This window comes from Lygodium microphyllum, chromosome 14 (genome assembly GCF_053477565.2).
Source record: "Lygodium microphyllum isolate KBCC chromosome 14, Lygodium_microphyllum_v1.1.10, whole genome shotgun sequence".
In the NCBI taxonomy this organism is placed as follows: domain Eukaryota; kingdom Viridiplantae; phylum Streptophyta; class Polypodiopsida; order Schizaeales; family Lygodiaceae; genus Lygodium; species Lygodium microphyllum.
In genome coordinates, this window is record NC_141148.1 from 119,573,794 (window position 1) to 119,645,882 (window position 72,089).

The 72,089-nt window shown below is 39.9% G+C and overlaps 1 protein-coding gene and 1 pseudogene across 2 annotated transcripts; one reads left to right on the forward strand and one right to left on the reverse strand.

The window, feature by feature from the left end:
- Positions 1–15,702: 15,702 nt before the first annotated feature.
- LOC148026043 (zinc finger CCCH domain-containing protein 35-like) lies at positions 15,703–18,920 on the forward strand. The gene has a single exon (XM_087693287.1). It carries the CDS (start codon positions 16,286–16,288, stop codon positions 17,894–17,896), a length of 1,611 nt encoding a protein of 536 aa, XP_087549413.1. The 5' UTR covers positions 15,703–16,285; the 3' UTR covers positions 17,897–18,920.
- Positions 18,921–28,708: 9,788 nt separating this feature from the next.
- LOC148026044 (uncharacterized) lies at positions 28,709–36,514 on the reverse strand (annotated as a pseudogene). Its single transcript, XR_015693006.1, has 5 exons — positions 36,217–36,514; positions 29,744–29,988; positions 29,437–29,667; positions 29,154–29,312; positions 28,709–28,801 (listed from the first exon to the last, which is right to left on the reverse strand). The product of XR_015693006.1 is annotated as an uncharacterized LOC148026044 (transcript).
- Between the last annotated feature and the right edge of the window lie 35,575 nt (positions 36,515–72,089).

The window sequence follows — 72,089 nt, forward strand, 5'->3', positions numbered from 1 at the left end:
TGGATCTTGAGTTGGATATTTTGATTTTTATTTTCGATTCTGGGGTTGGGTATTTGCATTTGTGCCTTTCACAACTTTTCTTTTGCAAAAAAGCTTCTGTAGGACAAGAGCTTATAAGAACAAGGGAGGAGAAGAAGAAGATATTATAGTTGGAGAGTCCCATCATTGAGGAGAGTGGAGCAAATGGATCGACACAAATTGACTCTCCCTCCCTCTTGACACCTAGGTAGGACTCTCAAACTGTGAGCAATTAATTCGTGTTTTTTATTTCATTGATTGAATTTGAGCTTTCCAAATGAATATTTTGAGTCATTCTTGCTTGGAGCCTCTCTCTCTCTCTCTCTCTCTCTCTCTCTCTCTCTCTCTCTCTCTCTCTCTCTCTCTCTCTCTCTCTCTCTCTCTCTCCTTGATAATCTAATATCATTGGGTCATGTAGGCCAATAAGCCTCTCTCACAAAGAATCGAGCCCACTTGGTGCTATAGTGGAGGCCATATAGACTCTACAATGATTGATGCTTGGGTTTTTTATTGAGCCCACAAGACCTTGGAACCCAATCAGATATTCATTAGCAGTAGAGGCCAATGAAGACAATTATGGGATTTAATTGATGATAAGACAAGTCTTGAAGTGCTTTTTACTTTTATTATCACTCTTTTTATGGGCCAAATTGAGCCTCTAAGGCCATACAATCAGAAAAAATTTGGCAGAATTAGATGTTTATTAATTGTATTGTGGCCTTATGGTTCAAAGGCAACAATGTCTAGCTGACTTGACCCTGTGAGCCATAAAACATATTAAGGCTTTATAAACACCATTTGAATGTTCATCATCAAGCCAAATAGGTCACACACTCAAATAAGGCAAATCATAATCGGAAAAATTTTGGCAGAATTAGATATTTATTCAATTGAATTGTGGCCTTATGGTTCAAAGGCAACAATTTCTAGCTGACTTGACCCCATGAGCCATAAATCCTATTAAGGCTTTATAAACACTATTTGAATGTTCATCATCAAGCCAAATACGGCAAATCATTTTCGGCCATTCTCAATTATTTTGCCATTTGGACAACATTGTTGACAAGGGATGGGCTAATCATTGTAGAAGGCTATGGCTTATATTTAGTCGTTTGACTTTCGATATCGAGGCTAAATAAGGCCTCGTCATTTTTCACACCCATAATTAGCCACTTCTTGTGGACTAGTTGAAGAGAAGTGAGGCCTAAACATTAGTATTTTTAATCTTTAGTTTTATATTTTTATATATAAAAAAGGATGATCAAGTATAGGTTGTAGTGACCTTTATAATTGATCCAACGGTTGCAAGGATTTGTTTTTCAAGGCCTTTGACAAACAGTTGAATGGCCATGATAGTTGACTAGCGTTCCGTACACACCACACACACAAAACACTAGGCCGCTTCACGAAAAGGAGTAAGCCAAGTTGTCATGGTACCACATCTCAACTTTGCTCAAAAAACATATGCTCTCTTTGCGTGATATTTAGAAACTATTCTCTCTCTCTCTCTCTCTCTCTCTCTCTCTCTCTCTCTCTCTCTCTCTCTACTCAAACTCAAAACTAAAAGTAATATATAAAATGTATAATACAGAATGCCAAATATACATACAATTCTTTTATGCATCAAACTTATAAACTTTCATCCATACACGATTGTAAGAAAATACATACTTGCTTCATATGATATTTTGAAACACTAGTGCTATAACAAAACAGATTATAATTGAAAAATATATACATATATATATCAGAGTTCAAGCATTACAAAATGACTTTCTTTATGAGACCTAGTCAAAATGAAGCTATATCCTTTTTTAATGAATCATTTTATCTTTAAGTAGGACACTCATATGGCTATTAGAAAACACATTCTTACTTCACATGATAGTTTGAAACAACAATGTTACATACAATTCTTTTATGCATCAAACTTATAAACTTTCATCCATACATGATTGTAAGAAAACACATCCTTGCTTTGCATGATATTTTGAAACAACAGTGCTATAATGAAATGGATCATAATTGAAACATATATACATATATATATCAAAGTCCAAGCATTACAAAAAGACTTTCTCCAAGAGACTTAGTCAAAATGAAGTTGTCTTCTTTTTTGAGGAATAATTTTTTTCTTTAAGTAGGACACTCACATAATTGTAAGAAAACACATCCTTGCTTCACACGATAGCTTGAAACAACAATGTTATACCTAAAGAAATCATAATTGAAAAACACACACACACACACACACACACACACACACACACACACACACACACACACACACACACACACAAGTCCAAGCATTACAAAAAAACTTTCTCCAGAGACCTAGTCAAAATGAAGCTTTCTCCTTTTTGAGAAATCATTTTTATCTCCAATTAGGACATTCACAAGTGAAGTAGAGCTTGATGCCAGTAACTTTGGTCTCTTTCTAGTGCTAATGCCATGAAGGAAAGATATAAGACATATTACTCCTACTTTCCATTAGCAAGCCATGAAGGCCATATTTAAGACATCCGACTTTCTGTCTATACATGCTCAACTATTTCGAAGTGTTACAAAAATGGCCCGATGCCAACAAAAAAAGACAATGTATTTAAGGAACCTAACAAAAACAAAGCTTTTGTTTCCTCAAGGAACCATTACCAAAATCTTCATCCTTGAGCAAAACATGCCAAGGTGAAGCAGAGACTGATGCCATAGTTTCTATTGGTAATAGCAATGGGGGATGCAATAGTCTTACCTCTCTTTTTGGCACCTGGAATTGAAGAAAATCATAATATAAGTACATGAAACAAGTAACAAATACCATTTTATTCTAAAAATAGTAATACTTGGTTGAATATTTGTGAACCATTCAGTGGGTACATATAGACATTCATGGAGTGTCACAAAAAAACCCAAATGCTTGAGTCCATACTTAAATAATGCATTGATCTCTTATTAGTATAAGAGCATGGAAACTTCTTATTGTGGTCAACCTCATACATATGCATCTGAAAGCATTGAATATGCCCACAATGTACAACTTAAATAAAAATATGGAGCTTAATATCTATATTGATATCATCATGTAAATGCTCAACAACTCTTGCAAGCACTCTTCTTATGATATCATCTGTTGTACTACACGCAACATGCATTGTAGCTCCTTTTGATAGTTCCATGTTATTATCTTAGCATTTATTACTTTTCTAGTGAAAGCCTTACATATCAACTGTGTACTATTACATAGACCTTTTTCTAGGTTCAAGTTTCTTAGGAGAATAATACATACATTTATCTTTAGCAATAATAAATGGGGACTAAATGCACCTCCAAGTTTTAATGTTATTTAAGGACTCCACAGAGTACAAAAATGGGCTATCATATGTCTCTACAATTGAATATACACTATAATATTGCCTAACCTCCCCTGGCATCAATTGCAATGCACAATCATTTAGAGCTACCACCTCTATATTCCACGATGCAAGTATAGCCCACTCACTGAAATATATTGTATAGTCACCCGCACTAGATACATCACTGTAGACACTATTAATCAAGGTTTTGATAGAGTCACCTTTTAACACCATGCTTTGTGTGATACGTAACTTATCATAGTTTTTGATAATACCTACTCCATCCCCTATTCCTTGAATCCAGCCAATGAACCCATTGTCCATCACATTATCAGCTGTTGACACATGCATGTTCCCAAATAGCCTTAGCAACTCACATACTACCACAAATAAGAGTAACACAATTCAACATTGACAATATCCTCATGTGTACCCTTTATCACAACTAGCAACACCTACTTGAAATCCCTAAATAAAACAACCTTCCGACCAAATGGCCTATCACAACTCATAACGTCTCTTAAAGTTCTATCAACTACTTCAAAGGCATGCTAATGGGTTATATGAGCCTCATCCCATAAAACAATGCTCTATTTCCTCAATAATTGAGCAAGTTCACTTTGAATAGGAATATTACAAGTGGATTGATCATTTAATTCTATTGGGATTTTAAACCATGAGTGAGTGGTATGACCACCTAGTAGAAGCAAGGCATCACTGTCACATGATATTGTCACCAATGCTATATAACCACCACTATGCAACTCTACAAGCAAATGCTTATACACTAAAGTCTTCCCAAACCCAACAAGACTATCCACAAAGAATACATTCCTAGAATTTACATCCCATAATTTCACTAAAGGCAATTTTTTGTCCCTCATTCAACATTTCCTCCATAGCTTCAAAAACCCTACATTGTTCGGATGTGTTGTATGCATATTCATCTTGCAAAAGGGGGCTAGCACGCAATTTAGAGTTTGGCTAATTAGGTTCTAGCACCCATCAAAATCATAGAGTCTTCTCCCTATATGGCACAAAAGGTCCTGAAGATGTAACAAAGCCATGTTAGATGCCTCTTACTTTGTAGAACACTAGGATAGACATGCATGTGCTATAGTTGCAACCTATACAAGATATCATATGCCATTGGTACTGAAAACGTTTCCCACAACTAGCTAGGCCGAGCGGGCTCACAAAAGACAAGAATTGCAACAAAAATGTACAAAGCTAAGCACCAACTTGCATGGATGCAACTTCTTCCAAGTGCATAACATACTCATCATCACTCTCCAACATGTTGACCTTGCATTGTATTTTTTATTCACCTCCTCAATGAGCGCAAACTACTCTCAACATTAGTAGTCGTAAGAGCACATGCATGTGCGGAGTTACTAAGGGTAGTCCCAAAAGTGTTCCAACTCCCAAGCAAGGTGACTAACAATAACATGGCCTTCACTGAATCATGAAAGACAATCTTCTAAGATGTTGGCTAAAAATAGAGTTGAACTAATTGAGATGATTAGATATCAAAGCCCCCCTCCTTCATGAGGAGATCAATATGGACTACACTTTCTTTCTCATATAGGTCACCAAGCTTTTTTCATACACCATATGTACCTTCTATGTTTTTCACATTAAAATACACAAACTTTGAGAATGTCAACATAATATTGGAGCATATCAACTCATCTAGTTCCTTCCATATGTTTGGATCCATGTCCTCACGCTTAATCCCACTACATTTGATTAACTTTACCTACTTCTTCTGAACCAATACATTGTATATTTTCTCTCTCATGTATTAAAAATTTGTTCCATCAAGCTTCTCGATATTGAAGAATGCATTCTCTGAATTGGATGAAGAAGTCATAATGACAATAATATGTCCTACACATCGAAGATAATAAGGTATACACAATTGCAAGCTCAAAAGAGACCAATTGATTGTAAATTGAGTGTCCTATAAAGCTAAGGAATGGCTATCCAAATATGAAACCAACATAGAAATGATGCAAAATTGATATTTCAATATGGACTTTTTGCAATCTTTCCTAAGCATTCTAGTTATTTTCTAAGCATAAAATAGCCATTAAAGATCAAATGTATATAAGAGACTTTGCAAATCCAATCGTTTAGCATAATCATTGTAAAATGAGCATAACCCAACATAAAAAATCCTCCAAGGAAATGGATTTGTCAAAATGTGTGTGCAATGTGAAGCTAGAAGTGATACAAAAGGCATTGAGTATGAACATGTTTGTAACTTGTTAAAATTTAAACTTTGCAAAAAGTTTAGATAGGTAAGGGGAGTGCTTTTGAAGCTTCTGGGAACCCACCAAGCAGCATTTTTTCATGTGATGGGCGAGTCTACTCAAAATGGAGTGTTTTGGCTCCAAGTTTACATCAAAGAATAGAAGTGAGACTGTAGTTTGGACCCTAGAGACTTTGCTGATTAAGCCATACATCTCAGAAAAATTCAACTCTTCTCTATTTCCGATTGAAACAAGTAGATCCTCTACTTAAGTTCCCAGCTTGAGCCTGCTTCTTAAATCCCCTATTTGCAACAACAAGTAGGCCCTCTAAGTGATAACTTGCCCCCTACTTAAGCAATTCATATGCTTGCATACATCAAACCATGTACCAAAATCTCTTATTGAGCATCTATACCTCAGTTATTTTGCTTCAATCCAAACCACTAATGGGTACCCAAATCAATATTAAAATGAGTTATTGCTTTTCCAAATCAAGCCTCAACGGCTTAAGCACTTGACGTAGATATAGATCTTAATGATAAGAATAATACCTTGATCAAGATGCAAACAATAAGCAAAAGTTTTGTAGAAGAAGCTCAAATCATTGACTCTCATGACATAACTTCACTACTTGTGCTCCTTGTTCTAAGCATGAGCTCCCATGAACACTAAATGCCACTTTGATGCCATTTGAGAGGGAAGCAATGGTCGGATGCAAGGTAGAAGCTATGTAGTGCAAGAAGATTGAGAGAGAGAATAGCACATGAGAGTTATGTGGGTACAAAAAAATACCCTTATTCTTTGTTATTTTCACTTATATAGGATTGTATAGTATGTTCATATACAAGGGGTGTATCGTGGCTATTGGCCATTAGCCTTTACCCCAACAAAGACCACCAACAAGTCTCTCGCGTTTTTTGGACTACAATGTTGAGAAGGTAAGGAGGCGAGTTTACTATACCTTAGGATCTTTTTGTTACTAGCTTTCATGAGGAGTGAAATAGGGAGCTTAGGTGGTTCCAGATCAAGAGTATGGGCTAACTAGGTGAGACGTAATTGAGCCATAGATAAATTGAGATCTTGAAACCATAAGTTCTACATATAATATCCCTATCAACCATTGACTCTCGAGATTGTCTCAGTAGCAAGACAACATACTTTAAGAAGCCTCTCTACTTTAGAAAATCTATGTGAGATGCTCAAGTAGAAAAAAGGTTCAAGCTATTAGAGAACAATGGGAGCTCCAAATACTACTAGAGGAAGAAAGAGCAAAGCACCAAAGGTGCATAAAACAATCTTCAAGCTACTAGAGGTGCAATCACAATTGGAAGAAAGAGAAGAATAGTTAGAAGAATTGAGGGCTAGGATGCTTGACAAAAGGAAATTGCAGAAGAAATAAGAAAATTCTAGGACAATAGCATTTGAGTTGATAGTCCAAGCAAAATAGGAGAAATCAAAATCTTCCACTTTAACAAGATAGCTGCAGGAAACATGCCAGTGACAATGATAATTAAAAACACCTTTTGCAAGTCTCTAAACTACTATAGAGACAACCCTTATAAGAGCTACAAAAAGAATGGAAGGAGAAACAAGGAAGCTTCATGAGGAGATCATGAAGAAAATGGCCTTGGACTTAGCAAGATTGTTGTAGAGGGAAAGCCATTTCAAGGAGCAATTTGTCTTGTGTAAGCACATGATCTTCTTGCAATAAGGGCTTTTCCAAGCTGTGATTCAACTCTTCTCTATTTCTAATTGAAACAAGTAGATCCTCTGCTTAAGTCCCCAGCTTGAGCCTGCTTCTTAAATCCCCTATTTGCAACAACAAGTAGGCCCTCTAAGTGATAACTTGCCCCCTACTTAAGCAATTCATATGCTTGCATACATCAAACCATGTACCAAAATCTCTTATTGAGCATCTATACCTCAGTTATTTTGCTTCAATCCAAACCACTAGTGGGTACCCAAATCAATATTAAAATGAGTTATTGCTTTTCCAAATCAAGCCTCAACGGCTTAAGCACTTGACGTAGATATAGATCTTAATGATAAGAATAATACCTTGATCAAGATGCAAACAATAAGCAAAAGTTTTGTAGAAGAAGCTCAAATCATTGACTCTCATGACATAACTTCACTACTTGTTCTCCTTGTTCTAAGCATGAGCTCCCATGAACATTAAATGCCACTCTGATGCCATTTGAGAGGGGAGCAATGGTAGGATGCAAGGTAGAAGCTATGTAGTGCAAGAAGATTGAGAGAGAGAATAGCACATGAGAGTTATGTGGGTACAAAAAAATACCCTTATTCTTTGTTATTTTCACTTATATAGGATTGTATAGTATGTTCATATACAAGGGGTGTATCGTGGCTATTGGCCATTAGCCTTTACCCCAACAAAGACCACCAACAAGTCTCTCGCATTTTTTGGACTACAATGTTGAGAAGGTAAGGAGGTGAGTTTACTATACCTTAGGATCTTTTTGTTACTAACTTTCATGAGGAGTGAAATAGGGAGCTTAGGTGGTTCCAGATCAAGAGTATGGGTTAACTAGGTGAGACGTAATTGAGCCATAGATAAATTGAGATCTTGAAACCATAAGTTCTACATATGATATCCCTATCAACCATTGACTCTTGAGATTGTCTCAGTAGCAAGACAACATACTTTAAGAAGCCTCTCTACTTTAGAAAATCTATGTGAGATGCTCAAGTAGAAAAAAGGTTCAAGCTATTAGAGAACAATGGGAGCTCCAAATACTACTAGAGGAAGAAAGAGCAAAGCACCAAAGGTGCATAAAACAATCTTCAAGCTACTAGAGGTGCAATCACAATTGGAAGAAAGAGAAGAATAGTTAGAAGAATTGAGGGCTAGGATGCTTGACAAAAGGAAATTGCAGAAGAAATAAGAAAATTCTAGGACAATAGCATTTGAGTTGATAGTCCAAGCAAAATAGGAGAAATCAAAATCTTCCACTTTAACAAGATAGCTGCAGGAAACATGCCAGTCACGATGATAATTAAAAACACCTTTTGCAAGTCTCTAAACTACTATAGAGACAACCCTTATAAGAGCTACAAAAAGAATGGAAGGAGAAACAAGGAAGCTTCATGAGGAGATCATGAAGAAAATGGCCTTGGACTTAGCAAGATTGTTGTAGAGGGAAAGCCATTTCAAGGAGCAATTTGTCTTGTGTAAGCACATGATCTTCTTGCAATAAGGGCTTTTCCAGGCTGTGATTCTAACTACTTCCAAGGTGGCCATTGATGATGTTGAGGAATTAAAAGCATAACTTGGGATGGCCTTTGACCTTCTAGAGCACGACTTTGGTTATGAATTCAAGACACCCACCTATGATCCTACTATAGAAAGATTAGTATAACATCTCCATATTGCAAATTACAATGACCTAGAATTAAAGGGAAGCATGATTCTAGTCAGGTCCACCTATTGAATGAAGTGATCATCTTCAAGAATAAGTAGAATGAGCAACTATAACCATGGAGCCATCTGAAGCCACTACTGTAACCATTCTTGTGTTCTTGCTTTTCTTAAGATAGAGAGAGCAATGCTTGGTTGCTTTGAGCAAGAGTGCGAGCCAACCAAGTAAGAGATAGTTGAGCCAAGGCAAGTTGAAGCTCTTAAAGGAACAAGAGTTATGTGCAATGCCTCATTGTTGAGCACTCATTGAGACCAACATTAATAATGTGTTTATCCTTAGAGGTTCCTCAAGCATATGTTACACACATTTGTTTCTACCTACTTAACATACTATTTGCTTAATTATCTTAGCTAGAAAGAAGTAATCAACCACTATCAAATTAGATTCATGAACTTGTCCTTTGCCACAAGAATTTCTACAATACTAACTATTGCATTTGCAAAAACACGTTATTACTTTGTGACCATAAACCAATGTTGTATTGACATTGTTTCGATCATGATAAACATAATGCCTTCCTATTGAATTAGAGATGATCTCTAGTTATACATTTTGAATAAAATTCCACTTTCTATGATCTTAAACTTGAAAATGCAGGTAGCCTAGGCTCTCACAAACTCATATGCTTGTTTGACTTGCCATATAAGCACATTAATAATTAGGAAATGCTACTACATACTATGCGTCCTTTACCAAATTTCCATGATTGATTATACAACATCAATGTGAGTTGAGCTTGGATTATAAAAAAAAAAAGAAACTAGGCATGAGGACTTACAGTATGGAATAACATGTTAAGGTTTCCCAACCTTTCTTACCTTGACACAAACATCCAATCCACATTAGATTGCCTTAGATGAACTTCTCAGCATGTTATTTCTTTGATATAAACATCTAATCCACATTAGATTATCTCGAATTGAAATTTTTGCCTATATAAAGCATCTAACATTTTCTTTTGCCATTGAGTTGCTTCTAGTACTTTGTTTGCCATGATCTAAGACTTTGATAAATCAAGAAGGGCATAGGTGTTTATCTTGATTCACATTAAAGAATTAAATTGAATATGTGCACATCAAGAAATTTTAGGACCATAACCCCTCCCCACTTCTGATACTACTTCTCTTCTTGCTTTTCTTTTTTATCATTATTTTCTTTGCAATCTCCAAAGAAATAAGGTAATAACTAATTATCACAATCGCCTACCTTTTTGTAATTTAACAAGTACAATGACTTGATTTTTAAAGCTTGAATCATGTTGACATAATGATCATATTTTAACTTGTTATGCAACTCGCAAATAGGTTATTCTTCTAAGACTTGTAGACTAAAAGCAAATATATTGCTATGACTAGCCCTTAGCAAATGTGAAAGTAGGGTTTTAAGATAATCCAAAAGAAAAGTAGATAATATCAACACTTTATAATCAAAATAATACTTTGTGAAATTAGAGTACTAATCTAATACAACAGTAGCACCTCCTAAACCATTTATGAGCTAATTTGCTAAGTTGAAAATGTTTGGTTAAACAGAAAGTGACACAAGAAAGGGAAGCATATGGTATGCTTGATTCAACATATAGATGTAATGCACAAGAATATGATATATTGAGTGGATCATAAAGGTAAGCTATGCCCATGAAAAGTGCCACCTTTAAGAAAGGAATGTAGCATAGTGTTTTGTGATGATCTTTGGATGATGAAAGTGTTGCTACGTCTCATTAGGTTAGACTTGAGCTCTTTGTTTGAAGTAAACTTAGTGTTGAAGCTTAAACTAATGTGCTCTACAGCTTAAACTGATGTGCTCTACCATCATTCAATATAAGGGATGTCTCGTGTTTGTTCATGTTTGGGTTATGCATGCACAATGTGTATGCACATGTTTGTGGTGGTTGCAAGTGTGTGTGTGAGTGCACCATTGCACTTTTATGCAGGTGTACCAAGGCCAACTAGAAATGAGAGGAGAGTAAGACCATTTCTCCAAATACTCGCAATGTAGCATCTCTAATGACTAGAGCATACATTCTAGTTAGTGCATATAGTTCGCATTTGATGAAAAACACATGATTTTACATATAATATGATTTTTAATACTTTTGTGGTAGTGCACATGAGAACTTACTTATTTCTTATATCAAGATGAGTCGTTCTACACATCACATTTGTTTCTAACCATGTAGAGCTTACATTACACACTAGTGGCGTTTCCATAGAACATGTTCAATATAGAGCTAGGGACATCTTTCAATGAGATTCTTAGTTTGTTTTTCATTTAGTTTAATATTGTGTGGCTCATTATGTGAATCACTAATGGATTATAGAAATGGAAAAGCCAATAAATATACAAAAACACATGTATCACAAATTATTCTTAACTTAAAGAGCAAGCCTTGATTGCAATTTGGGATGAAAGTAGGTATGAGAATGATGGCATGCTAGTAGGTAGTACTAAAATGGTCAATGGTGTGTTGGTTTTGATAGAAAGGGCTTTTTGCTTTTGATGGTTGGATGTTGCTTGGCAAATACTCGTCCAAAGGGGCCAAAAGGGGGCATGAAAGTGCATGCTAGATTCAATGGATATCATCATCATCATAATGATGAGATTGTAATTCTTTGTGTGCCCTCGGGCCCAGCCAGGCAGATAATATCAATGCCCTTGTCAATGGAAACTAAAAAGATGTAACTTTTCTAGATAATAGAAAAAGACATATGGAAAGAAAACCTCCAAGATTTCAACACAAGAAGTGACAAAAAATAATCATATGGAGACTTCCATTTAAAGGGGCTCCATGACCACAAGTGGGAGGCATGTCCCCATTAGCTTGACCATAGTACATGAATAGATAAATTCCAAATAAATATCCATAGAACAAACACTTGACAAAACATTTCAATGCTTGAAAACGTGATAATAAAACAAAACAAGCCTTAAGAAATAAACAATTTCAAAAAGACTAATGAGAGAAAAAATAGCAAAAGAGCTAACAAGAGAAGCAATATCAAAATATGATTAGGAAAAGAAGAATGCCTACCAAAGCATAATGATACCATATAAAACATATAGTGTTCTTGAAAATAAAACATTTTTGTTGCACTTGGAATAAGACATGTTGTTTAAAGAAGATCTACAAGGAAATTCCTTGATACTATAACATTTCTAGTTCCTCTAAAGATATTTCTTCTCTAAAGTAAGAAGTTAACCATGTGACTTGAAGGGGGTCACATGCCCTCTCAAGCTTCAACTAAGAGATGATCATCTAATCAAAAATAAAATCATGGTTCTAGAGGGGACAATCAAAGCAAAACCTAGGAACCTTTTGAGATTAATGGTGATAGTCATAGTTAGAGAATTCATGGAAAAGATAGTGACAAACCTTGTGTAGAATTGAGGCATTCTTTGCAACTACTAAAATCCACATGCTTGCACTTTGTTTAAAACTTGAACATACAAGGAACGGGTCCCATTGGTTTGTTGTTAGATAAGGTCACAAGGTTCAAATAAACAATAAATAAAAATAGATTAGCATCTAAGCAATTTGCCACCAATCTTCTTGCATGCATAATGATTTGATGATTGTTTTTCTTTAGATCCCCTTAGCCATCAACATATACAAGATTGCCACTAATTGTGCTTGTTGTGTTGCACCAATTTGGGATAATTAGGACAAGCACTAATGCGACTCTATATGTTTCTTTAACATACTAAAATTTCATGCTATATGTTTACTTGTGAACATGCCATGAGAAAACTTCTTTGTTAAAAGCTTGGCACTTTTCATGGCTTCCTTTCTATACATCAATACATCAATCTCTTTTAAATGGGGAAAGGAAAATGACCTCCAATAGCATGCTCACTAGCAAGTCCTAGAAAAATGTATTAAAGGTGATTGTCTTGAAAATCTCAAATGCTAAATAAACATTAAGAGGATCTCTACATTGCCTATCTCAAATTTCTTTCATGCCTCCTTGTCTATTGATTGCATTGTGGGCCAGATTGAAAATTGCACATGCATCAAATTGTAGGGTTTAAGTTTAACAAGAATAACACATGTCTTAATGGAGTGATGAGGGCAATGAATGTTTTAATAGGGGATGGGGTATCGAATATTTCAAATTTTCAAGCCACTAGGTGAAACATCTTCAAACGTGTTCCTAATGAATCAGTTATTGATCTGCTCTTATTAAGCTCCCATTTTAGACCATGGCTTTTGAAATTCTAACAGAACATATCATGATTGGGTAGTAGGTATGAGACTATGTTTTGAATTTGGACCTTTTAATTAGATAAAGCTCATTAGTTTCCAAAACTTGAAAATAAAAATGGTATATAACTATTAAAATGCTTTGCCAAGGTTATCACATTAGTCTACGCAAGCCAATATCATAGTTGAGAGTGCCATGTGGTTTGAGATGAGTTGGAAGCTAGTATGCTAAAAAACTTCATTGTTAATCTTTATAGACATGAGTAAATCTCTCTCTCTCTCTCTCTCTCTCTCTCTCTCTCTCTCTCTCTCTCTTAATTGACTCAATCTCTCAATATCTCTCTGCATAAATTGATTTTTGATTAGCGTATTTGGCATTGGATTGCATGAATGTAGGGCAAACTATTTAGCATTTTGATAAAATGTGACCACTCTTGATGGTTTGTCAATTTCTACAAATTGATTGCCATTTTGTAGATGAGATGAACCTTGATTTTTAGAAAAACCCCTTCTTTTAGGATTGCCAAAGAAGTCCCAATCCACTTGAATTCGATTGGCTTGCTTCTAATACCCGCTCTCCAAGCATGCTTTTTAGAACAAGCAAGTGTGTTTCTTCTGTGGCTATTTTTTGAAACATTCAAGTGATTTTTTCTCATGGATCCCCCCTATATCTACAGTGGGAGGTGTTAGTATTATCTTGTGAGCAAAATGCTCATTTGAACAAAACTTGTCATGAAATTCTCTCTCAAAAATTTCTCTCATAGGAGGTAAAATTGGGGGTGCAAGTTGAGTGCCATAACTTTAACCCCTCACCCTAGATGTCACAAATTTGAGACCCTTACCCTACACAGACACTCTTAGAAGTGAGTAAGAGAGAGAATGCATGTAAGTCATTTTGACTTGTGCTAGTCCATGGAGTCCAAGTATTTGTTGTGTGGCCAGGTAGCATTCACTAAAACTTTGTTTTTGGGGGGGAACTCTTGCTAGTTAGTTGAGTAGATCTATTTTTAGAGGTAGGTCATGCACGAGTCAATTTGACTTGCATGAGTGCATAGAGTCAAGTTTATGGATGTGTGTCCAAGCTTCTTAATTTGAATTTTGGATAAAGGGGAACTCTGACTGGTCAATTGAGTAGTCACTAGAAATGAAGGTACTAAGGGTTGCTCTGTTTACATATAGGGACCCATGTTGACGTGGCCAGTTAACATTAGTGCCTCCTGAATAAGCCTCACCCAACGAATATTTTCTCTCTCCTCCTACTACGTTTCTCTCTCCTCCCATGCATGGCATGACAATGGGAGCCACTTTATACTTTGCACTTATGTGTGTCTTTGGTTCTTGATCTTCTTTATTGCCAACACTCAAGTTAATTGACCTATGCATGGTGGGGCTCTTATGCTACTATGTCCACTCTCCAAGTTAAGATGATGTGTCTTTTATGTATTTGCTTCTCACTTCACACACACACACACACACACACACACACACACATTCTCTCTCTCCCCCTTCATTGGAAGCCAATTTTCCATGTTTCTCTCTCCGCTACATAGTCAAAAGGCATTGATTTGACTAGTGGTTCACCATGTGCTTGAAGCCGTAAACCGGCATGCACAAGTTAATGTAGTTGCGCATGTCTGGGCTCTAATGGTGTGAAGTATGTAGCAACCCACATGAACACCTTTGCTGATGTGTGAAAAGCTTCAATTTTATAGATTATTTGGAAATCACAAGAGATACTGCGGGTATTAAGGTAGCATTGGGAAAGTGGAGTTGACGTGGCAATGGATGAGGCAAACATTGGAAATACAGGAGAACGGAGGAAACAAACGGCAGAAATGGTGGGCATAAACTATAATACTAGGCATGGAATTTAACCTAGAAAATGTTCACTAAATACAGAAAACCTGGGAATATAAACCAGTCATTTCCAAAATTATAAACAGCCACTTTTCTTCAAAAAAAAAAAGCCGCGAAAAGACAAAAAAAACATAGTAAGGAAAATCAATCTCAGAAAGCATCTCAAAGAAAAATATCCAACGTTGTGCTGATATTTCCAATAGCTCAAAAAATATAAAATTGTGCCAATATTTCCAACAGCTGAAAAAAATAATAAACTAATTATAAAAGCAGGAAAAAGGGGGCCCTTGTAGATACGAAGACGTGATGGGAGGTTGCGGGCCCGGCGCGCTATAAGGGAGGAATGCAGAGAGGCCACGTGGGACCGGTATGGGGAGTAACACTAACACCCCCCCGGGCACGAGGCATATAACCACACTTGACACGTCGGACGGAGCCCCCGGTGTAAACCCACCCCTCGCCCCCAGCGGAGGTCGCCTTTACAACTACAGATACACAAGTCACAGGCCCTAAGGGCCGGTTTACACTGGCCCGGTTTTATATAAGCACGAGCCCACTGTCCTCGCCCTAAATGACCAGCAAAAGTAAGAAAGACTATCTCCTCCTCTGTCTTCTCGCCTTCTTCGTCCTCTTTTGCTCACTCTTCTATGTTGCCGTCAGGTTCTAACGGCGTGCGGCCGTCAAGTCTGACGTCCAGCGGCAGCACAAAAATGGCTATATTTGTGTGCTGATCCGATCTTTCCTTCTGTGACCAGTCTCATTCTCTCTCTCTCTCTCTCTCTCTCTCTCTGTGTCGGTCTATGGTTTCTGGTGTGCGCAGTTTTTTTCCCAATCCCCTGTCTTTTCTTTGTCTTCCTCCTGCAAAGAAAAAAGAGCGCATTTTTATCAATTTCGGGTGAATTTGGGCAGCCATGCCTGGTGTGTTGGTAGAGACAGCCTTCTTACTCTTCCGCCATAGCATTCGGCACACTCTGCTCGCCTTCCTTCTCTGTACAATCACCCCCTCCATCGTCGCCGTTATCATCATCTCCTTCCTCTCCTCCTCCTCCTACTCCTCCTCCTGCCCCTTTCCTGGACGTTTCCCCTGCTGCCCTTCAGCCTCCATGTGAGCCCTTCCTTCCCCCTTCCCTGCGCCATTTCCAACAGCAGCTCCAGCAGGCCTCCATGGAGCTCCCTTCCTTCTCCCCCCCTGCCTCCCCCTCCCATCTTGTCAGAGAATTGAGCCAGAAGCTCATTTCTCGCACCGGCCTTTCGCGCCTCAGCTCCTCCCATGGCTTTGCTGCCGACCCTGTGGATGACAATGGCTCCTCCTTTGAGCTCGCTGATTACCCTGATCTGAATGGCCAACCCATCCCTTTCAACAACAGCTATGTCACCTCCAACAGCAGCAATTCCACCATTGCTGGCTCTCCATCTGCCATGGTCGGGTCTCCAGTCTTCTCTGAAGCCATTACTGCCTTGCAGAAGTTCCTTCCTTCAAACAATGATGACGAGGAGAAATGGCCGGTGGATTCATGGCCCGCCATGGACACTTTCTCCTGCGATGATTTTCGCATGTACGAGTTCAAGGTGAGGAGGTGCATGAGGGGGAGAAGCCATGATTGGACAGAGTGCCCGTTTGCCCATCCTGGCGAGAAGGCGAGGAGGAGGGATCCTCGCCGGTTCCATTACTCAGGCACGGCATGCCCAGACTTCCGTAAGGGAAGTTGCAAGAGAGGTGATGCCTGCGAGTATGCGCATGGAGTGTTTGAATGTTGGCTGCATCCTGCAAGATACAGAACCCAGGCATGTAAAGATGGCAAGGATTGCAAGAGAAGGGTTTGCTTCTTCGCCCACACAGTAGAACAGCTGCGAAGGCTTCCTTCCTCGGCCACAGTTGGCTCTTCCAACGGTTTGAATCCTTCACCCAAGGTGCCATGTTACGATGGTTCTCCGCTTAGACAAGCTCTCGCTGGAGGTTTTGCTCTCGAAGGATATGGTGGGAGTCTCTCTGATAATGGCAGCCTGGATGGATATGGATTCAGCAAGCTTCTGGATGAAGGAGTTCACATGACCTCTTCACCACGGATGCAGTCTCTTTCAGGAAAGAAGGTTAAGATTGGGTATGGAGGGGTAACTGGGTATGGGGTTGCGTCATCTCCCACATCAACTCTGGTTGGTCAATCTAACTCCCCACCTCCTCTGTCACCGCCATTATCTCCTTCCATCTCCCCACCCATGTCTCCTGTTTCCCCCAATGGCTGGCATCGCGGCCATTCACTGCACTCCCACACCCATTCTCCTTTGTCAAATGCATCTGTGCCAGCGCATCGGCAACATCTCGACAGGCTTCGGTCTGTGCCCACTATCTCCATTCCATCCCTCGAGGAGGAGGATCAACTTCTTCACAACTCCCCTGTGTCACCCTCTCCTCAGGCGATAGGTGAACTGCTGGCTTCTTTGCAGAATCTGCAGTTCAGAGCACGTGTTGGTGAGGACAGTAACAGAGTTCTAGGGGGCTTGCAGTCACCACAGTTATGGAATCATCATCAATCAGCACCTCTTACATCTGCCTGCTATTCCAGAAGTTTTCCAGGATCTCCTGCAGCCCGAGTTAAGCCGAATTGGGAGGGAAGTGAGGCTTGGCCCGGAATGGAGGCCGGGCTGGATGTACCTGCACATAGGGTAGAGTCCGGTAGGGATTTGAGAGCTAAGATTTACGGAAAGATAGGGAAGGATAATGGGGTAAGCAACGACTCACCTGATCTGGGGTGGGTCAATGAGCTGGTCAAATGATTGCTAGCCTGGTAGACCTACATGAAATTAATTGAAATTTAGCACTAGTAGCTTATGTACATAGCTAGAGTCAGAGAGGCCCTATTTACTTTCCACTTGTTTTGACTACTTCCTATTGATTTGAGCTTTGTTTGACTAATTCTGAGTAGCTAGTAAGCCATAGTCATATCCCTTTGCTATGTTTTGTGCACACAATTAGTATTAGCTGCTTCCTTTGGTCCTTACATTTTTGGCCTTAAGGGATGTCACCCTTAGGTGGATGGATTTTCTTGGTTTCATCCCAGGGGATAGACCACTAACTCGGAACTTCATTCTGGGCTCTCAAGTCATTTTGCCCCCTCTCAAGTCTGGTTAAGCAAAGATATCAACCCAAGATTTGATATTTTAAAATCTGCCTCTGAAGTTGAGGATTACAGGACTTCCTTAGTTTGCCTGCTGGGAGTTTGTGCAGGCAATATCGAAATATCGCAGTAATCGCAGCAGATTGTGGCTGCAGCTGCCGAATTCCTTTTCATTTTATTAGCTACAATGGAATGCTTGGTATTGCCAGGAAAAGCTGCAGCATCTTATCTGTGCCGTGGATGATGGACGCTACTGCCATCAATGACAATGATGAAGATAATGGCGGCAACAGCTAACTGTGGCTCGACAACAGCTAGCCTGACTGCTGTCCTCGGACACTCGCGGGTCTCTGCAAATTTTCATATACATACCCATCCTTTCAAGTCGTGATAAGGATGCCCTCTTTGCTAGTATGCCACGGATTTTGGACCTCATGCAAGGAACAGAGTGCGACCTGCATTGTGGCCCAAAATCGTCTGCATGTTCATATTCTATAATTCTTCAACAAACAAAGATGCCCCATTTTGTGATTTCCTCTATTTGAAGTTATGTAAATTTTAGCCATCAAGAAGCTGGGCCATTTGGGTCCTGAATGCTGTGTAAATGTTAGAATCTTACTACTGTGGCTGCTCTGCTGCTTGTAAATAATTGTCATCGTAATTGAAGACCACAAATTTCAGCACAGCTTATATTCATTTTGCTTGGATTTGTAACGTGTGTACGAAATTTTCAATGATGTGGTTTGCCATATACAGCAGGTTCTCCTGCCGGTGACCCAAGGCAAATCAAAAGACTTCCAAAATAGCAAGAAAGGGAAGGAAATGATTGAAGGAAAGACATTGCAGTTTGCAACTCAAAGGTGGACATTGATATTGCTATGACCTTGTTCGTTGTGTGATGTATTATACACAGGCCTCCTTCAGCTTCCTGCTCCGTGGATGCTTGAATCTTTTGGTTTTTGTAGTCCTTGATGTTAGTTCCTAGTTTTCTTACCAGTAGACATATGCTACTGTTGTCTCCAGAATACTTCCATGGCAACTCTCACACAATAAGCTAAAAGAGGGATGCTCTGCAAACCAAGTTTTTGGAATGCGCACCACTGAGTGTATTAAATGCAAACTAATTTAGTAGAGGAGAGAGATTCCGAGCTTAGTCTCTGAGTCAGCCTTGCAGGGCTGTAGTTTGAAGTCTTGCCTTAAAGAAAGGCTAGGTTAAAGTATGGTCCTCCCGTTTGAATCTTTACATGATGCCAAGTCTTCTAGATGCCCCCTCCCCCCACAAAAAATAAAAAAAAAGCAGTGTTCCTCACATTAAGACACGACCCCCCCCCCCCCCCCCCCCCCCCCCCCCACCCCCAACAAACCAACCCAACCAGGTTGGTAGACATGGCAAGCCAAGCAAAGCAAAATCACAAGACAACACAACAGCATTACAATGGGTGTGGAATTGATAAGAGAGGGAAAGACTACGAGATTACATTGATTGGGAATTGCTTGTCACATTGGGTCTAGGTGGGGTTTTGGAGCTCCAAGTTCCACTTCCACCCTTGACTTTTCATTAACTTCATCAAAGAGCCCAAGTCTATTGACCTAGGCATATCTCAACCCTTAACCTTTCTTTTTCTATTGAAAGATAACAAAAAAGTCTCATTGCATGCTTTGTAGTTTCTTTATATTGTGATAAATTTATCAAATTTCCATACCTTGGGAAGAAAGTCGATATGAAATGCACGGGAAAAGTCTCAAGAGTTGTAAATAGAACGAAAATTGCGATGTTCAATGTAATTGATGAAAAGAGAAAAAGACTACGAGATAAACATCGGTTGGGAATTGCTTGTTATTGGGTCTAGGTGGGTTCTAAAGGTCCAAGTTTAACTTCCATGCTTGACTTTTCATTTACTTCATCAAATAGCATTAGGTCTATTGACCTAGTCATGTTTTTAACTCTTAACCTTTCTTTCTCTATTGAAGACGAGAGAGAGTCTCTCATTGCACGTTCAGTAGTTTCTTCATTTTGCGATAAATCTATCAAATATTTTCAAATTTTCGTGTTGATATGAAATGCATAGGAAAAGTCTCAGCTGTGAACATAACTAAAATTGCGATGTTCAATGCAATTGATGAAAGAGAGAGACTACGAGATTACATCGATTGGGAACTTGTCAATGGGTTTAGGTGAGTTTTAGAGGTCCAAGTTCCACTTCCATGCTTGGCTTTCCATTGACTTCATCAAATCGCCCGGGTCTATTGACCTAGGCGTGACTCGACTCTAACCTTTCTTTCTCTTTTGAAAGACGACAAAGAGTCGCTCAATGCATGTTCAATAGTTTCTTCATATTGTAATAAATTTATCAATCATTTTCAAATTTCCATACCTTGGAAGAAAGTTGATAGGAAATGCACGAGAAAAGTTGCAGAAGTTGTAAATAGAACTAAAATTGCATTGTTCAATGGAATTGATGAAAGAGGGAAATGCTACAAGATTACATCGATTGGGAACCACTTTTGTTAGTGGGTCTAGGTGGGATATACTTGGAACATGGAATAAGAAGGTAGCTTACTTGCAGCTAAACACCTTAGTAGAATGGTGTTGTAGAGAGGAAGAATAGGACCTTGTTTGAGGCATCTAGAGGCATGTTGAAAGACAAGAAACTTGCAAATTTCCATTGGGTTGAAGCAATCAATATTGCGTGATACTTTATGAATGTGTCACCTACTAAAGTATTAAGTGGTATTACACAATATCAAGCCTTCTATGGATGCAAACTTAAGGTATCTGAAGTATTTGGATGCTTAGCTTTTGCTCATATGCCTGATGACAAAAGGAAGAAACTTGATGAAAAGTCTAGAAAGTGTGTTTCTTGGATATAGTGTATGTAAATATAGTTTATAAGCTTTATGAGCCAATAAAGGAGGAATCGTCAAGGGATGTAATATTTGATGAGAATGTAAGCCAGAAATCAACATGTTTTCCCACTTATCTTGGAATAAGATCCCATTGAAGAATTAGAGGAAGAAAATAAAGAGCATTAGGCAACCTTCAGAAGTTCTACAAACACCCCAAACACTAACATATCAAAGAGGTAAAACTTTAGACTTTGAGCAATGCAATCTTGCTCTTCTTATCTTAGTTTTACAACATGATGAACTTGCAATATACAAGGATGCACACAGTAAAAAGTAATGGAAGGATATTATGGATAAAGAAATGTTTACATTGCATAAAAATGACACTTGGCATTTATATCAACTACCACCCGACAAGAAAGCCATAGGATGTAAATTCATCTACAAATTGAAATTTAGCAAGGACATACTGGGAAACATAAAGTCAAGATTGGTTGTTAAAAGATTTACTCAAGAATATGCTATTGATTATGAAGGGACTTAAGCATCTATAGCCAAGATTAGCTCCATCAAGTTGTTGCTCTCTTTGGTTGCTCTCCACAAATGGAAGCTATGGCAAATGAATGTAAACAATGCCTTTCTCAATGCATAGCTTGAGGAGTAGGTCTATATGGAGCAGCTAGAAAGCTATGTTACAACTTAGTACTACAAAGAATTTGGTATGCAAGAAGTTAAAAAAAAAGAGCTTGTATGGATTAGAGCAAGCTCCAATATCAAGGATTTCAAAAGAGTTATGCTGACCATACTCTTTATTACAAGATTAAAGGGAATGATATTGTACTTGTTTTGCTTTATTTAGATGATCCGATTTTGACAAGAAGCAATGATGCTTTGGTGAAGGATGTAAAGTCCAAACTCTCCCATGAGTTCAATATGAAAAACCTTGGATATTTACATTATATTCATGGTATTGAATTTGAAAGATAAAGTTAGGATATATTTTTATTTCTTAGCAAAAGTATCTTTAATTCTGCCTCCACAAAGCCATCTCTACATCCATGGTGGAATCAACCCTCAAGCTAACTAAGGTTGAAAATAATGCTTGTTGTGATGTTATCAGATATAGATTGCTTATTGGTTTCCTCATCTATTTGACTATTACAAGGCTTGATATTTGCTCTGCAGTCAATTCACTTGCTCAATTTATGTAGAGTCCAAGGATGTCTCATTCGATAGTAGCCAAAGAGTACTGAGGTACTTGAAAGGTACTCAGCATTAGGGTATTTTATAGGTGGGTGATAAGCTAAATATACATGGATTTAGTGACTTTGATTATGCAACAAATTTGGTTGATAAGAAAAGCATTAGTAGCAATGCTTTCTTCCTTGGAAATGGAACAATCTCTTGGTGCTCCAAGAAGCAAAATACATTTGAGTCTAACATCTACATAGCTTGAATACAAGGCCACTACAATAGCTTGTGAAGTTATATGGTTGAAGAGATATTTGCAAGAACTTGGGTTCTATGGATCCTCTAATCCCACTCCTATGCTATATGGATCCTCTAATCCCACTACAATAGCTTGTGAAGTTATATGGCTGAAGAGATATTTGCAAGAACTTGGGTTCTATGGATCCTCTAATCCCACTCCTATGCTATATGATAACACATCGATTGAGTGTTTAACAAAGAATCCAATCATGCATCAAAGGACCACACATATTCAAGTGAGAGAGCACTTTATTAGGGAAAAAGTGCATAATGGGGATATAGTATTGTATCATTGTAATACTAAAGAGAATGTGGTTGGCATATTTTTACTAAAGCTCTAGGCAAAGAGCTCTTCTAAAAATATGGAGCAGGACTTAACGTGATGGAGCTCCCCATAAGGGAAGGAATTTGGGGAGCAAGGGAAAGCTCATCATGGAAGCCATCAAATTCTTCCAATAATTAATTATCTCTTTATATTTCTTTAATTTATATTCTATTCTCAGATTGTATTCAGAGATGCTGTTGAACTTAAGGTGTTAAAGTATGTAAGCTCACATTATCTCTTCAATAAGGTGTGAATCATGCTTTTGGGATAACAAAGATTGAGAAGAATAGTACAATGGTAATATGATGTAAAAGAAAGTACCGAAGGTCATACAATTGACCTGTGAAAGTACTTTTGTTAGTATCAAAATGTGGGTATGAATTGTGGAAATGTCTCCTTCAATTAAAAAAAAATTCAAGTTACAACCTTTGCAGGAAGCAAATTTACAGGGTTGATATCTCCCAATCCAGCCAATAATATTTTGAGATATTAAAAGATGAAACGTTTATCTTTATGAGTAAAACAATGTGAAGAGAGGAATATGTTTTATTTTATTTTTAAATTATTTTATACAGCCACAAATATGGCTGGTCATCTAACTACTAAAATTTAGGATTGCACCTACTTACATATTTAGGGAGCTAAATATCTGGAGCTACAATCATGATCTCATGTTAGAGTACAAAGAATAGTTGTTGCCCACTAGCCTATCCAAGGAAAGCTTGATAACATAGAAGAAAGTTATATAAGTGGTACTAAAAGTAGCTAGACTGTTGTCCCACTCAGTGATAGTTTAGTCGCAACACAATCCAGTTATGTGAAGATAATAGACACCATAGAGTATACTATTGAGTAGAGTTGAGTGTATCCCACACCCTCTACATTGTGCCTTCCTTTGAAAAAGCACTTTTATATTTAGAATCAGCACTTTTTTCTATGGGAAAAAGCACTTTATGTGTGTGAAAAAAATACTTTTATCTATGTAGAAATTACTTTTTCATAGTATTATTATGACTATTTTTATTGATTGATTGAGACTCAACTCTTCTCCTATTCCTCATCCCTTTTTTCACATTTTGGCATAGGTCAGTTTTGGGACCTCATCACACATTGGGGTATAAGCTACAATTATCACCCACTCTTAATCCTTTTCATAGCATCCTTAAGTCCATATGCCCATTTGTATAAGTAGATTAGGAGTTTTGAGTCAGAAACATCATCCCTTTTAGCATACCCACATGCTATTGCACTTTGAGACTAGGCTCACTCATAGTACACTTCTAGGATGCACCCACATTTTTGTAGGCCTTTAGCACCCCCTAGGACCAAGTGCATCCCCAAAAATGCACATTGATCATAACCTTATTGTCATGTGGTTTCGTGTCTATAGGTTGAAAACTTATGAGATGCCTATTAGCAATAATATTTAATCTGTGAGCCTATGGATCATGATTGCCATTGTTCATACTAAATTTTATATTGTCTGTGTTTATCTATCAAGTGATGAAAGTTGATTTTACACTTCAAAAGTACCAAGTGCATTTAGTGGTTGGTCAAAATAAATCCTATGAGCCTATGGAACTCGATCGTCATTGTTCATGTTGAATTTTATGTTGGCTTTGTTTATGATGAAAGTTGATTTTACACTTCAAAAGCACAAAGTGCCTTTAGTGGGCCAAAAGATAGGATATTAGCTAAAGTTTAATGGTGAATTTGATGTGTAAGAGCTCTAGATGCTGCCCCCATGTCTTTTGGTGCAAATCTTGGGTTGACCAAGTGCTTGCCTTTGCTGTACTTTTGGCTAGATAAAGTCAAATCTTTTGATTGCCATAAACTTTGTAGAAAAGCAAGGAGAAAATAGGATAATGTAGTGTAAAGCCTAAAGAAGATACATAGATGGTTTGTTGAGACGGCAAGCTCAACACATGCGGATATTGATGATGGACCACCTGGCTAGACGAGTCCGCATATCTACACTTAGCACATTGGTGGTCATTATGATACTCACATGGCCACTGACTTATCACTTATTATATTTAGTTTGTTACATCTACCTACAGTTGGCAAAGATATAACGCCAGTTGATTAGTGTAGTCGGTTATGCACTATTTGACTTAGAAGGCCACTTTCCTTTATGTTGTATCTTATCTGTACTTTGTGTACATTGTATAGTGTGTGGAAGAAGAAGAAGAAATCAGCAAGAAAACATTTTGGCCTCCATCTCTCTTCTTGTGTTTTTGAGTGAGCTTCCTCTTGTGTATACAAGTGTGTGTTTGGCACAGTAGCTTAAGCACATCCCCCCATCATGCGATTCTTGATATGGTATTAGAGCCACGCCACTAAGAGAGGTTGATTTTGAAGGCTGAAGTGAAGGAGAACCGCCCATCATGCGATTCTTGATATAGTATTAGAGCCACGCCACTAAGAGAGGTTGATTTTGAAGGCTGAAGTGAAGGAGAAGAAGCAAGGTTCGAGCAAGCAAGCAACGGGTAAGAAGCTCTCCCATTCTTCCACTCTCTCTTGGATAGTGTCTGTGGAGGCACCGGAAGCAGGGCCAAGCAAAAATCTTAGATTGCTATGAGATTTGGTGTGCGAAAAGATCACTGTATATTCTGCAGACAAGTCCTTCTAGGCTTACCCGCAGTTATTTTGGGCGTTTGAGACCGTTTCAGGCCTTGTTTTAGAGCCGCAAGGCTGTGGAGGACACCAGTTTCAGGGTACACTGTGATTCAGCTATATTGACCGAAAGTGGGTGCACAGGTTACAGATTGCGAATCTATAATTTTTGAGGTGTTTGTAGGAATCAAACATAAGGTTTATCTACAAGTAGGTTGCAGATTACATGTACTATTGAGAAATCACTGAAAAAGGTTGCTTGGTTTATTGTTGTGCACGTGTTGTGAAAGATTGCAGAAGAGTAGCTTGTTGTGTTGTATCCTTGTTTGTGATAATGGCAGAGAACAGTGGAAATCCCATTATTGAGAAGCTCGATAAAAACAACTACCCTTCATGGAAGTTTCATGTGACGAACTTCCTTATTGGAAAGGGCCTTTGTGAGTTTGTTTTAGGTGAAGAAAAGGAGCCAGAGCTGGGTATCCCTCCGACTGTAGATGAGTTAAAAAGCATGGAAAGAGTGGAATGTGAAAGACAAAAAGGTGATGTACTGGCTATCTGTAGTCATTGATAATACTATGCTGGGACATATCAGGAATGCAAAAACTTCACATGTAGCTTGGATAATTTTTGAGAGCACGTTTTCAGTAAATACAAAGGCACGAAAGATTCAACTCAAGCAAGAGTTGAATGCCTTGAAGAAAGAGAAAATGCCTGTCAATGAGTATGTGTTGAAGTGAGGAGCATTGTAGATGCTTTAATAGCGATTGATGCAATGCCGGATGATGATGATTTGGTTTCATCCACTCAGAGTGGCCTTAACAATGAGAAGGCATGGAAATCATTTGTTACTTCAGTATATGTACGGAAGCCATTTCCAGATTTTGATGAGCTGATCTCTCTCATGATTACTGAAGAGATAAATATGCAAGGTGATTCGTTTGAAAGAAATGGTGAACAGGTCCAAGCATTTTACTTGAGTTCAGGAAGGGGACGTGGTAGATCCTCTTCGAGAGGCCATAGTATGGGATGTGCTGGTGATAACTAGCCAAACAAGTTCAATCAACAGTTTGGTGAAATGCAGGTTTCTAGAGGCAGAAGAAACTTTAGAGGCAGGGGGAGCTCTAGAGGAAGAGGTGGATGGTAGAATAGAGGCTCTAGAAATTCTACTTTTGTTTGCCATTATTGTGGCAAAACATGACATATTGCAGCCAAATGTTATGCTAAGAAGGATGATATTCGCAGTGTGGTAAATTACAGCAAGGAAACTATGCATCGTCTGCATGACAGAATGAAGATAAAAATGAGCATCTGTTTGTTATGCAGCATATGATGAATGCAGTTACAGGAAAGGGGACACATGATGTATGGTATGTCGATTTAGGTGCATCTAATCATATGACTAGTCATGTTGAATGGTTTGGAGAGATGCATGACTTACAAAACCCAGGTTATGTGCAGACGGGTGATGATTCATGCCAACCCTTCTCGCATGATAGAGAAGTGAGCAGAAATATACTTGATGTAGTATATACAGATGTTTGGGGGACCTACACAGAATGCATCTCTTGGTGGCAGCAAATACTTTGTCGCATTTATTGATGACTGTTCAAGAAAGCTATGGGTATACTTCATGAAGGAAAAGAGTGATGTGTTTGAGCACTTCAAATCTTTTAAGGCAGCTGTTGAAACAGAAACAGGCTTAAAAGTGAAGTGCTTGAGATCAGATGGAGGGGGAGAGTACCTCTCTAATGAGTTCAGTGGCTTCTTGAGGACTCATGGGATAAAGATACAATTTACTTGTAGGTATATCCCACAACAAAATGGTGTTGTAGAAAGAAAAAACAGACATATTGCATAAGTTGCACAGGCATTAAAGGTGAAAAGAATATGCCCAAATATTTTTGGTCTGAGGCTGTCCATACTACTGTCTACATTATGAACATAACTCCCACAGCTGCAATTCATGGGATGACTCCTGAAGAATGCTTTACTGGCAAGAATCCTGAAGACATTCAATCCAGTTGTTAGGATGGCAACTGTTAGGTGTGTGATTGCCTTGGCAATAGCCAAAGGTTGGAGTTTGTAGAAAATGGATGTTAATAATGCCTTCTTGCATGGTGAATTGCAAGAAGAAGTGTATATGGAGTAGCCAGTAGGTTATGAGGATTTAGAGCATCCCACATATGTATGCAAGTCAAAGAAGACGCTCTATGGGCTGAAGCAAGCACCTAGAGCATGGTCTGACAAGATTGGAGAGTATCTTGTCAATATTGGATTTTGTATTTTTGATGCTGATCACTCACTTTATGTGAGAAAGGGAGATGCAGGTTTGGTCATCATAGTCATCTATATGGATGACTTGATTATTACAGGTGTCAGTGATAATGGGATTGCTGAAGTTAAGGACTTCTTGAAGAAGTTTGAGATGAAAGATTTGGGTGAGCTAAGATACTTTCTTGGTATTAAGGTGATCAGATGTGATGATGGCATATGGCTGTCCCAAAGGCAGTATGGCTTGGATATGTTATCCAAGTATGGTATGACAGCATGTAAGCCTCTTTCAGTACCATTGGAGCAAAATGTGAAGTTGAGTGCTGACATTGGGGATGAGATAGAAGACCCTACTATGTTTAGGAGGATAGTAGGGAGTTTGATTTACATGACTATCAGAAGGCCAAACTTGAGCTATGCTGTTGGCCTTGTCAGTCAGTTTATGCAGATGCTTAGAAAGCCTCATTTGGATGCAGTTAGACGTGTCAGAAATGTCGTAGAATTCGTGCAAGAGCTGCAGAACACGGGGTTCAAGATACAGCAAGGTAAGAGGCTAACAAGAAGATCTCAATAACTCAATTTTTGATGCCAAGATCATTATATTGCTTGTCAAGTTCATTATAAAAGGGGAGTCAAAATAAATAACAAAGCTTGACAATCTGTCCACTGTATTTCAACAAGTATATGAACTTGATTTCACATAAAAGCTCAATGGCTATGAGAGTAAAATAGCCCCTCAATACAGAAATGGGATCTTCTTCAGAATAGGCATAGCGGCAATGCAGCAGCCCATCAACAAAGACTGTAGGAAACTGCTTTCACGTTGCTCTTTCACAACCACAGGAATTAGTTCATCAATGTGTTTCTCTTTGAGATGGAGAATCCCTAAACAACTCCAGAATTTCCAAATACATCCATGCATTAGACTGTATCACCAAGGGTGTCAAGCTCTGATATTGTTTCATCAAAAGCCTGTTTTGCCATTGTACAAGCTTTCCTGTAAGTTCCTTGAATCTGCAAATACTGAACATTAAGTTTTCAAAGTTGTTTCTTGCATGCTCTTCGGTCAAAGCCCTTCATCTAACTTCACGCTTTCTACCAAACCAATTAGTCGATTCTGCAACAGTCCAGTAGCTCTGTGCTTCGCTTCAAGGTTTAAGATTTGCAGGCCAATTTCTTCTCTCTTCCCACTGAGAAATTGCTGGAAGACAATGCACAGTTTGGATTGGAGTTTCTAGATGGAACTCTGCTCACTGAGCCAGGCTTTGGTGGCCTCGAGCAGAGAGCAAATCAAGAGCAAATGCAGTCTCTGCTGCTAAAAGCATAAGTAGAAAGTGACCGAGCTGGCCACGCAGGAAGAATAAACCTGTACAATCTGGAATGAATCAAAGGTGGAGACGAGTGCATCCACTTTGTATCCGGTGTTGAGCTTGATGCTCGAGAACACAGTCTGGCTCAGTTGTACTGGCATGCCAGCCACTAAGGATGCGAGGAGCCCTACCCGCACATGATAGGAGTGTGCAGTCTGTCAACATGTCACTGGACGCCATACTGCAGAAAAGCAATCGCGTGGACAGCTCAGGAATGATGGCAATTCAGACATGAGAATGAGAACCAGCTCCGCCTGGTCATCCGATAAAATGTAAAACCTGTGAGAGCAAATGCAGGCCAGCCAGAAATGCGTCTTGAGCTTCATCATACCGTTCCAACAGAATAAGAGCCGTTCCTTTTCTGTAGTAACCCTTGATCCATGTGTCCTGCATGTTAACTACCTTTTCCGCATCTTTTAAAGCCAACTCTGCATAATATGTAGGGTCAAGCGCTAACAAAGCACGCCTCTCTGAAACTGCTGCAGGAATATTTCGCCAATGTTTGCTTAACTTGCTGAATGCTGCACTACAATTGCTCAACGTAACCACAGCTCCTGCAGGTTGCAATTTGTAAGCTCTTGAGTACTCATTGATTGCCATGATCCATTACTTGAAGAAGACAAGCACGGCAAAATGTATGGCCACAAGGTGTTGTCACAGGTTTGTAGAACAGTTTCAAACAAAGAACACAATCAAAGTCGTCTAATCGTTGCAGCTTTGCACGTTTTCCACTCTTTCCCACAGATCCAGGGTCTCCTTCTTTGATATCTGATATTAGTTGCTGCAGCATAGATTGAAGAGGAGAACTGCTAGGGTCTATCTGCAAGCCCTGTGTCTTCTCTCTCTGATCTTCCCATAATCGGCATAGCTCTCTCGTCTCCTCCCTCTTCAGATTCCTCCCTTCGTCCATTTGAATTCTCCCCCCTTCTCTCACATGACCACAGGCGGCCCGTTCTGGTCTTGCCGTAGTTGCTTCTTCCCTTCCGAATATTCTTGAAAGATGAAGTGCAGTGCCTTCATCACAGGCTCAAACTTCTTCCTTAGATCATTGATAGGAGAATCCGAAACGTATCGCTCCATTATTGCCCGTAACAATCATTCTCCAGGACTGCATCTTGTTTGTTGTCGCTAATGCTGGTCAAGCCAAAGTGGAGGATCAAGTGTAAACGCTTGGCTTCCAGTCCCCTCTCTGGATTGTCCCTGACCATGGCTACGTGCGGCTCAGCAGAACAACTCCCTCCTATCATCCGTCTCCCCGTCTTCAACATGCCTCCTCTCGGAAAAGCCCAGCTGCCCCTAAATGCAGACTCGCCGTCCCAGGTAGACCCACCACAGACACCAAAAACAGACCGAGAGATCCCAAAAAGCTATCTCATTCAAATTCTTTCCCTCCAATTAGCATTACTCCCCCTTCCTTTTCGTCATTCTGCGTCTGAATATGGTCTACTAGTTGGAGGACAGCAGTCCGCTGCGAGTAAGGAGATCTATACTCCCAACATTGTGCCTTCTAATCATTTTCTGCTCATAAACTTGGTTTCATAATTGCAGGTTCACATCTTTGCTGGCCCTCTTCCCGCCAAGACACAGCATCATCATCCACTTAATCTCGTAATAAGGGCATTCATTTTGGTTCATGTTCTGCATAAAGCTTTCACGGTTTTCGACCCCATACATTCTTGTCAGATAACCAAAAGATCAATTGCTTCTTCTGTTAGCTTGATTCATAACAAGCAATGGATGTATCCATAAGACTTTACAATGTAAAAGCTTTCACATATTACCCTCTGTTCATCTCCTTGCTTCTGACGTAGTGATTTTCCACAACATCTGATGTCTGACATCTCTTTGCAATCTGCATTTCAGTCCTATTGACGGAATTCATCCTCCTCGCAACCTGTTCAGCCATTGTGACGGCCTTTGACAGTTTATATTTGCCTCTGATATTTTATATACTATCAATCTCTCATGAGGATTTCAGTGAGAAAGGAGCAATGGTGAATGAGCCTGTAAGCACCATGACCTTTGCCTCAGCTCTTGCCTCACGCACACAATAAAAAATAGCCCTGTTTACAAGAGCATAAGATTTAGGAGTCCATTCCTAATGATTTCTTGGATCCAAAGTGCAGGAAATATATACATTGGCTGCGGATTACTAAAATGCATCACACAAACAATAAATCACACGCAGAAATTAACACAAATGCACAACAAAAATGGAGGTGTTCACGGCTCAGATGCGCAGCAACACGACATCCACCCCCTCTAAACCTGCGCATCCTCCGGATGTGCCAACTATCCAGGATCATTCAAGTCCACAAACAGGTCAAGTCCATCTTCTGATTCTAGTAAACCTGTTTCTCCATTAGCTTCATCATCCCAATGAAATTTCTGCCCCTTTCGAAACAGCTGATAGAGAACATCTGCAATATGAGCAAAATGAGGAATCCAAATCATGTAAAATACACAAGCTCCCACAAATCTCCGCACCTCTGAAGTAGTTGAGCAATACTCTGCAATCCTGTTTATGGCATTCACCTTTGCAGGAGAAGGCTTTCTGCCATAGTATCCAACCATATGCCCAACTATGATAACTTCATTAACAGCAAAGACATATTTCAGCCCTGAAAACTTATGTCCAATATTTGCAGGATCCCTCAACATAGGCTGCTTCATAGCTTTTTCAATCTGTTCATCACTATCAGAAGGAAGCGGACCTGCAACCGGCTTAACCTTCTTATCAACTGTTTTATATTTTGTGTCAACCTTGGCATCATTCAAGCACTCTTTTCTTTGCTGCAATTTCTGCAAATTTTCAGCATCTTTCAACTCTGTTGGCTGAAAAATTTCAGCCTTTAGCTCTATGGACTGCATGGGTGCAGTCTGAAACTCTGTATGCATAAATTTTTCTGCATTCAACTCTGTTGGCTGAATGAATTCAGCCCTCGGCTCTATGGATTGCATAGATGCATCCTGAAACTCTGTATGCAAAAATTTTTCTGCATTCAACTTTGTTGGCTGAATGGATTCAACCCTCTGCAGTTCTATTAGCTGATCAAGATCAGCCATAAATTCAGTTTGCTGAGTTTTCTCAGCCTCTAACTCTGTTTGCAGCATAAAACCAGAAATTTCCTGAAACATATCCAAGGTTTGCACGGGTATGATCTTTGAACCTTTGCATACATCAGTTTTCAGCATTGCTCTCATCTCAAACAATGTATCTGCATAAGACATCCCTTCATACAATCCATCCACATGCTCTTCTGCTTGCAAAATTCCTGCATTCTTCAACTCTTTCTCCTTACGACCAATGTACTGCCTGGCAGCTCTAGGCAAATCTGAAATTTTCTGATAACTTACTGAACTATCTGAAGTAATCCCAACAAAGTTATTGGAGAAAGACTGGCTGCCAGGAGGCGAGATCTCCTCTTTTCTCCGCTCCGTACCACTGGCGTCTCGCAAGACAGCGGTACCTAATGAAAATCCAACTCCTTCGCAGGTAGTGGTGCCTCACGCAAGGAGTCCCTGTTTCTCGGATGATTTACCCCAACAGTCATAAACTGAATAGCTCGCATACCATCTTTACTGCGTATCCGCGCATAAGCTGATCCGTCATCCATCACTTTTGTTTCCATTCTTGCTTCTGTAATGAAAGGCTGTCCAAGAATAATCGGATAAGAACATGAATCCTGAACAAAGCAATGATAATCCTCTTCAACATTACCAATAGAAATTCTGATACTCGGACAAGCAGCATACATATCACCAGAAGTATTATTGGCGGCTCTCATGCGCCAGCCATGCTCTGCATCCATAGGCCACTTGCCACTCTCATAAACACCTCGAGCAATAAGATTAATTTCAGAACCATGATCAACTAAAGCAATCAAGGGAATTTGTTTCTCTCCAATCCTTACCACTGTCTCAGTGGTTGCTCTAGCCCAATGACTTCGTGAAAAATGGCTGCGAGGAATGAGAATAGGGGTCTCATCATCTTCATACTGCATAGGCTGCACTATTTTCTCCGATTGCGGATTAGCAGAAGCATTCTCAACCATCACTACATCTTCATGCTCTTCCTCAAGAGCTCCATGCCACAATCCCTGTAAAGCAGGTCCTTCCATCGCATGTCGTTTCCTCCGCAAAAGATCCTGCATCTGATCCTGTATTTCTCTTCTAGCAATCCCAAGAGCCTCTCCAACAGTAAAAGTGACTTCACTATTCAAAATTCTTTCATGAAAAATCTTACTCATATCCGTTTGCATATCAAGGTCTGACAAGAGCTTGAATCCTGGCTCTTTTCTTGGTTGCCTCTTTTCCTTCTGCTTGTCTTCCATTGGTTGATCAGAACCTGTTTGAGCTGGAGAATTTGACATAGGTGGAGCTGTAACAGGTGGTGAAACAAAGTCACCCCCTCTAGTCTTTTTGGAGGAGCTAGGACCCTCCTCATCTCTTCTTCTCTTTTCCTCAACCATGGCATCTAAACCCTGCGTTTTAGCAATATAAGCAAAAATAGAATACCTGTCAACAGGAGAATCCCATCCTGTTTCTCCTCGGATACTAGAGCCCACACAAGTCATAGTAGAAGTTTGAACTTTCCCTCTTCTCGCTATCTCCAAGGCAGAAGACCACAAAGCAGAGTCTCCATCAGATTTCTGTTCAAGCTGGACTCCAAAAGCCGAAGCATCTCCTCTAACACTCACATAAGCTGATCGCGCAGCCATATCATCAACAAGCTTCTTCATTCCTCCCTTACCAAAGTTCGTGTCAAGAGGAGCGCCAGTCTCTGTCAGCCATATCTTTCCATCTTGTCCCCAAAACACTACATTCTTCTTACGTGCTTCCTGAAAAGCATCACAATCTCTGCAGTGTTGGTGCTCTGTACTATCACACCAAATACATCGACGCCCTTTTCTTTGACCAGCTGGAAAAGCAGTCACTGGAGCAGGTGCTACAGCAGGTACTGACATAAGTTGCTCCTTTAACTTACCAACTTCAGCTTTGACTGCTTCAATCGTCAAATCCGCCAAGCCTTTAATAACATCATCTACAGATAAGGACACTGGAGCAGCAGGAACTGGTGGATTCACTACAAGAGGAGTAGGCTTAAGCAAAGAAGCTGCAGCAGGGGTAGAAGAAGAAGTCTCCAAGGATTTTTCAGGAACTGATCCTGTGTTTCGATGCAATCTGACTCTCCTACGCTGTTTCTTGACAAGAGCATTCACAGCATCAATGACATGTCTCCACTCAGTCTTTAAACCTGAATCAGTAGCTTGATCTTCCAAAAGATCATCCAACTTTTCCTGTAAATCAGCATCTGCAGCTTGCAAAAATAACTCCACTTTCTGCATCTCCAAAGCTTGCTGTTCAGTCCCATCCAGCTGATCATAACGGCTTTCAAACTCTCGCAGAAGAGCGGTAACAGAAAGTCCCTTATTAGGCATAGAAACCCATGCTAAAAAATTCCTGCGATTGATAAGACCTGTATCCTCCAGGAAATATTCATCTTTTAATGCCTTTTTAAATTCAGCCCAACCTGCATGTGCCTCTTGAATTTCTGCAATTCGACCTTCAAGAGCTCGAACCACGATCCGCAAGAAGTAGCGGCTCCAAACATCTTGAGAAACCCCAAAAAACTTCATCTTTTCTTCATACAAATGCAGGTAAGTTGACACTTGCTGGCCATTAAACTGCTTCATCTCCTGTTGGACAGCTTTCAAAGCATCCATAGCATCACTGTCTCGTTTTGCATGAGCTTGCTGCTGCCTATACATGGTAAATGACTGAAACAGGTTCTTCATGACATTATCATCTGTCATCTCTTCTTGCAAGTCTCCCATCTTGCTGATGACGCAGCACTTTCACGTCGGGTTCACCAGAAATGTCGTAGAATTCGTGCAAGAGCTGCAGAACACGGGGTTCAAGATACAACAAGGTAAGAGGCTAACAAGAAGATCTCAATAACTCAATTTTTGATGCCAAGATCATTATATTGCTTGTCAAGTTCATTATAAAAGGGGAGTCAAAATAAATAACAAAGCTTGACAATCTGTCCACTGTATTTCAACAAGTATATGAACTTGATTTCACATAAAAGCTCAATGGCTATGAGAGTAAAATAGCCCCTCAGTACAGAAATGGGATCTTCTTCAGAATAGGCATAGCGGCAATGCAGCAGCCCATCAACAAAGACTGTAGGAAACTGCTTTCACGTTGCTCTTTCACAACCACAGGAATTAGTTCATCAATGTGTTTCTCTTTGAGATGGAGAATCCCTAAACAACTCCAGAATTTCCAAATACATCCATGCATTAGACTGCATCACCAAGGGTGTCAAGCTCTGATATTGTTTCATCAAAAGCCTGTTTTGCCATTGTACAAGCTTTCCTGTAAGTTCCTTGAATCTGCAAATACTGAACATTAAGTTTTCAAAGTTGTTTCTTGCATGCTCTTCGGTCAAAGCCCTTCATCTAACTTCACGCTTTCTACCAAACCAATTAGTCGATTCTGCAACAGTCCAGTAGCTCTGTGCTTCGCTTCAAGGTTTAAGATTTGCAGGCCAATTTCTTCTCTCTTCCCACTGAGAAATTGCTGGAAGACAATGCACAGTTTGGATTGGAGTTTCTAGATGGAACTCTGCTCACTGAGCCAGGCTTTGGTGGCCTCGAGCAGAGAGCAAATCAAGAGCAAATGCAGTCTCTGCTGCTAAAAGCATAAGTAGAAAGTGACCGAGCTGGCCACGCAGGAAGAATAAACCTGTACAATCTGGAATGAATCAAAGGTGGAGACGAGTGCATCCACTTTGTATTCGGTGTTGAGCTTGATGCTCGAGAACACAGTCTGGCTCAGTTGTACTGGCATGCCAGCCACTAAGGATGCGAGGAGCCCTACCCGCACATGATAGGAGTGTGCAGTCTGTCAACATGTCACTGGACGCCATACTGCAGAAAAGCAATCGCGTGGACAGCTCAGGAATGATGGCAATTCAGACATGAGAATGAGAACCAGCTCCGCCTGGTCATCCGATAAAATGTAAAACCTGTGAGAGCAAATGCAGGCCAGCCAGAAATGCGTCTTGAGCTTCATCATACCGTTCCAACAGAATAAGAGCCGTTCCTTTTCTGTAGTAACCCTTGATCCATGTGTCCTGCATGTTAACTACCTTTTCCGCATCTTTTAAAGCCAACTCTGCATAATATGTAGGGTCAAGCGCTAACAAAGCACGCCTCTCTGAAACTGCTGCAGGAATATTTCGCCAATGTTTGCTTAACTTGCTGAATGCTGCACTACAATTGCTCAACGTAACCACAGCTCCTGCAGGTTGCAATTTGTAAGCTCTTGAGTACTCATTGATTGCCATGATCCATTACTTGAAGAAGACAAGCACGGCAAAATGTATGGCCACAAGGTGTTGTCACAGGTTTGTAGAACAGTTTCAAACAAAGAACACAATCAAAGTCGTCTAATCGTTGCAGCTTTGCACGTTTTCCACTCTTTCCCACAGATCCAGGGTCTCCTTCTTTGATATCTGATATTAGTTGCTGCAGCATAGATTGAAGAGGAGAACTGCTAGGGTCTATCTGCAAGCCCTGTGTCTTCTCTCTCTGATCTTCCCATAATCGGCATAGCTCTCTCGTCTCCTCCCTCTTCAGATTCCTCCCTTCGTCCATTTGAATTCTCCCCCCTTCTCTCACATGACCACAGGCGGCCCGTTCTGGTCTTGCCGTAGTTGCTTCTTCCCTTCCGAATATTCTTGAAAGATGAAGTGCAGTGCCTTCATCACAGGCTCAAACTTCTTCCTTAGATCATTGATAGGAGAATCCGAAACGTATCGCTCCATTATTGCCCGTAACAATCATTCTCCAGGACTGCATCTTGTTTGTTGTCGCTAATGCTGGTCAAGCCAAAGTGGAGGATCAAGTGTAAACGCTTGGCTTCCAGTCCCCTCTCTGGATTGTCCCTGACCATGGCTACGTGCGGCTCAGCAGAACAACTCCCTCCTATCATCCGTCTCCTCGTCTTCAACATGCCTCCTCTCGGAAAAGCCCAGCTGCCCCTAAATGCAGACTCGCCGTCCCAGGTAGACCCACCACAAACACCAAAAACAGACCGAGAGATCCCAAAAAGCTATCTCATTCAAATTCTTTCCCTCCAATTAGCATTACTCCCCCTTCCTTTTCGTCATTCTGCGTCTGAATATGGTCTACTAGTTGGAGGACAGCAGTCCGCTGCGAGTAAGGAGATCTATACTCCCAACATTGTGCCTTCTAATCATTTTCTGCTCATAAACTTGGTTTCATAATTGCAGGTTCACATCTTTGCTGGCCCTCTTCCCGCCAAGACACAGCATCATCATCCACTTAATCTCGTAATAAGGGCATTCATTTTGGTTCATGTTCTGCATAAAGCTTTCACGGTTTTCGACCCCATACATTCTTGTCAGATAACCAAAAGATCAATTGCTTCTTCTGTTAGCTTGATTCATAACAAGCAATGGATGTATCCATAAGACTTTACAATGTAAAAGCTTTCACATATTACCCTCTGTTCATCTCCTTGCTTCTGACGTAGTGATTTTCCACAACATCTGATGTCTGACATCTCTTTGCAATCTGCATTTCAGTCCTATTGACGGAATTCATCCTCCTCGCAACCTGTTCAGCCACTGTGACGGCCTCTGACAGTTTATATTTGCCTCTGATATTTTATATACTATCAATCTCTCATGAGGATTTCAGTGAGAAAGGAGCAATGGTGAATGAGCCTGTAAGCACCATGACCTTTGCCTCAGCTCTTGCCTCATGCACACAATAAAAAATAGCCCTGTTTACAAGAGCATAAGATTTAGGAGTCCATTCCTAATGATTTCTTGGATCCAAAGTGCAGGAAATATATACATTGACTGCGGATTACTAAAATGCATCACACAAAGAATAAATCACACGCAGAAATTAACACAAATGCACAACAAAAATGGAGGTGTTCACGGCTCAGATGCGCAGCAACACGACAACGTGTATTGAGATATGTGAAGTCCACTTTACATTATGAACTTTTTTATGAGGCAAGTAAGGACGTACAGGTCTTTGGATATACAGATGCAGATTGGGCTGGTAGCATGTCAAACAAAAGATCTACAAGTGGATTCATGTTTTCCCTTGGTAGTGTAGTAGTTACATGGAGCAGCAAAAAGCAACCTACAGTTGCTTTATCGAGTATAGAGGTTGAGTATAGAGGTGCTGCTATGGCAGCATGTGAGGTGGTATGGCTGCAAAAGTTATTAGGTGATTTAGACATGCAGGGAGATGGTCCAGTTTTATTCATTGTGACAACATGAGCAGCATACAGCTAGCTAGGAATCCAGTGTTCCATGCTAGGGAAAAACACATTGAGGTACACTACCACTTTGTGAGAGAGAAGGTACTTGCAGGAGAGATTGACTTGGTATATGTCAGCACACAAGGTTAGATAGTTGACATTTTCACAAAGGCATTGGGTACAGAGAAGCTTCGAAAGTTCCGAAGCTTACTTGGAGTTGCAGAGATAGAATTGAGCTTGAGGGGGAGTGTTGAGACAGCAAGCTCAACACGTGCGGACATTGATGATGGACCACTTGGCTAGATGAGTCCGCATATCTACACTTAGCACATTGGTGGTCATTATGATACTCACATGGCCACTGCCTTATCACTTATTATATTTAGTTTGTTACATCTACCTATAGCTAGCAAAGATATAACGCTAGTCGATTAGTGTAGTTGGTTATGCACTGTTTGCTTAGATGGCCACTTTCTTTTATGTTGTATCTTATCTATACTTTGTGTACATTGTATAGTGTGTGGAAGAAGAAGAAGTAATCAGCAAGAAAACGTTTTGGCCGTCATCTCTCTTCTTGTGTTCTTGAGTGAGCTTCCTCTTGTGTATACAAGTGTGTGTTTGGCGCAGCAGCTCAACAAGAACATCCCCCCATCATGCAATTCTTGACATGGTTGTGGATGAATGATGAAGAATATTCTGTATATCTCTAGATTGATGTGGGCTGATTTGAGTAGTGTAAACAAGTTGTTCACTATTGTTCATAGCTTGCACATGGAGTTCTACCTCGAATAGGGTGCAATCTATTACGCTAATTATCTTGATTAGAGGCATGTTATGGATAAATTACCTAATGCATTATTGGAAGTGAATCGAAACATGGATTTTAGTTTAAGAAAATAGCCATCTTGAAACTCCCAATTCGGGGTATTTTGATGTATGTGGATTGTTTCAATACCAAATGTTCTATGCAATCTAGCCTGATTTTGAGCCACAAATAAATTGTTTTGTGCTTGAATACTTATATATAACAAACATTGAAACTTTTAGGCTAAATTAAATCTAAGACATAGCCTCAAAATTATAGTTTACAAATGGATGTATATGATGTATAAGATTTGAGTCAAAGCTCCTATGTGATAAATACGATCTATAGTTGGTTTTATTCTCTTTCTTATGTTTTAGTTAGATTTTGTCTTCATCTTCTATAGAGTTCCTTATATTTCTACTGTAATCTCTTCTTGCTAGGACCTCAATGGTTCAAGTACGAACACAATAAAAACCCCAATATCTTTGGTGAACCTAATGTGAAAGGCCGACATAAGAGTTTTGTAGGATGGGAGATGCTACACCTTCTTCTTGGATTTTGTATTCACCTTTTATAGAATTCATGATCTATCCGCCACTGTCATCTCTTCTTGTGAAAACCTTGGTGGTTCTAGGCTAAACACAACAAATGCCCTGATATCTTTGGTGAATTTGATGTGAAAGGCTGACAAACGAGTTTTACAGGATGGGAGATGCTATAGGTGCTTTGAATGATGTAACGTAGTTGTTGCAAACTTTCACTACATATTTGCAACAATAGCAGCAAGCTCCAATCTTTTGTAAAGCACAAATATATTGTAACCAAAGCATTGCAGGTTGTGGAAAGCCAAATTAAATTGTTTCATGGTCAGAGTGTTTCCAACTACTTGAAGATCTATGTAGAGAAGATGGATTTCTTTGGGATACTATGGATAGGATGAGCCAATATTTTGTGTGGCTTGTGGTCCTGCATAAATGAAATCTATGCAAAAGATGCTACAGGGAAATATTTTAAGAAAGCACAGAAGGAAGAGTTTTTCATGGAACATACATGTTTGGTCACTATAAGGACTTTCATGGAGTGTGTTACAAAATCCAATAAAGGTCTTGTTGCTCTATAGAGATTTTGTAGAAGCTTGAGTGCAAATTGAGCTTGGAAGAGCTCCTTAAGGATGAAAACACAAAATAGGGTTTAGAAATATATTGGTAGGATGTCAAGGATGTCTTTATGCTTGTCAAGAGGAAAATGAGACAAATCATGATGCATGTTTGGTCTATGCCTACAACCAACCTCTAGCAAGGTCATATAACATGCAAGAAAGTAGCCTATTTCTATAGTTGTTCCACTAAAAGATGATGTGACGAATAAGCTGGTTAAGGATATGAGTGACTTGCAAACTAAAGCTTGTAAAGCTAGAAGAAAAGGGGTGGTATACAACTCCAAGCGCTTTAGTTCAAGAAGGCTTTGTACGATGTTGTATTTGGTGTGATAGGATTGAACATAAGCCCAAAAATTGTGAGATGTTTTGTAGGGTTACAAAACAATATGTTTTCAGGGTTGAAAAAGATATGAAAGTCATGGATTATTGATGTATGCATATTTGGAATGTATGATTGATTATCTTATATGGATACATTGGCTAAACTTTCAATTATCCTAAAATCTAAGACAAAATTTGAAAATAAGATGATACGTGTATGTTCTTTGGACAAATACAAAGTGATAGCAGATTTTGTGATGTAAGAAGATCTATGTTCAAATGACAACGCTGAAGCTAAGGTTGATATGAAGCATATGATTGTGGATGAAAAAATACAAGATTGTGAATGTATAGGGATGCTTAGCTTCATATTGTTGATTGTGAAAAGATCTTGGTTAGATTGGAAGAGCTAAGTCTTAATCTTTGAAGGAAAAAATTAATCTTTGGGGTGAATAAGGTTCTGATTGTAGGACACATGTGTGGTCCATATGCTACTACATTTGTAGCCTAAAGGATTGATAGCAACAATGTTTTTAGATGCGTAAGTGATGTCATATGCAAACAAAATTTATCCTACTTGGTTAGTTCCTTTTTTATTAGCTTTTTCTAGTACAATTGTCCCCTTTTATTAGTTGGTCATCACCAACAAAAGTGGACACTATTGACATGATGGAAGATCTTTTCTCTCTTTAGTATTAAGGTTGAGGAGGTATTTGGGAGATTGTGCCCTTTATATACTTTGCACATATTGTAGATTTTCTTTATCAATTACTAAGAAAAGGAATGTATCCCCAACCTTACCCACAACAATTTTGAACAAGTAGCTCAACTATGGAAGATGAGCTCTAAGGCACTACTAGCACCAAATGATCAGAGTGAATAAACAAAGACCACCAATGCCTAGGGTAGATATAAATCCAACTAGAGTACTTAGAATGCCTAGACCAATTATCATGTATCCACATGGCGTTGACACACCACTACACTATATGGAAGAACCACTAGACAAGGAGTTGTATGTAAACCTTTATGTGTCCTATGATGAAGTTAGAAACCATGTCTTAATGCACTTTATACCTGTTTTAATGATGGCATTGGGAAGAGGAAGAGGTCAAGGAACAAGAACAACTCAATCTTAAGATCCAATAACTTTTTAGAAATGTGGCCATTTAAGGCATACGCCATCTCAAGATCCACTAGACAAGGAGTCATATGTGGAAGAATTGCTAGACAAGGAGTCATATGTAAACCCTTATGTGCCCTATGATGATGTTATAAACCCAGTCTTAGTGGACTTTGGACCCGTTTTAAATGATGGCATTGGGAAGAGGAAGAGGTCAAGGCATAGGAATAACTCAATCTCAAGATCCAATAACCTATTGGAATTGTGGACATCGAAGCCATACGTCATCTTGATGTCTTGAAAAGGAGCAAGCAACAGGTTGAATTGCAATGCCCCAAATGTGGCACCACGTACGTATGCTAATTGCCCTAGAAGGAAGGCTTCCTTCAGTTCGACAATAGTAATATAAGTACCATTAGGACTCTTCATAATAGAATCCCTAGATAATGATACAACATCAATATCACTCAACAAGGGAAACCAAAGCAAGTAGGTATCTCAATGCATGGGCCTAGCAATCAAGATGTGTCATTAACAAAGCCAAGCTCACCCTAAAATCTAATAGCGTGATAATGCTAACCATAGGAAGGCAAGTCCTAGATGCCAAGGTAGAAACCTTTATCCCCCTAAAACAAAAGAGGAAGGAAGAGTGAAGATAGGAGAGTACATTGACCTCAAACAACAAATTGAGACCATATAGGAGGTTAGGAATTGAGTTTAGGAAGTACAACCTCATTTACAAGATGCCAAATTGATATTGGATAATGAGATGCACAAGCTAACTAGCTTGAGCCTACCTTTGCCATCTCCCACATACATAGGATTGAAGGGGGATCATGTGCCCAACTTACCTACTTAGGAACCTAGTAACAAAGAGGCCATGGCATAAAGACTACAAATGCAAGAGGTAGGGGGTCAGATCACTTCAATATAATGGAATAGATACAAGTTAAATTAGTTGCTCTAGCATCTACTCAGATTTCTTAGAATTATGGCAAACTTTCAAGAGATGGATACAAAGAGTGTAACAAACAACTAGTTCAATCATGTAGGAGTAAGAAGTCAAAACTCACATACCTATCCTAACCCTCAGCTCAATGTTATGAACATTATAAGTCAATATCTTCTAGGAGGGAACTAAAATTCATGCACTACTCCCAATCATTGCATTAAGAGATACAACTAGAAAAGGGATTGTAGACACTAGGGCAGAAGTTAGTGCTCTTAGCCACATGGCTTTGCAAGCTTGGGATAATCACCCATGGAGATTGCTTATTTTAATGTAACATTGGCCAATGACACTATAGTGAGACCATTTGGAGTCTTGAAAGACGTCGATTGAGATTGGAAGACTCTAGTTCTCCATTGTCATGAAAAAGTTTGGACTATAATATCCTACTAGGCAAATCATGGATGAGAAATGCTTGTACAATTGAAAACTCGAGTAATGCATTGATGTTTTTTGAAAACTTAAAAAAAAAAGTTTGAGTATAGATGGAGATGTCAAAGACCACTTATCAATCTCAATGCTAATCTCTACAATGTTCAAAGGATATTTGCATCACAAGTCTAATTATGGCCCTCTAATTAGGTACATTCCTTAAGCTTTTTTGAAGGAAGAATTGAGGAATCAGTGTTGTGTAACCAACCTTAAGCCCTCTGAATAACTCTCAGAAACTCAGAAATAGAAGTTCCATAAGAACTAATTCCTCAATCCTAAGCACACTCATGCTATAAAAAATGAAAGAATTGATAAGCTCTAAAATATTGGATTCATATATGAAATCAATCACACATACTAGGTCACAGTCAGTGAAATGATTGTTATCATACTCCAAGAAAACTTGACAAATTAGTGTGTGTGTAAACTATAAAAAGGTCAATGCTGTGACTAAGAGAGAGAATTATCCCTTGCCTCATACTAAGCACATGCTCAAAATAGTCACAACAAGGAAGGTGGCTTATAGCTTCCTCAATGGTTTTTCAGGTTATAATCAAGTACAAGTTCATTCTAATAATAGGCCCAAGATAGCATTCCCACTAAGTGGAAGTGTTTGCTTCTATAGTCATGCTCTTTGGCTTGACTAATCTACTTGCTACCTTTCAATAGCTCATGTGCATAATCTTCAAGGACATGCTCTAAAAATAATTAGAGTATTCATACACAACCTCTATGTGCATACTAATTGGGAAGAACACCTTAAAAAACTCTTGTTTTTCTTTGAATTTTATAGACAATATCATCTCTCTCTTTGAACCCCTTGAAGTGCCCATTTTGAGTTAAGCATAGTTGCATCCCAAGGCATGAAATATCAAAGGATGAGCTCACCACTAACTTCTTAAATATTGAGCTGATTCTTAATCTTCCACGACTAACAGATTATAAGGGCATTCAAGGTTTCATAATCCACACAAGATATTATTGGCAATTCCTATTAAAATCATTGATTGCTTGACCATTATACAAAGTGTTAATAGTCTTTAAGAGGATTGAAGGATGTCATAGTGCATATGAAGCACTAAAAAAGTCTATTACATAGCTTCGATCTCATGATGAGTCCCATCATAGTCAATAACCTTCCATGTGCACATTGATGCATCCATGTTTGTTATAGGAGCTCATTGATGTTGAAATGTACTAGTCTACTATTGAGAGGGAACATCTTGCAATGGTGTTTCCTATAAATAATTTTTGATATTATCTTTTAGTAGCACCATTCACCTTCTTTTTAGATCATCAAGCATTGCTATATCTTGTCAACAAACTATGTGTGACAAGGTGCATTACCTGACAGACACTACTTTTATTAGAGTTTGACATCTTAGTAGTTATTCATTCACCTAGCCAAGAAGGCTTGACTTTAATGTCTCATCCTTCAAACTCAACCCTATTAACTTAGTTGACCAATTCTTTCAACCAACTAGGCCAAGATGTTCTAATGAGAAGATGTGTTTGTGAGCATGAGATGCATGAAGCACTCTTAAAAGCACACAAGGTAATATCAAGAGAACAATTTGATGGAGACATAACTGCAACAAAAGTCCTTGGACCTTTAGTTTTAGTTGTGGTAGCCGACTTTTTTCATGATGCGGTGAGATTCACTAAGCATTGCAACATGTGTTAGTGCATGGAAATTTCTAATTCAAAAGGATAAGATGGAACTAGCACCTATAATATCCCCTCAACCCTTAGAAAAGTGGGTTATTGATCTCATCAAGACCATCAGCCTTGCAGCCTAATACTCATAAGAAAAATATATCATTATGGAAATTGACTATCTGACAAAAAAATGGAACTCATTTAAATGAGTAGACATATAAGTACATTCCTTCATACGAAATTCGACAAGCTTCTTGAGCCAATACAATTGTGAAGTTGGGCTTTGCTTATCACAAAGATCACATATCTTTTCCCATAACTGCCTTGCACCACCAATAATCTTAATGATATTAACATAGACTTGCTTAGACAAAGATAAAATGATAATTGACTTACATACATCATCAAGTTTCTCCCAAGTGTTAATATCAAGATCTTTTGGTTTTATGTATTTCTATTTCAATGGCTTAACAATTTGATTCTTTTGGACTCTAAGAATTGCCAAATCTATGACTTTTAGTAGTTAAAGTTATTTAATGTTAAAGATAACACTATCCCTAGAACCACTAAAAGAATTGACCATAGAGAGGACAGGCTGTTGCAATTTCAATAAGATAGCCCCAAACTTGAGCCAAAAGTGTGGGCAAAAAGAGGATGACAAAGCAAAGCGTTGATATCCACAAAATAAGCACTAAAGTGCCCAAAACAAGTGTATTCCCTTAATAAAATAGCTTAAAGATGAAGTACAATAGTGCTATCCATAAAACTATAATAAATGAGGACTCAACTGTAGACAAAGGTCCAAAACAAAGTGCTCTCACTTCCAAGAAAGTTGAGGCAGTGAGTAAATAGGGCACCCATTTTATCAATGGAGTGATTACTCATTTATTATCCAATTTTCTAGTCATTCATGCAAAATCATCAACATATTATCCTCAAGCAAATGACCAATCTGAAGCCCCTAATGAATGTACTAACCAAGATAGTCTTAGCCTCTCAAAATGATTGGGATAAGAAGCTAATGGCAGCCTTATGGGCATATCTATCTCATATCGATTAGCTTGTAAAATGGAAACATGACAAATTGTGGAAGAAAGTTCTTAAGACCAAACCACATGACAATATAAATGAACACTCCCCAAGTGATAATAAAGGCTATCTCTTTGACTAATCTTCTAGAGCAAGTGTTAACAGTATTTTGTGAAGGCTAAAGTCAAATAAGGTCAAAAGAAAAGTCAAAGTGCAAGTGTCGACTACTATTTCTTGGAAGGATTATAAATTTGTGGAGCTTCATTGCATTATTTGGGCACTTGTGTATTATTATTATACTCATGGATACGAAATTATCATGGATGTATAATTTTGTGAGAGCTGGCATGTGCACATTGTATTGATCAACTGCAATTGTATTTGTCATACCTACAACAACTATTGCATGGATTGCACACATGTATTTGTGATTAGATTAGCATATTCTTGGTCTAGTTAGACTAAGGTACAAGTATGCTATGAGGATGGACTCGCCTAGAACCCATAAAGTGGGTAGGATGCCCAAAAGAGGGCACAAATTCTAGTTCATAGTGGTGAAAACCCTAAAATCCAAAAGAGGGTGAAAACCCTAAAACACAAGGTGGGATGCAAACCCTAACCCTAAAATAGTGTATCTTCCTAGAGAGGTGACCTAACTCTAACCCTAATTCATGTCTATATAAGGGTGGGAGGTCTCAGTTATATTTACCCTTTTGATGTATCCATGCTGTGGAAGCTCTATCAATGCAACTATTGAAGGTTTCTATTCTCTTCTTATATTCTATCATCTTGTCTCCATTATTGAGAGTGAATGAGAGGGAGTGAATGAGAGATGTGTTGAGTGAGAGATGAATCTCTTCATCATCTTCTTACTTTTCTCTTCTTCTCTACTAGCTTCTTGACTTGTTGGCATGCTTGGTGGTGGATAAGAAGGAGCGACGCCATTGGATCATGTTGATCATCGTGGTCATGGAACCATCTTCAAGACTTCAAGATTTTAGACTACAATGCAAGAAGACAAGTTGGTGAGTTCACTACACCTCAAAGCTAGTCTTGTGCTCTTGCTTTCTTGGGAGAGAGAGGAAGATGCTTGGTTAGTTAGAGTGGAGTGTTGAGAGACAAGGTGAGAGATTTTCACTAAAGTGAGTTGCAACTTTTGAAACTATAAAAGTTCATCCAAAGTCTCTTGATTGTTGGTGCGTTTGGCTCAACAACAAGTGAGATTGCTTGTACCCATTGAAACATCAAGGAAAGAGTACATCTCATGACTAGCTGCTTCATCTAGGATTGGAGCTTTGGAAGAAACACCAAAGACATGGAGAACAAATTGCAAGAAAATCTATCTTGTTTCACTGAGAAGATTATTCTTCATGCTTTAGGAAACCACAAAAGGAAGATCACCACACATTCTTCATAGTAGCAAACCAACAATGAATTGAATAAGGGAACACTCAATTATAAATGGAATTCATCACTAGATTTCATTGTTGATGTTTCAAAGTTTGGTTCTTTCAATCTCTCATATAGATATATTATTTTTAGGCTCTGAAATGTCTATCTTTCACTCAATCTCACTCTCATACATACTCTCACTCACTCATATATCATATTCCTCATCCAATACCATACAAAAATACAAAATAATCATCTGTTAGTCATGAATACACCTCTTAAGAGGTATGCTTGATATAAAGAGGTACCAGAGCCACTATAGTGACCCTTTTCAGAGCTCACTATTGTCTCATTGCCACTTGAGTCTTCACTTCAAGTCTTCATTAGCTATATCTTCACTTCTTAAAACTCTCTTGAGATAATATTATTCCATTTTCAAGATGGGAACACTTTCCCAAACTACACATTCATTCAACAGAACATGTACAAAAACATACGGAAGACAATAGAAGGCATACAAAATCTCAACAGTACACTACATAATATCTACATAAGGTATAAAAATCATATAACTCAAACCAAAACTAACTCAATTCATTAAAAAACATCTAGCAAGCTCTCAATAAAATTTTCAAAAAGCTTATCTACAATAATAACCTCTTAAACAAAAAGAAAATAGATCAAAATAGAGGAAAAAACAAACCTAATAGAACTAAACAGACACACAACATAACCTAACAAAATATCATAACTCAATCAAAAATCATCATGAGCTTCTCAAACATATTCAACCTAACCCAAAATACTCCAAAAAACTTCCATACCATCCAAAGACCAATCAATCATACCTCAGATTAATAAAAAATCACCCAAAATCCAACAAAAAATAGCTTAAAATACAATCATTTTAGCCCTCTAACATAGCTCTATACTTAATCAAGGAGCATCCTTGCAACCTTGGAAAAAGAATAATAAAATCTCTAAACATGAGAATCACTCCAATGTCTAGCTTCAATCCATAAGCTCTTCTAGCCAGCAGGCCACAAAATAAATTGAGTTTGAACAAATATATGAAAGAAAAACCATAAATTAGTATTAATCAATCCTGAACAAAAGATAAGAAAACAAACTATTAAAGGCTACACTAGCTTTTCTTCCTCATTTGCACCAAATCCATAGCATTATCTTCAACCATCATGTAGCTTTGATTTGCTTCAACTCCAACTTCGTCTCCTTGTGATAAGGATAACTCACACACACATATATATATACATCTCACATAGACAAAACATCCATAGAACACCAACCTCATATTCATAAGACAATGTAGTCTAAATGGCACAACCCCCAAAAAATTTTTGGAGAGCAAAAAGATTATTTTCATTAAGAATCAAGATACATCAACAAGTTAATCTACTTGCTTGTTAGGACGAATATATTTCTTTTTAAATCGTGTACTAAGCTTCAATATTTCCAATGATCTACTCTCATCAACAAAATAAATAGAAACATTATGAAGATACTAGAGACATCATATCCTTTCCATCAGAACAATATATCTAGTAGAAAAATCTTAAGCAAAATAGTACAGTGCATCCATCCGATCTCCTGATACATCCTCATTAGGGTTGATAAGAAGAGGAGGGATAGACTTCCTTGTATTTATGTGCGACTACTAATACATAAAAGCTAAATACAAACAAAAGTGAGCAACCAACCTCACAAAAACATCTTCTGATTGACCATATGTTTGAGCAAACTAAAGATAGGAATGTGAACATGCAGATGAAGTCTCCCATGATCTTGATTGGCCAATTAAAAATTGGTCATGCCAAAGAATTGTGTAAAGTCCATTGTTGACAACATAGTATACTAGTGTCAAACCCACTGGTATCCATGATTGATGGTGGAGCCAAGTTCACATAATTAGAAGGCTGGGGTAAGGGAATCACAATCAAACAATGGAGAGAAGGATAATATAAATCATAAAAAGAGACAATATTAAGCGATAGGGATGTCAGAAAAGGAGGGAAAGAAAACAAGAAAATCTAATGAGATTCTACAGAAAAAGTGGATGGAACAGGCTTGAACGGTAGGAGGATCAAGAGGAATAAATGTCACAATAGGTTCAGTGTGATAAATGGACAAGGGGTAAATACAGAGATATGAGGAGATAATGCAGGGGTAAATGTAAACATAGAGATGAATCAAGATTAATGTTAAGAAGATAGATATAAATAGGAAGGCATTGAGACATCTTCTAATAAGAAAGGATATCGGTAGGTTCAGTCGGATAAATAGAAGATTGATAGTTAAAGGCTTGAAAGAAAACATCTGTGAATAAAAGATTGTCTATAAGGTAAGAAAGGACTTGTGAGCACAAGAGTTGGATATTATAGTTTAAAAATGTATTCCACCATTGACGGTGAACCGACACATCCTCCTCTAAAGGTGGATGCTAAGCATTACCTCTTTACACCATGAAGTCTTCTCTGGACATGTGTTTGTGATCCATCTAAAAGACTAAGCTCCACTGAATAAACATAAATGGCTACTTGTAAAATAACACCCCCCACATAAAGATTGATATCCTCCTCATCAGGAATCTGCAAGTCTCGTGATGATATACATGAGTAACAATAACTATGCCTCATGGTAGCAAACTAGATCATCAATACAGCAATATCAAACATTGATTTCAATAAATCAATAGATCAAAGGTTATGTCACTCCTTTTTTGGTGCTTCCAAATCAATAGTGCTAAGAGATATATATAGGGCAAACTTTTGATGTTGGTATTTAATCAAACGGTAGGGGGAGGCTATACAAGATCAACAAAGAAAAGAAAGTCTTGATACAGATAATAAATATGTTGTTAAATATAGTCTACCTTAGTAGAAAGAGCATCACTTAATTTGACTTGCTGCTTTAGGCTTTCTAACTTCTCTGTAGAAAATTGAATTGAAGAGACTACATGCACAGGGGGAGGAATAGAAAGTTTAGCGACTTTACATTTCAACTCCTCAATTATCTTATGTTATCTTGCAATAATATCTTGGAATTTTGCAACTCACCCTCAAAATTTCAAAGCTTAGAAGGTAAAACCACCATCTCAGATAGGGAAGAATCATACTCCAATGCCAAGGAGGTTTGAATATATTTAGTAACAACTAACTTACCTATCATCAAAGCAAAGGTTGCTTTATGACCATCCAAAAAGTTTGTAGCTTTGGTAATCTCTTTGTAAATATCACTTAGAGCGGATCGTTCTTATGCTAACTCCTCCAAAGCTATACTCAACTGACTAGTCAAGGAATTTTCCTTTTCTTACAAAGAGGTATAGACTCCGATATACATAGCTTGGAGAGAAGAAGCCATCGCTATTTCTAGGGTTGACTGGACATTGGAGACCATCAATGAGAGCATGGGCCTAGACAATACTGTGTTGAAAGATGACAGGGTTTGAGGGTCAAGTTTCTTGTCCCTTTGCACTACAAACAGGTTGGTACAAAAAAGGAATGTAGGAAGGGAACTATTAGAAACAATATGCACAAGAGCATGTACGAGAGAAGGATCAGGAACATGAAAAAAATAGGAAGAAGTCTGTAGATGAGGACATTTCCTATGTGAATCAATCTTATAGGAGGTTCATCTTTCTCATTAGAAAATTCTTACACTGGAGAAGGGAAAGGAGCTGAAGGTGGAGGCTGCACAGGAGTATCATCAGAGTTAGAAATAGGAATGCCACTAGGGGGAGGCTTAAGGGTAATCACCTTCTGAAGAAAATCCCCATAAGAAACATTACTAAGTTGGCCTTTTTGAACTTGTTAGAGATGTTGATCCATCTTGTCAAAAATAATTGTGCCCAATAAAACTTCACACCCTCAAGGATCTTGAAAAAAGCAATAAAAAGCTCTTTAGATAGGCACTTGATGTAGGCTTGCTAGACATAAAGCGATCATGTAAGAATTGGCATAATTGCTTCTAGATAGGAGAAGATATACTAGTCACACTGATACCCTGAATTGGTAATGACTTTGTTGGGAACCAAGGGGGTAGAAGTGTCCTTCTGAAGAAGAGCAAAAATCTCCTCTCTTGATAACAAATGATTGCCACTAAAAACAAGAGGACTAGCAAGGGGTAAAAATGTGGCCCATTGATGTTGTCAAAAAATAAACAGAAGCTATGACCATACACCAAGCCTAAATACATTTCATAGTATTCGAGAGATGAATAATAGAGTTTAGCATCCATAGGTGGGAATGTGAGGGTAGTAAAATAATGGAGAGCAACTCAATGAATACAATCTATGTCCAACAACAAGAAATAGTCGTAAACCAGTAGTCGGGACATGTTGAACCACTATTGGTGAAAATCAAGAGACAAGAAAGGAATTTCACACAAAAACCAACATTAAGTGAAAATAAGGGAAGAATATAGGCCAATAGGACTACACTAGACCAATTAAGTGCATTTTGTCAACCTATGGTATGGTGAAGTGAGTGGGTGACTACTATTTGGATTCATTTCATGAGTTACAAAGTATGTAGTAGTTAGTTTTATTAAGCTCATTCGTGCAATATGAATTGAGTTTCGTAAATGGTTGCCCTACTCGAACTTAGACTCGATAGAATCTCTAAAAATGGAGTTCATTTTTCCAATTCAATGATGTTTAATGAAAAGCACATGCATGCATGACAGCGGGGGTTGATTTTAATTTACAAGTTAATTGTGTGTGTAGCACGTATGCATAGTGAAGGGAGTAAGCCCTGAAGTGGAAGCACACAAGAAAAAGCAAAAGCTATGGTGGAAGAGTGAGAGAAAGAGTGAGAGAGGCACATGATATGGGAACTCCAACAGTCATAATGTGTGACTAGCCTTCCCTTATTTAAATGTCATTGAAAGAATAAAAAATGAAGCGATAGTGATGGACACCCGCTACTTGTAGTATATATGTGTGTGGGTAATGTTAGTGTCACTAATATACAGACATCTAGGCCCTTCAAAGTCCACAACATTAGTCGAACCACCAATGTCGATCTCGAGACCTTAGAGGGTGAGGGCATAGGCTTCTTCAATGGTAGTTGTTGAGAAATGAAAAATGATGTATGCTCCAGGAAGAGATGTCATGAATCCCATATGCACAGTGAGGAAAGTGAAACAACCCAACTACTATAAAGCATTGTACTTGACTATCACTTTCAACATGAGTAATGTAATATCATGGTGCTTTCCTCTTTCAGTTAGTGTCATTGTCATTGTTAGTCCATTACACAACAACATGGCTTTAGGCACCCATTGCGGTGGCTTGGCCATTCATTTGGTTCTACCATCGACTTTGTCTCCTAGGCTTAGGGTGTGATGTTTGGGAATTATAGGCCCTTGTTGATTGGCTTTTAGGTGGCAACGATGGTAATTAAGGTACTCATTTGAGCCATGGCTCAGTACTTTGGGTCATGTCTTCTTTGGGTTGCATTCAGTTTGTCCTGGTGGGGTGCAATGAGTCACAAACCCCCTCCTTAGACTTTCATTAGGTTCCCCCTATCGGTGGCTCTGCTGGCTTAGATGGAGCCATGCTATCCTTACTGAAAGCTGTCACTATGAGAACACTTCCAACAGTAAGATGAATGTGCTACAAGTCATAATCAACATTGCAATGGGCTTTCTTCTTGAATGTGTGACCCCTTAGTCTTCTGTGATTGGGGTTGTTGGCCACTGTTCAATGTTGAGGCTCTCCTCCTTCTAGTGGGTTCATTCAACTTATCTTATCTTGGGTGAGTTCCTTGTTATTTAAAGAAATCCTCAATGTTACATTCACTCAGGTGTGTGCATGGTGCTCTTTTTCGTGTACTATGCAAAATTGGGATTTCAGCTTTTCAAGTGCACTTCAAGTGTTGAAAACAATGTGGGTGCAAACATGAGATATCTAATGCAGCTTCCACACTCTAGTCTAAGTTCTTAGCCGAATAGGGCTTTATACTCAGTCACTAGCTGCTCTCTTTGGTCTATAGGGTCTGTGCTACTCTACTCAGCTCGATCAAGGTCCAATGGGAGTCTAGGGTCAGTTTACAGCTCTACAAGGGACTAAAAGCTGACGTGACTGTTAGTGGTTGTGTTTAGCCATCCGTTTGCGATTTCTAAGGTTGATTGCGCTCGTAAGGCTTTCAAAGCCTTCCCTGTTGCAGGAGGTGTTCTGCCTCACTCGGGATGCACTAGATTTGTTAGTCTCTCCTGTCAGAATTTAGGTCTGATTTGACACTGTTCGATTATGCAATGTCCGATCCCCAAAATCGGAGGTCCAATTTTCAACTGTGCAATTTTTGCGTGTCCAATTTGGACTTATCCGATTTTGACGTCCGTCCAATGGTCCAATTTTGACTAGTTCAGTCCAATTTTTGTTTGTTTGAGTGGCCGATGGCCGAGTATTTGAGTTTGATTTTAATGAGTCCGATCGTCTGAATCAGACAGGGTGAATGTTTGATTGGATAGGCGAGGGATGGTTCATTATGGGAGAGGTCGATTGTCAAAACGATAAGCAATGTAGAATTTTTTGTCGAATTAGTGGTTACTAGTGGTTAAGCTCATTGAAAATTTGAAGACATCGAGAGATTCTATCGAATCAATTCAAACTTTAATCTATAGTTTATTACTTGCTACAAGAGTAACTACCCTTGTGGATCATGTCCAATTCCGCTGGTCGTGTTTCTAGTCGAGGCTAAAATCTAATCAATGGGCAACAATTTTGGGTATGCCAAGCCACAAAACTTTTCAGAATGCAAGGATAGATACACAGGGAGGGTTTTATGCACCTGGGATGGCCAAAAAACTCCAGCACAAGTCGACTGATCCGATTGTTTGGCCCTGGACTCTCTCTTCTCTCACAATCTCTCTCTCTCTCTCTCTCTCTCTCTCTCTCTCTATTATAGAAGCTAAAAATGAGCCTTCCACCCCCCTTTCTTGGGTCTTAAACCTTTGTTCTAATGCCCAAGTGTTGTCCCGTTAGTGCTTATGCCTTATCAATGGATTGCAAGCCTATTTTTTCCATGTTTTGGCCTATTTCACAACATAAACCCTAAAGTTTTTTGCTTCAATTTCTTGATCCTATCCTACTCTAAATGCAACAAAAAACAAAACCCAAATAATGAAATGATTTTCCCTACTCGTCTACCCATCAAAAATCCAAAATACTTACTTGTTTTGAAGATTAAAAACCCCAAATCTCCTACCTATCTCAAGCACTGGTTCGAGGATGCAACCCTACTTCGACACTCGATTTGAGGTACACATGTGCTCAAGCTTGAATCTGTTGGTCTCGGCACAGACCCAAAATGTAGTGGGAGATCACGCTCAACTGCCAAGACCCACAGACTGCTTATTGCTTCAAGCGTTTCAAGCGAGCACAAATGTCTATCTCTCACCTAGTCGATGCGCCTTCCATCCTATGAGGTTGTAGTGAGCTTACCTTGATGCTTGAATGAGTAGCCTCCTCCCTTGTTAACCACATCATAAGAAAAAGAAAAAACAACAAAAAAAATGGAAAAGCACAAGTTGGGAGCTGAAAGTGGCAGCCCAAAAGAAAATCGAACCTGGAAGAGCCCAAAAGTGCATGCATGGCCATAAGAAGTCCAAGGCGTAGCCACCTACTGGAGCCCAAAAAGTGCTAAAAAAAAGAAGGCGCACCTTTGAATGTAAAGGCACAGCCAAAATCCTTGTAAAAGAGCGCTAGGCTCCCATCTATGCAAATTGTAAAGGTAGATGAGTGGTAGCAAGGAAGCTAGGAAGATAGGAGGAAAATGGGAAAAAGGGCCGCGGCAATGTAAAAGAGGGGATGACTGTCCAAAAGGGATAAGGGTTATGTATATAAACTCAAAAAGTGAATGAGAAGCCCATTCTTTAGTGTGTGGCAAGGTGGACTTATCTTCTTCTCTTCTTCTCTCCTTCTTACTTGCTTGTGCATGCTTGAGAGAGGGAGTGTGAGGGAGTGAGTGTGTGAGGGTGAGGGATCAAAGAGAAGAGGCTCTTCATCATCTCCTCTCTTCTTCTCCTCTTCTCTTCTCTTCTATTCTGTTGTCTCGCGCATGACTATGGAGGATGGAGCTTGAGGCTTGAGGTTGCTTGAGCTCACATCACGAATCATGGAGCTATTGGTGTGCTTGAGGGAGGAGGCAACTCGTTTGGGCATTGAGGTAAGCTCACTACACTCGTAGAGAGGGATAGCGCGTCGGCTATGTGAGAGGTAGCCATTACTAATCGGCTTGAAATGCTTGAACCAATAAGCGGTCCGTGGGCCTTGGCAGGCGAGCATGATCTCCCAACATTTTGGTTCCATTTCCGGGACCAATGGATTCGAGCCTTGAGCGCTTGCACGCTTTGAATCGAGCATTGAAGTAGGGTTTCACCCCCGAATCGATGCTTGATATAGGTAGGAGATTTAGGCAGTTCAATTCTCAAAACAAGTAAGTGTTTGGAGTTTTTGATGAGGAGACAAGTGGATTACTTCATCCTAGGGATTACTTTGTGATTTTTGGTTGCACTTAGGTAGATTAGGACCAAGAACCTATAGGGAAATAGTAGGGTTTTGCTATTGTAAAACATGAAAAACAAGGAAAAGAAAAGGGAAAAAAAAGTTTGGGATTAATGCATACAAGATATGGAGTTGGAAGGTTTAGGATGGCTAGGCAGGACCCTAAAAGCTCAAAACCAATAGGGGAGAGCTCATTTCTGCACTTCAGTGAGAGAGAGAGAGGGCTGCAGGTATAGAACGAATCGAGCATGTTGATTTCAATTCCATCTTTCATTCCAAGTACCTCCAAACCTTCCTTATGCTCTATTTGCTTGTTCTGGAAGGTTACAAGTTATGCCGTAAACCCTAGGGACCCTTGGCATCGATTGACCCAACATCTGCGTTTGCACCTACTGTAGTACAGACCACTCGTTGGAGTCCGACTCCCAAAATCGGACCACTACCAGTCGGACAATCCGATTGGTAGAATCTGACTATTTGACTACTTAGTCAGATCTGGCTCAGTCAATGGACCGCCATCCAATCGGACAAACGGTGCCAATCCACCTTGTGTCTAGTCAGACAAACCCCAGTTCGATGGACCACCTTGGTTTAATCGGACTACCATCTGATCAGACATACCTAATCAGACTTGGACCGTCCGACTTCCAGAGTCAGACCACCTAAAATCGGATTGTTTGATTTTGGGAATTGGACCAACAAGGTTGAACAAAAATAGGGGAAAATCACCCAGCCTCTGACTACAACCAACGGGAAAATCAGATTTTTTGATTTTGGGAATTGGACCAACAAGGTCGAACAAAAACAGAGGAAAATCACCCAGCCTTTGACTACAACCAACTGGAACCAGACCCCCTCTCCCCCCCTCTCCCCCCTGAGATAAACGATTGGGCTTACAGAAGCTGAGAGCACAAGAAATTGTGACCTATGGCCTAGAGGAAATCTCTACTAGCCTAGTCGAGAGCCCAACCCCGATTAGAGCCAAAACTAACTCATAGACCCCAATTCCACCCTGAGTGAGCAGAGAGGAGCAGTAAAAAGACCCTAGAAAATTCTTAGGAGCAGCCAAAGAATGCGCTTAGAGCCACATTAGGCTGTGAACGAAAAGGGGAGTAGCTTGACCTTCATTTTCCATTTTGCATTTGCATCCCACATTGATTTTATCACTTGAAGTGCACTGAAAAGCCGAAAGCCTGATTTCCCACAGTGCATGAAAAAGAGCACCACACACACTGAGTGAACTTAAATTGAGGATCGTTAGTAAATAATAAGGAACTCACTTAGACCTAACAATCTGAATGAACCCACTAGTAGGAGAAGACTGTGAAACATAGCCGTGTGATCGAGAGCCCCAAGCGTAGGACCAAGCAAGAACCGACACCATTGGAGGAGTGGATCTACTTACTTGACCAATCTCATCGACAACCTAGTAGAGTACGAGACCACAAACATGGCAAAGTTAGGCACTAATCATAGATGTGACAAAGAGCTTGATCTAGGTGGTTTTTTGATAGAAATCCATCAGCTAGTCACCAATTATGATCTACAAACTCGGACAGACCACCACAGTAGGACGTCTGAGGATATCATAGCGGACCTCGAGGAGGAGAGGAGACTAGTGTGAGAATTTTGCCAAGGCATAGTGGCATATAATTAGGAACAACAAGCTAGAAGCTTGCGACAGAACATAGAAATGAACGAGATTTAGCGGCGAGTGCTAGCCGCCCTAACATCCAGAAAATAGGACAGGACCTTACATAGAAAGGGAAAGAGCATTGGAAGGCGATCTCACATTGAGCAAGCTTCTTACGAAGTGACTGTTAGACAATGCCTTAGCAGACCAGAGCGCTGTTGCAATGGCAACCTCATTGCTTGCAGGATTAGGGGTTAACCAAGGCTCTAAGAGCCAATCAAGAAACCTTGTTATAGCTAAGTAGCTAGACAAGTACCAACCAAACGATGACCCATATAGCTATTAAAATATTGAGAATGTATGCTAAGGAGAATCACTAATGAGCAAATAGACAATCATAATGAGACATAAACATTGATAAAGAACAACAACTGATATTATCCAAGCATAATGCAAGTACAACTGATGAGAATGACTGATGGAATGAGTGTGGGGATGAATGCCTTTTATAGGCTTACAATAGGTGGTATTGGTAGGTGGAAAAAGGTGGAAAGAGACCATGGTAATCACCAACCATGGTTTTAATAAACCATGCATACATGACCTAGTCTTTATTTGCAATATGTTTCTTTGCCTTGTTTGTTCCATACAAAGAGGCTATGGTGGATGTGATTACACATTTCTCAACACCCCTCCTCAATCACAACGAAGAAAGACACTGAGTATACAGAGGCTGTCATGAGTAGAACCTTGGTATTAAGTGCAGACATGGAAAAAACCAACCATACAAAGCTAGAGGCTATTACAAGGCCTCACTAAGTGTGTCGAGGCTGTAGTGTGCAGAGGTTACATGAGGAGTATATGAGCTTATGGTGGGAACATTAGGCAAGTCCACATTTTAAACTTTAAATAGTCTATCAAAAAACGAGCTACAAAAGAGAGACTGGTGAGTCCTATCCTTTTGTTCTTGGGGTTCTTCTTCTTCTTCTTCTTCTTCTTCTTCTTCATTGTTGTCTTCATCTTCTTTGATTGTAGCAAGATATGCTCTTTGAGACATTTTCTTAGCATAGCAAAATTTCTCAATATGCCCAGTTTTCTTACAAAAGTCATAGACTATGCTCTTCTTCCCTTTCACATAGAGGAGTTGTTGGTCTCCTCTTGGGATGCTTGTTTCTTCCTTGTTCTTGATCTTCTTTTCCTCTTCCAAGGGAGAGGCTTTTATATCCACAAGCTTTGGCTTTGGCATGTTGCAAGTGAGGTATTACTTTGCATGTCAAGCCTTAAAAATTCAATCAGTAAGCCATATTTGGAGGATTTTGAATGAGCTCCAAACATAGTTTCTAATCGATCCCATGTTGCATGAGAGGTTTCACAATCATCAACATGATGGATGTAGCTGTCATCAAGTTTGAGCTTGATAATAGCTTGAGCCTTATCAACATTTTGATCCCATACGACTGAAAGTGCAGCTTCCCTTGGTTTCTTCTCTTGACCACTTGTGATTGACCACAAGCCTTTCTTCATTAGGATCAGTTTGATCCTAGTTTGGAATCCGATACTATCGAATCGAGTTGTTGGTGAGTCCTTGCCCATGTTGAGGTTGCACGATCATCAGCAAATCAGCTCCAAAAATTTTAGATTTCAGTAGCAGAAGAGTTGAGCATAAGTACCAAGAAGCACTAGGTGATTAGTATAAAGAGATACTAGGTGACTAGGTGACCAATATGCCCTTTAAACTGGGAATCTTCAAGGTCTTGCAAGTCCGTGGTTTGAGTCTTCCCCTCCCTGATTTGATGCTGGAGTAGCAAAAAAGAACTTAGATTTGATCAAAGGCGAAGATGATTGTGTTAGATAACATAAGTGCTAAGGCACTAGATGAGTGTCAATGGACATTGTGCTTGTATATTCTTGAAATGCTTACAAATCTTGTCAAGATCTCCCCTCCTTGTTGGTAAATCACTTGAATGCTTTTTGAAGAATAAGTGTTGGGGTAGATTAGAGAGTTAGTGACTTTATTTGAGCCAAAGGAGTGAGAGAAAAGAAGCATGAGCTTGAAGCTTGATAGCTACGTCTGCCCTCTTTAGGGTTTTGACAAGCGAATGATATTTTGTTTATAGGTGATTGAGGAGTGAACCATTTGACACAAAACTTGATGAGAAGGAAGCTCAAGTGTCAGGCTTCAAAATCCATGTGCCATGCATCAACATCATTATGCCTGCGAGCTAAACGGACAGTACGAACAGAGAAGGCACAGAAAATGGTAGTGGACTGATACAGGCCCAATGCGTTGAAGCATATGTTGGGCAATGTCACACTATGAAGTGATAGGCTGGAGCATCCGGAGTGGAGGAAGGGTTCCCTAGAAGAAAGTACGAGTTGAAACAACTTGCTTTGAGAGATTCAAGCCCTCCACTAAGGGTGGGTGGCTATGGAGGTAGGTGAGAGATTCATGGAAAAGTGGAGGGAGCCAAAAATTCAAACTAAAATGACCCAATTAGTGGCCTAATGACTCATTAACTTGAGACCTGCTATGATACTGATCCGGGTTTTTTACAACCCGGATTATTACCACAAAATTTGGCCAAAGCCCCTATCAAGAGCTTACCATATCACTTTAGGTTTACTCTTCAAGCACTAGGTATGCTACTTTGCTTCTCGATTATGATAACTCTAGCAAATGGGGGGAACAAGTTCTTAGAAGGCATGTCAATGTAAAGGGTAAATGGGATGGTTATCTTAGTGAAGATGAAAATGGATTACACCTAGGAGTTGAGTGAATGCATAGATTTTTCAAAGGACTAGCCTCCAATTACATATGGGCTCCGTCTGCATCACTAAGATTTGGAATCTATCACCATCATTAGAGGACACCTCACCCTTGCACACAAGTCAATATCCACATCATGGCGTCATTTGGATCTTGCACAAAATCTTACAAGCATGGACCCCTTTTGTCACATGCTTATATGTATTTATATACATATGGGATACTAAAGTCAAAGCAGCTTTTGGAAGCCTTTTTTTATAATCTCAATAACTCCCAAGAAAAAGCGAATTTCAAGAAAATTCTCGCGTAGGCCGATCGGTTTCGATCTGGTCTACAAAGTTGCAGAAGAAACTTTTTCCAAATTCCTCACGGATTTGAAGTTACGAAGGCGCAGACTGCTGGCTATATGCAATTTTCTTCTCTTTTTCACCACACCAACTTTCCACTCTATCCTTCTTGTAAATATATTATAATAATGTGCTTTGGGCACCCACCTCTTGTAATCTAGCTCCATTTCTCTATTTTGTCTACCACCACCCTTGGCTTCTTGCATGATGACCAAGGTGGGGACTTGTCCCATCCACTACTCTCCATATTTTCAAAGATGCCATACATCATCTAGGATTATGTTAATCAAGAAGATTAGCTTAATCTAATCCCTCATGAAGGCTATATAAAGAGCCCATGGAGAATGAAGAAGGGGGGAGGAGGGAGAATGACAAGTCCATGAGAGCACTCTACAATACCCTCATCTCTTTGAGAGAAGCTATGAGTGAGTTCTTTTATTATGTAGCATAATGGCAAGCTTCCTCTACCTCTTCTCCTATTATCTCCCTCTCTTCTCATCTTCTCATTCCATGTAGCATAATGGCAAGCTTCTTCTATCTCTTCTCCTCTTGTCTCCCTCTCCTCTCATCTCTCTCTCTTATATTCCAATATGGTGTCTAGTACATGTATTCTCTCTTGTAAATTTGTGTCTTGGTTCTCTTGATTCTCTTTGAGAAAAGAGAAGAAGAAGAATGACAAGTCCATGAGAGCATTCTAGAATACCCTCATCTCTTTGAGGGAAGCTATGAGTGAGTTCTTTTATTGTGTAGCATAATGGCAAGCTTCCTCTACCTCTTCTCCTATTATCTCCATCTCTTCTCATCTTCTCATTCCATGTAGCATAATGGCAAGCTTCTTCTACCTCTTCTCCTCTTGTCTCCCTCTCCTCTCATCTCTCTCTCTTATATTCCAATATGGTGTCTAGCACATATATTCTCTCTTGTAAATTTGTGTCTTGGCTTTCTTGATTCTCTTTGAGAAAATGGATGTCCTAGCCCATCCTCCCTTTGGCTAGGTGGTGCCCCTCTTTAGTTCTCTTAGTGAGGATTGGAGGTTGGATGGGTAAGAGGCAACCCGTTCATCATTTCAGCCCTCAATACCATGTTAAAATATTGAGAATGTATGCTAAGGAGGATCACTGATGAGCAAATAGACAATCATAATGAGACATAAACATTGATAAAGAAGAACAACTGATATTATCCAAGCATAATGCAAGTACAACTGATGAGAATGACTGATGGAATGAGTGTGGGGATGAATGCCTTTTATAGGCTTACAATAGGTGGTATTGGTAGGTGGAAAAAGGTAGAAAGGGACCATGGTAATAACCAGCCATGGTTTTAATAAATCATGCATACATAACCTAGTCTAAGGATTTATTTGCAGTATGTTTCTTTGCCTTATTTGTTCCATACAAAGAGGCTATGGTGGATGTGATTGCACAATTCTCAACAATAGCTTCGTAGAGCACTTTGAGCAAGTTTGCAAGGCCAATGGCCTCACCAATCTTACTTTGCGCTCATAAGATTTCAGTCTATGCTTAGGAGAAGATAAGGGTAGGATGTGGTACACGAGTCTAGATGCTATTGAGTAGATTGACTTCAACAACCTCAAGAGTCTCTTCATTAAGAGATTCTCTGAGCCTGGGTACTCTGATAACCTTCTAGTGCATTTGATGAACGTAAAGCAGAAAGACAAGGAGGGTATAAAAGACTATATCAGCCATGTGCAGAGTCTCTTCAAGAGGATCCCTACTGGTGAGCGACCTACCAAAAGAGCAGTCTTTGCAGTCTTCATCAATGGGATACAAAGTGAGGAACTCTACAAGGCCTTGGCATGCAATTCAAGATTGCAGCGAGATGTACTAGCTAGAGTCTTTGACGAGGCAATCAGAGTGGATAACCAGCTCAAAGAGGAGATCCAAGAGCTCGACCTGAGAGGAGAAAAAGGCCAGAAACTTTGAGAGAGTTTCAATGTCAACTGAAAAATCAAGCCCAAGCACTCAAGATAAAGAAAAGGGCATAGACACAAGTCAGGAGCTAGTGAAGATGAAGTCGGAGCTAGCCAAATTACAAGAAATGATAAGATGACTAACACATCCTCACATCCAATGTGTGTATTGTGGCAGAAACCACCTGCCAGCCACCGAGTGTCAGGACTCAAGGTCGTGATCTTGTGCCAATTTCAGTAGGTTCGGTCACACGATGTCATGCATTTCGGACTAGCGAGGAGACTTCCATACTTGCAACCATACGGGTAGCCTTACCTAGAGAATAGGCCGCAAAACTTCTTTGAGAGGGGAGCCCCATTGGCTCTCTTGACACCTAATGATGCCAAACTAGCCATTTCAAGGATGGAGATAAACCCCATAGGTATACATAGACCTCTTGGACCATACGTAACCCATCCACCGAGTGATGCTCCACTCCACTACGTGGAGGAGTCGAACAACGAAGAGCCTCACATGAACCCCTATGTGTCATATGATGAAGAGGGCAATGAAATCCCTTTTTATTATCAATATATATTGGTGATGGTGCTAGGTAGAGGTAGAGGCAGAGGCTTTGGAGGGTAGACCCAAGAACCAATCTCGTGTTGGAACTGCGGTCACCCAAGTCATCTCCTCACATTCCCTCGAACGGGAGCAGACTAATTGAGAAAAGGCTGGATGCCCATGGTATGGAATCACTCATCTATCTTCGGAATGCCCTAGACAAAAACCACCCCCTAGTATGGAAAACAAGCCATCGATACCATTGGGGCTGTTTGGAGTTGAGACATTTAACTGAGAGGACACACCCATCCCATTGCATCTCATGACCCGTGCACAGACAAAACAGGCTGGCATATCACTGCCTGGATCCAACAACTTAGATGCAGCCTCAATTGGAAAGAAAAGTCGTAGGTGAAGGAGAAAGAAAGATGACGCTAAGGTCACGCTAAAAATAGAGAGCACCATGTCTCTACATGTCAAAAAAATGGTGATAGACGCAGAGGTAGAAATGTTAGCTCCAAAGATGGTCGAGAAGGGGAATGCAAAGGTTAGGGAGTACCCCAACCCAAAATGCCAACTCAAGGCCATCAAAAAGGTCAAGGAGTGGGTAAAATAAGCTCAGGAGTACCTAAAGGATGTTGAGCCTATATTGGAAGATGAGATTGATGATATCTCAAGCGTAAGCACACCAATCTTTCCTCCACGACCAAAGTCGAGAGAGGTAGTTGTGTCACAAGTAGTGCCACTTAAACAAAGCCTACATGCTATAGGCCAGAAAACCAATCAAGGCTATTGGCCAAGAAACACAATGTTAGGAGAGAGGCAAGTAGCTAATGACCTCCTCACCACACTAGTGACCTTCCCAATGACTCTAAGTCTAGGAGATCTGCTTAGGTACTGATGCTATGGCAAGAATTGAAGCAGTGGATTGAATGACCAATGGAGCAAAGGGGAGCTGATCTACACGATCATGATGCGGTAACTCAAATACCTAGCTTGAAGTTGCACTCAATGCCAAAGTCCTTACACATTAATGCTTTTTGGGAAGGCACCGAAATGCATGCAGTCTTACTGGCCCTAGCTTTAGGAGACACCACAAGAAAGGAAATTGTGGATATGGGAGTAGGAGTTAGTATGCTGAGCCATGCAGCACTCTAGGATTGGGGTAATTCACTTGTTGAGAATGCTAGGTTCAACGTCACCCTAGCCAATGGAATGAAAGTGCGCGGCCATTTGGAGTGTTAAGGAATTGGCCCTTGAAGATTGTAGGAATCCAATTCTCTGTTGACTTTATAGTCATGAAGGGAGTGGACTATGACATCCTATTAGGCCGGCACTAGATGTGCAATGTACGGGTCATAGAAGATTGGGGCAATGGTCTGATCTTCTTAGGCAATCAAACGAAGGCAGTAAAAGTAGAGATGGATACATGGAAGATCACACGAGTCGACCTAGATGCCATCTCCACCATGCTAAAGGGTGATGCACAAATTAGAAAATCTTACGAGTCACTGACCAAATATATCCCTTGCCCCAATGATGAGCAAGATTGGATACATGTGCTCGCCACGATGGATCTTCCATTCCCAGACAATGAGAAGTATGAGCAGGCCGCTAGGACAACTGATAAGCCTAGAAACACATTTTTAGTGCCAATCTGCATGATGGCCAAAAGCTCGAGTGGGCAATCCAACCCCATCGAACTCCACGTCCCAAATAACAAGTGAGAGCTTCTGAAGGTCCTAGAATATTTGACAAGCAAGCTAGTTAGCAATCTAGCCACTAACCTTAAACCTCTCCAAGATCTCTTGGATGAACCTAAGTGGAAATGGACCAAAGTGCACGACTTAAACTTAATGTACAATTGGGCCCTAGTCACGATGAGAAGGAAGACCCTATCAAGACCAAGGAGATGACAAGCAGTCAGAGGATGATGGTTCTAGTGAAGGATACGAGGATTGTTGTTCCTTTAGTGATGGAAGCGAAGGAGAGATGGACACAGTAGAATATGACATTGAAGAAAGGGTAATAGAGAAAATTCAAGCTAACTGTAACTCGCATGGAAAGAATGCCTTCAGAATTGAGAGAGGAGTCATGCGCATGGATTGCAATCGAGCATGGCTGGAGCATGTAAAGACAATTGACTACGAACAAGTAGGCATTGCCTAGCCAAGTGCTTTGCGAGTGCTTAGGACAGAGTCACCATCTGTGAACTACGACCACTAGGCGAGACTCCCTCTAGCGAAGACACATGGTTTGATTTTGAGTTAGAGGTAAGTTTAGATCTAAGACTAGACACACCAAAGAGGACCTACTAGTCTACTTGAGGCATCGAAGGTTGAAGGAAGAGCGATACAAGCAGCCTGGAGCTACGCAGGTTGAGAAGCAAAGGAAACTGCAAGACCTGCCAAAGCGATTTACTAAGTTTAATAAAGGCGATAGGGTAGTGATCTTGCAAGGATTCAAATGACAATGACAAGCAAGCAAACCAATAGAAGGGCTAGCCAAGGTCAAGGAGGTTGATTTGGCCAAGGAAGGGGAGACATCCCGACTTTCTGCCTTTATTATTGCCAATGACTTGACTGAGGAAGAGGAGTCGAGTCTCATTACTTTCTTGCGAGAATACAAGGATGTCTTTGCTTGGTCCCTCTCGATGAGATGAAAGGGTTAGATCCGAGTGTCGTTACTCATAATATCCCCATGACCCCCGATGCATCATTGGTCAAGCAACAGCCATACCCTATGAATCCCAAGCATGCTCATGTAGTCAAAGAAGAAATTGACAAGCTGCTAAGGGTAGGATTCATTTATGAGATTGAGTACATGCAGGACTGGGTCTCGCCCATAGTAATTGTTTTGAAGAAGAATGGAAAGATCAGAGTGTGCATCAACTACAAGAAAGTAAACACTGCTACTAAGAGGGATAATTATCCACTACCATACAGTAAACACGTGCTTGAGAGAGTGGCAGGCAAAGAGGCCTACAATATTCTAGATGGCTTCTCAAGGTAGAATCAGATGCAAGTGCACCCTAATGACAAGACCACCTTCGCCACTGTGAGCGTGGGGTGTCTTTGCCTACATAGTCATGCCTTTTGGGCTGACTAATGCACCTACTACTTTTCAGAGGCTCATGTGTGGAATATTCAAGGACATGCTTAGGAAAGAGTTAGAGGTCTTTGTTGACGACTTGTGTGTTCACTCCAACGGGAAGGAACACTTGGACAAACTCTGAGCATCTTTGAATGATGCATACTATATTGTCTCTCATTGAACCCCTTAAAGTGCCAGTTTTGGGTAAAGCACAGATGCGTCCTAGGGCACGTTGTGTCCAACAACGGCATTGCCACTGACACTTTTTTTGTTGCCAAGCTCAAATTCATCCACTGATTTATCTATGCAGTCATGAACAACTTCTCCCAAAGATACTCGAAAGTCAAGGTTATTGTTGATCTTCCAGCACCACCAATTGATTACAAGGGAGTTCAATGCTTCCTAGGCCATATGGGGTACTATCGATAGTTTGTGCTAAACTATGCATTGATTACTAGACCCTAGTACAAGCTACTGATAATATTCGAGTGGACTGAGGAATGCCAACACGCATATGAGGAATGGAAGAAGGCTCTAACCATCGCACCAATCTTAAGAGCCCTAGATTAAAGCATAACCTTTCATGTTCATATTGACACTTCAAAATTCGTAGTGGGAGCTATGTTGTGCTAGCCTGGTGACAACAATCTAGTCTATCTAGTGAGCTTTGCTAGCAGACAACTCATGGATACAGAAATGAATTACTCCACTATCGAATGAGAGGGGTTAGCCATGGTGTTTGTCATAAAGAAATTTCGGTATTATCTTCTGGCTACACCCTTTATTTTCTTTGTTGACCATCAAGCCTTGTTGTATCTAGTAAACAAACCCTATGATACAGGATGCATAGTGAGATGGCTAATTTTTCTTCTCCAATTTTACTTCTCTGTTGTCATATGCAAGGGAAAGTAGCACTATATGGCTGATCATGTGTCTCACATACCCACGAGAGAAGCCATTGGACAGGGCAACTGGACAAGGCATTGGAGATGAATTGCTAGACACACCTATTCGCTCTACTAGGTAGTGAAAGAAATTTGTTTAGAGTCGACTTGATGCCATACTGGGCAGATGACATAGCCCAAGTGCTTGAGTATGGACTATCAGACCGCTGATCTATAGAAAAATCTTGATTGAGGTGACTCATTCTCAAAATCCAACCCTATCAGTTTATAGTAGCCAACTCTATTGGCTAAGGCAAGATGGATTACTGTGGAGATGTGTGTGAGCACGAAATGCATGACGTACTAGTTGAGGCGCATGGCAGAATTGTAGGAGGACACTTTAGTGGAGATACGATGGCCTGCAAGGTGCTGCAATCTCAACTATGGTGGTCCACACTTTTCCAAGATGCGGCACGATTCGTAAAACACTATGAGTGACGAGTGCCAACGGACCAAGGTGCCAATTCGCAAGGACAAAATGTAGCTAAGTCCTATTATAGCAAGACAACCATTCAAGAAATGGGGGATTGACTTCATTGGGCCTATTAGCCCCGCGGCTCAATATTTGCAAGCCAAGTACATCATTGTGGCCATCGACTATCTCACAAAGTGGGTGGAAGTTCGAGCCACCAAAAAGAACGATGCACGAACCATTGCTAAGTTCTTATGGGAGCATGTATTTTCTTGATTTGGTTGCCCCATCGAACTTGTTAGTGATCAAGGCATGCACTTCATCAATGAGGTGATTGCCCATCTCTTGTCCACCTTCTTGATTATCCATCAGAAGTCCTCACCCTACTACCCTTAGGCTAACGGCCAAGAGAAATCAACAAATAAGATTTTGGTAAACGTCCTGACCAAGGTAGTTTCTGCTTCACGCAGCGAGTGGGACAACAAGCTAAAGGCACGCTTATGGGCCTATCAGATAGCCTATAAAATGACCGTGGGACAAACCCCCTTTAGGTTGACCCAGAGAATTGAGGCAATTCTACCTGTAGAATTCTTCATTTATAGCTTGAGAATCACTATTCAAGAGAGGTGGGAGGGAAATGAAACTTGGACAAAACATTTATTTGAGCTAGAATGCTTATCGAAAACTCAACTAAAAATGAAGTTTAGGGGGTTAGGACCTTTTAAAATTTGCACCATAAGCCAAACCGATAATGTGGAACTCAAAACCCTAAAAGGTGAGGGCATAGTCTTCTTTAATGGAAGCTGCATAAAGAAGTACTACTCCCCCCTGCATCTGCTTCAGGAACCCCTAATGCTAGAAGCCCTTGTCCATATACAAGTAGCTACCATTACTGCGATTGAAGATGAGGACGAGGAATCCATAGCTCTGGCTTACCTACACATGACCATTACAACCAATAGACACATGCCATTGAAGCATTGATCGATGAGGGCGATGAATTTAATAACTTGACTCAGGATCATTGGACTCAAATTGGCAAACCACAGTTACAGCCCACTAATACCAAACTCAGCTCATTTGGGGGGGGCTGATTGTATGCACTTCTGGGAAAGTGCAAAGTTGCAGACTCTATCAAGATTGAAAGCTTGCCCATGGTCTTTTATGTGTTGCCAAACACGAAAGGTGCAGGCAAGGAATCATTGTTAGGACAAACCTTTAAGAAGAAGGATCACTGTAATGTTGACTACTAGTCAAAGCATATTCACTTGGCCATCGGCAATGTACAAATCATCATAGCCTTCAGCAAGGGTTGTGTGACTCCATCACAGTCTGCAAAGCCATCGATAGAGAAACCCACCATCAAGCCTAAGGAGGGGGGTCGTGACTTGTCACACCCCACTAAACCTTAGCACCACCAAAAAGCTAACCACAAACCTAAAACCCTTGATCACCAGTTCAAATGGGTACCAAAACATTCCAAACCACCATCTAGGAGCACCCAGCCATGAACTCACAAGACTAGGAACCTTCCCTCAAAACCTAGGAGGCCCATAAGAAACTACAGGAATTGATAAATGGTCAAGACGTGATGGGTGCCCAAGACCTTGTTGCAAGCGCAAGGCTATTACGAGGGCAATACATGGATTTGGGTACCTAAAGCCAAGACGATCAATGACATTACTCAAATGCCACCCTCAAGCTTTTGACCACATGAAGCATCAAGATGATCAAGTGTTAGCGTCACTAAAACCTTTGGCTGCAAGGCCCATTGCCCTTCCAAATCCTAAACCCATCAAGACTCAACAAGTCTATCAACCAAAACTATAGCTCGCTACTCCTAAACCGCCTCAACCTTGCCCTAATAGTACCCCAACCACTACCTAAGCATCTAGTAGTGCACTACCCACTGCACTAGTCATGCCTAGTGCACCAAGGCCACAGCCCCAGCTAGAACGACAACCAGAGCTGCACCCGATAGCCGTGGAAGCATTAAGCCCAACCAAACCTAAGCCACCTACCGTCGTTAGACCCTCTTACCAACGGAGATCCATTCTTACGTTGGCCACCCGCAGACTTGGCCGCAGACTTAGCTGAGAATACATGCGATGACTTGGTTGCTTGCCTCAGATGCTTGGATGCCATGTTTATCATGCTCGCTAAAACTTATGATCAGCTGGAATTACGTTGTTTGGATGAGCCCTTAGCAACAATGGAAGTACGCACACTACATTACTCATGGGAGGAATCTGAATTCGTATTCATAAAAACTTCCTAAGTAGCCAAAGAACTCGTTGTTGTGCCATTGAGCTCTCCAACAACGCCTGATCACATCTTATGTCAAGAGCAAAGTCCTTGCCCACGGACCAAAAAATTGAGAAGTTGAAGCAGCTCATTGCCAATGACTCCTCTTTCTTACACAAATGGTTTGCTCTTTGACTTTAGTGGGAACAAGAAGGTTGCCAAATCATGACCAATGCTAAGTAGCGACATCCCATTAAGACCTCCGAGTATGATCCCACTTACGTAGCTCTTACCTCTTTTAGGGTATTGGCCATCACTCGTCGTATTGACAATTAGAAGATCATGTCATGAGCCACCCTTACCTAGATTGAACCCTTACTGAAGAAGAGCTACACATTGCTTAGCAGGATCAACTCTAGTGATCTTATCACTAATGTTTTCACCTATATCACACATGTAGGCACCAAACCTCATGATATGGATCACCACACTCAGTTGAAATATAACCCACAATTCTATACCTAGCTTTTGCAAGGTAATGTCCCGCCCACACACACTTAAATGTCCTTAGCCCTTCGCCCTCCAATCCTAGGAAGGATTCAAATCATTCCTCAGGGAGGGAGGGGGTAAGGTGGAAAGGAAACAAGCATAAAAATAAAATTGGAAAAGAAGAAAATGAACATGCCTTAAAAGTCAATCAATGTCTAAATGAAAAGACTTAGAATGTGGAAAAAATTATCATGGATATTTTTGAATCGTGTGGATTGCTTGAAGCAGAAATTTTACTCTATACTTAAGCATTTCACATTCTTAAGAGCTTTCATGTATGTTTTATATGTTGAAACATGGATCTAGGACATGGCAATGCGAAAGCTATAGAGGTTGAAAGATGAAGACATAGACACAGACAAGACCAACTGTCACACAAGTGAATTAGGTTCTAAGATTGAGACTTGGACTCATAAACACAATCTTGTGTGCGGACAATGACATATAAAATTTATTGAAAAGAAAAGAGTACCGTCATTTCATTGAAAAAAGGAAGCAAGTACAATGCTTTATAGGAAAGTCTAGGCAGCACATCCTCCTACTGTGCTTATGGGATTCTTGTCATGAGCCCTCACTGCTCCATCCAAGAGATTGAAGTAGGTGTGATTGCAAACATCTTAACACCCCTCCTCAATCACAACTAGAAGTACAAAGTGTGTACAAGCTTTAGTGAGCAACCATCTGCAAAGTGTGGGCACACCACAAACTTGGTAAACACCAAGGGCTATCGCACAAAAGGCTAAGTGTGGGTACCAAAGACATGGTGGACATCTAGAGGCTGTAACAAGGGCCTTACAAAGTGTATAGAGATTGTAGTACAAGGTTACATGAGGAGTTTACAAGCTTATGTCAGAAGCATTAGGGCTAGGCAATACAAGGCTAAAAAAGTCTATCATAATAGAAGGACTGATGAGGTTTGTCCTTCTCCTAGTGGTCTTCTTCTTCTTCTTCTTCTTCTTTTGCTCCATGGTTTCTTCTTATTTAACAACAACTAGATAGGCCTTTTGGGACCTATTTCTGGCATGACAAAACTTCTCAGTGTGTTTGGACCTTTTGCAAAAGTCACAAAATAGTTGGTCCTTTCTTCCTTTGTTCCTATAACTGACATACAACATTTGTTCATCTTTAGAGGTGCTTGGTTCTTCCATTGAATTTATCTTCTTTTCCTCCTCTAGCAAAGAAGCTTTAATGTCAACAATTTAGGGTTTGGCATGTTGATTGAAGTGGCTGAAACATTATCATAATCAGAAGGCAAACGTTTTAGCAAAACACCCATACAAATATCCTCATCCATTTTGAGATTTATCCCTGCAAGTTGGGTTAGGAGACTTTCCATGTAGTTTAGATGAGATGCTAGGGATGTATTAGACTTCATATCAAGTCGAAATAATTCAATTAGTAAACCATACTTTGAGGACTTGGACTATGCATCAAACAATGTATCTAATCTATCCCAAGTGTCATGGGACATGTCACAAGCATCTACATGATGGATGTAGTTGTCATCCAACTCCAATTTGATGATGGCATGTGCTTTGTCATCATTCTTCTGCCAAGTAACTGCAAGAGTTGTATCCCAAGGCTTATTTTCTTGTCTAGTGGTAATGGCCCATGGGCCCTTCTTCATCAAGATGAGTTTGATGCGGGTTTGCCAAACCCAACTCCTTTGAAGCGAGCTATCGGAGAGTCTTTTCCCAT

Coding starts and splice junctions, on each gene's coding strand:
- LOC148026043 (XM_087693287.1), top strand. CDS start 16,286: ATGGAGCTCCCTTCCTTCTCCCCCCCTGCCTCCCCCTCCCATCTTGTC.